This window comes from Notolabrus celidotus, chromosome 2 (genome assembly GCF_009762535.1).
Source record: "Notolabrus celidotus isolate fNotCel1 chromosome 2, fNotCel1.pri, whole genome shotgun sequence".
NCBI classification, from domain to species: Eukaryota; Metazoa; Chordata; class Actinopteri; order Labriformes; family Labridae; genus Notolabrus; species Notolabrus celidotus.
In genome coordinates this window covers 13,286,423-13,358,511 of record NC_048273.1, presented here as the reverse complement: position 1 = coordinate 13,358,511, position 72,089 = coordinate 13,286,423, and the positions used below count along the sequence as shown (strand labels likewise).

Sequence of the window (72,089 nt, the reverse complement as noted above, 5' to 3'; positions counted from 1 at the left end):
ATAGAAGCAGTGAAGTGCTGTACATTGATAAAGGCCTTTGAGTCTCCTGTGAGTCCACTTGTTGGTGTTTCTGTGTTCATCAGGCATGTGATACTAAGACTGTCTAGCTCCCATGGATGCACGTGCTGTAATTAAAAGACTGCACTGCTGGACCCTGAGGGAATAACACTATGCATCCTATGACAATTCATGGTGTCATCTCTGAGCTGTACTCAAACACAAAGCAGCTCCAGGCCCACACGGAGTTCACAAACAACATTCACTGAGCTGACGATGGCAGGAACAGAGGTGAGCACTCATAGTGTGTTTTTCTGTGGGATTTCGGCTTCACAAATTGACATGCCCATGTAAGCATGTAAGCTAGCTCTGAGATTAGGCATTGTAGAGTGGAGGTCATTTGTGAATAAACACAAAATGGGTCAACAATTTTGCTACCTGATTTACTGTTCAAGCCATGTGTCACGTTGCTGCACTTTATCTGTCAGTTTAATGAATATCTCTCGGCTTTAAAAAAGCGGCAACCTCCGGTCTAAAAATATAAGTCCAATGTGGAAGTGCTAAAAACTGCAGTTCATCGAGGATCCGCTTGAGGCTGGCACCGGAAGTACCGGAAACCACAAACACACCAATCTTCCAATGAGAGGCACAGCTGACTTGATTGACAGGCGGGAACATTGTAGCTGTTGGCTAGGAGGCTCAAAGCCCGCCTCTTTACGTCACAATCACTCGACAGCAGCAATATGGCTGCCGCCGATGATTGGCCTCAAAACACGCTCCAGAAACATCACGTGACATCACGGATACTTAGCCCATATTTAATACAGTCTATGGTTCTAAATTGTTGTCCTATTGATCAGAGGATTGGTGCCAGTTCATCTCTCGATTACAAAAAGGGTACTCCAAAGATGATTTGTTTAACATATAAAAGTGAAACAAGTTAAAATGCCCCTCAGAATTTCCCAGAAACAAGGGAAGTCTTCAGACCCCAACTGTTGTCCAACTGTGACCCTCCAAACCAAAATGATTGTATAAAGAACTTATTGAAAAGCTTGTAACAGCTAGCGTTTAGTATTCCTAGTCATGTATGCTAACTTGATGTTTGCGTTGGCAATGTCTCTTAGGGGGTCGAGAGTGAATTAATTCAATAACTGTTGTAGGGGTTGACCCAAGACCTGGTAGACACTATTTGAGTTTGGAAATTATCTTTAGTCTTGTGATCTCCTCACAACCCCTGATGTCAAGAAATGAGGTCTAATTTATGCTAATTATTACATGCAGTCATCATATTTCAAGAATGGGGGATCTCCCTCTATCAGGCTAAGATTGGAATTGTGATAATGCAGTGGCAACCACCACTGTTGAAAAATGAAGCAAATGCAGAAGTGCAAAAAAACAACTGAAGTTCCTCAAGTGTCCACTTGAGACTGGCTCCCAAGACCAAGACTGCTCAATTAGATTCTGTGTTAAAATGCTCATGAAGCATGTTTACAGCCTGGTACAAAAAGTTTTGGTCTGAATCCCTAATTTCTTTACTTGTACACTCAGTACAGGAGTCAATTGTTTGGTAGCCCATTCCATTTTTCTTTTTTTATCTGAGTCCGGGTCGCGGGGGCAGCAGTCTCAGCAAAGAAGCCCAGACACTTCTCTCCCTGGCCACCTCCACCAGAACCTCCGGGGGATACCGAGGCGTTCCCAGGCCAGCTGAGAGATATAATCTCGCCAGGGTGTCCTGGGTCTGCCCTGTGGCCTCCTCCCAGACGGACATGCCTGAAACACCTCCCCAGGGAGACTTCTGTGAGGTATCCTTACCAGATGCCTCATCTGGCTCCTCTTGATGCAGAGGAGCAGCAGCTCTACTTTGAGCCTCTCCTGGATTTCTGAGCTCCTGACCCTATCTCCAAGGCTGAGCCTGGACACCCTGCGGAGAAAGCTCATTCGGCCGCTTGTATTCGTGATCTTGTTCTTTCTGTCACTACCCACAGCCCGTGACCATAGGTGAGGGTTGGAGTGTAGATTGACCGTTAAATTGAGCTTTGCTTTCTGGCTCAGCTAAATGTGTTTCGTAACCCATTGGTTGTAAACAGACTGAGGCTAAGAGTTATTCATAGTTTAGCATTATTAGGGGCATGGTTGACTTAGTTGACAGTTGAGTATGAAGTATGTGTTTGCCAGGAGGCTTAAGGCCTGTATCAGCCCTGCTTCTTTTTCTGTTGCTAGTTTGACAGAAAGATAGGTTGAGTCAGCATTTCCAATATGGTGACCAATATCACCTGACTTCAGATGCGTGTTTGGTACAGTCCATGATGAAAATGTGAGCATGGTAGCAGTAGCTTAAAGCACTTTTGTGAGCACAGGCTCACAGAGACAGCAGCATGATTCATAGCTTTTTTTCTATGGTTAACAATGATTCATTGATAATCCATCTTGGTGACTATTTTTCTGACCTTTTAAAACATTAGATAATCAATGGGCAAATTGTTTCAGCTTGGATGAAACAAGCCATCTAAGGAGGTCCTCTTGAAAACTGGCAAATTTGATAAGCTCCCTTTTTGCTGTTTCTTACAACACGAGTGATTGTCTGTTAATGAAAAATTGAGGCCAAAAATAGTGCGTCGCAAAATTGAGGCAAATTTAAGGAACAGTTAGGTAATGGAAATAGTTATGCATTTGCCCCTTTACAAAGTCACTGGGGTAAAGTTGGGTTTGTGCCGAAGCATCTGTTGCTGTCATAAGAACTCACATTGAAGCAGTGGGCAATAAAATGAATCATAGAGCCAATGGAAAGAATCAAGGCACGAGATTTTCTTTATATACTGGCACAGGCTCCATCATGACACACACCGGCTGTGAGACAGTGAGATATTTTCCTGTATGCTGTATGATCATCCTGCCTTCGGAGCGTCTTGACACAGACTGAGTCACCAGCTGTATGGATGTGGATATGGAGTGACTTTAACCCCACAAGATTCATAACACAGATTAAGAGTCTCTTAGTAGATACTCAAACTGAAAAGCCCTCCATCTCTTTTGTTTCAGCGCTCTTATTAGCCTCATGAAATCACAGGACACTCTTCACCTGCATCCCCATTGACATTTCACTGCTCATGCTAATGATAATTCATGCAGCTGACAGCTTTGGATGACCTGTTAATTTATCAGGCACGATTATGAAAAAAATAAAACTGTAATAGGTGAATAATAAGGAAGCTATGCAGAGTACGGAGGAGTGACAGATGACACATAATGAGAATAATCTGATTTTTAAACAGGTGCTGTGACGACAAACATGACCGTGCACATGCCTCGGATTCTAACAAAAGATACGATCACGTAGCAGTTGTTCATTTACAGGAAGTAATGTCATGTTTTGATACGATTAATCAACAAGACAAACAAACTGTGACTGCAATGAGCCGGAACATTTGTCTGTTTGTCTCGTTTGTCCTGTTTTCTTTCGTTCTTTTCTTCGCTGTACAGACACCTGCCAGTCTTGTCAAGCTAAGTGACATTTAAATTGCCAGTTTTGATAATCTGGAGGGAAAATATCTCCTACAGCAGATTGTAGGCGACAGGATATGGGGAGAGCCTGATGTGTAAAACGCAAATTAAAGACCTGGGGAAGAACTGAGAGGAAATTAAAGGTCCGGAAAATTTAAACGCTTAGAGCAATGAGTCACTTATGACTGGTGATGGCAATTTTCCACACACCAAAGTGCTCCAAAATTACACATATCATCCAGCGTGCATAATCATCTGCCTTGGAACTTTAATAAACTGTGGTTGTCACATGTTGCAGATACTCCGGTGCATTTTGGGACTCCTTTCTTGAGTGTGAACGCTGCATTTCCACCTGTGAGATACGGTCAAGCACAGCTAAGTGTGCATCAAGGGGGACGAATTGAGGCTCCACAGCAGAAAGAGAGAAAAGAGAGGCATCCAGAGAGCGGTGCTGATTGAAGTGCTGACCTTTTTGGTGGGATTGTGTAAAGAGGGGGGCCTGCAGACTCTCAGTCAGCTGTCAGATACTGCATCCAGCCTGGTAGTAGGAGTAGGGCCCTGACACCAGCCTCCCACCACTCTGCCCTGTTTGTGTCATCCATCCCTCCATTCTTACAGCCTTCACTTCCACACAAACACCCACCCACCCACCAAACACACACACACACCAAAAAAGAAAAAAACAGGCACCGCCGCAAACACTCAGCCAGACACAAACATCCACACAAACACAAACATATTTCAGCCTGTGCCAGCTAGGTAACATTTCTACAAATAGCAGTGTGGGCATTTGGGAGAAAATCGCAAAGCCGCAAACACAGCCTGCTGTAGGGGTGAGATAATCAGCTTTGTGGTAACAGCAAATGGCCCCTGAGTGGCAAGGCAGGTAATCATTGCACAGAGTGTTTTTTATCAGAGCGGGGAAGAGTGTTTTTCCAACCTTGTGTGTGTGTCTATGCATATTCACACAGAAAAGCAGCCAATTTAAAGATAGCCAGGTATAAAAAGTGCCATTACACGCATCTATAAGCTTAATTCCCATGCATGTACACATGAATGGTGTGGTTACTGCATATCTACCACCTACACAGTCTTCACACCAAAATAACAATAAAAAAACAAGTCGAATAAATATATTTTTATGCAGCTATCAAACATGAAGCTGTTCCTGTTCCTTCTTGTAAACCTAGGCCATAACACTAAAAGAAATAAAGGCAAGAAAAATGTCTGTTTTATGTTCAAAGCTGCTCCTTCACTTCCTAGATTTACATAAGTAGCGGAAAAAAAAGCAGCAGATTTGCTTAAATCATGCTTGGAATTACTCCATATCCCCGGTCTGTTTCCAGTTTTGCCATGCTTTGATGATCTTCACTCAATTTCACATTACCAAAGAAAAACATCCACATTCCTTTTCATTGTAAATTCAAGGCTCTAATTAGCAGATTTGAGTGGTTTCATGCACATTTTACAACAATATGCATAAATGAAAAACCGAAGGAAGCAAAAGCTGTCGACAAAATCCAACACAAGCTGAATTAAATCTTTCCTTGGAGAAATATTGAATAAAGAAAACGCAAGTGTGTGTGCTTTTGCATGTGAGTGTGTGTGTGAGGATGACGGGAAGCTGAGTTCACTGTGACAGACGTGTAAAATATCTGTCTTTCCCCAAAGCTACTGACAATCGGGATTGTGGTTGTTTGGCATTCCAACTGGAGGTGTCACATGCTGGAGGGTTCAGAGGAGTGCATCAGCAGGGTGGGACCCACTCAGAGTGTACACTTCAATGTGGGGTGTGTTTGCTTATATAAGGGTGTATGCACTAGTTTAAAAACAGAAAAACGGGGCAGATATAATGTGGAGGTTTAAAGTCTGGCAAGGTCAAGCCAGACACACGTATACGTATACTGATCCAGTTAGTGCACACTATGGCCTTTATTGCCCCTGCTGATGGTATGCACTGATCTATGTTTAGTCCTGAGGCAGATGGATAGCCCACTTCAGTTTGGATTTACATTTCTCATAATGTTCCTCAGCAGGAGGCCTCTCCGTAAACAACTAACAAACTAGAAAATAAACAGGATGCCCTGGCACTTGTTTTAAATCTGCTGTCTGCATGACTGATTCACAAAAAGGGGTTGTTGTGGTTTTTGTACACCAGGGGGCTTCCTCTGCAGTGGTTTGGGATGAAAGCTTGAGAAGCTGTTCAAATAACTTGAAATAATAAAAATATTATTAAAGTAGGTTTTACAAAATAATTCTATATTGAGTCAGCTATGAGGCCTAAATGGTCATTTCTGTGTAATAAAATAACTGATAACCATTAAATGAGTTGTCTTAAAGGTCTTGTTAGGAGTTCTTATCTCGTTACAAAACAGACTGATATAACACAAATGTTTTTTTATGACCCACAAAGGCAAACTAGACCGTCAACAACAACATTGATAATTTCTTTAATGTAATTTCAAAGGCTCGTATCCATTGCCAATGGGTCATTGTTAGAAAATTTAGTTTCTGTTTGCATGTTTGTTTACTCTTTCTGCAGCAAAGACTCACAGTGAGTGATAAGACTGTTAAAACAATCTGATTTTTTAATCAGAAAACACTGTTTATGAATGTACAGGACAATATCAGCAGAGAGATTAGAGGCACTGCTTTGTTAACAGGGGTCAGCAATATTTACGCAAACCAAAAATTCCTCAAAAGAGCTTTTTTGCCACGTTATGGTTAAAATAGTTAGATTAAAAAACATGGAATAAGGGACTAAATAAGTTAGAGCAATATATAAGTAGGTCAAATCATAAGTATGAAGTTATCAAAGCTCCTGTGAGTGATTTTCTGTTTGGGTTGATTTGGTGCCCCCTGTGGACAAAGTGATACCTCTTATCATGTGTAAGTCGTGTTTTTCTGGCTAAAACTATCATCCTGCTTTCTTTTAGTAGACAAATTGGCTGTGGATATTTGCTTTGAACAGGGTTTACTTCTCTAATTTGTCTTGTCTGCCACCTACCCCCTCGTAGCAGTTCCAAGCATTAGAACTATAATTTAGAAATTGTCATCATCTTGCCAATTGTTTTGTTTGCTTTTCTAGGTCTTAAAGAGGCAGCACTGTTAATTTCAGTCTGTTGCATAACCAGTTGACCAGTAGTCACCTCTTCTCCAATTCACATTAAAGTTGTGATACAAGCCCACAGCCCACACACGAAAATCACCTGAGCTGACAGCTGAGAACCAAAGCTTACAGTAGCACGAGCTGAATGCCACTAATCCTGGCACGGACGTACGCGTCTCCCCAAACAGGGGACCTAACGCTGATCCCTCAGTGCAGATGACGTCTGACTGCTCCACTATCCTTTTGCACCGTTAGTCATCTCTTGCACTCTTTCCTCCTGCGTTCAGATCATTCAGTCCCATGTGATCTGTCCATCAGGCCCAGGGTGTGTTTTTCCACCTCAATGGACTTTTTCACACACATTTTCCTTCAAACAGTCTTTAGCTGGGTTAAGCTGCTCTGCCTCATGTTTCCAAAACATCTCCTTGGATATGCCTGGACACGTGAGGATGCATTAACACATGGGAACACATGAATACACATACTCATCATAAAAGTGCAGTCAGGGATCTGTTGCTCTACTAATTGTATGGTTAGCACAGGTGATAGCCCTCATATATGCCTATACATGTGTCTGTACAAACATAGCCAACCAAAGGAGGAAGGTAGAGAGTGTAATTAAAAACAGACATGCTCAGGATTACCTAGACTTCCTCTTGATGTAGAAACTTTAATGTCATCATATCTGTTCGCCCACCTGGGCTGTTTCCAAAGTTTCCAACTGTGACAAATGATCTTGAATTCTCAGTTGTGATGTTACTATTCAAGCCAATATTGAGACAAAGTAATTGCATCTACGATGATATCACTTCTGCAAAAAGAGACTGGCGTCATCTCTTTACACCACAAAGATACCACTATCCAATAGAACATGGGGCTATGTGGCCATTTGCTGCCAACAGCTTGCAGCATTACTTGAGACAGGGTCATTAGCAATTGTCTGTAAAAGGAAACACAGGTTGGGTGAGCTTTATTTTTAATTCAGGTTTAAGTCTGTATAATATGTCTTAGTGCATTTAATTTATGGTCGTACACAATAAGCATTGTAAGGTTTTTGCATTAAAGATTCACCACCACCCATTCTCAGTGCAGAATGTCAATTCAGTGTGATCCATCAAAGTAAACATGAAGTAATGTCCTTATTTTTCAATGTTTGACCAAATTTGATGTTTTCTTTTCATTATATCACATTTACAATCACTTAATAGAAGGAATTTGGAGTGCTGTCGAATATTCATCGACAGCAAGGACACCTCAAACAGATCATGTCAAGGGCTCACACTACATGTTGTAATAGAATACAGATTCAGATTACATCTTACACACTTTGTTCAATGACTTTGCTCTCCTCCAACCTTCACCAGTCCCACTAATCTCTCTGTGCTCAGAGTGACTGACAACTCATTGTGGCTTCACAGTCACAAGCCTCTCCGCTCCGCTGAGGCACCATAGGAAAATATGCCAACAAGTTAGTTTCCACATAGGACACCGAAAGCAGGCAGAAATAACTCCATTAACACGCACGGAGCAGCTCTGACGGCAGGGCCTGGATTCCTGGGTGATGGCCTCACTCTGGTGGCCCTAAACTTCACCCGTAGGAGGGGTAAAGTCCATTAAAGAGCTCATGACGATCAAGAAGTTATTGTCGAGTACAAAAAATATGCTTAAACTGGCTTGTAGCCTCTTAATTTGACAATGAGTAAGTATTGTGAAATGCTACTATGGCCCAATAAACAAGGTTTTTGTTTCAGTTTGAAGCATTTGAATTCTTAAAGTTCCTGTGACATTCTTAGAAATGAAGCATACAAGTGTATGACAGATCAGATGATGCATACATTTCCTATTCTCCTCTTTGTCTTTGTACTTTTTTGAATATATTTAGATATTTTACCCTGTTAGACTTGCTCTAAAACCTCTGCTGGATTCCTCTTCCTGCTCCACCTTCCCCCCACTGACTCTCCCTTGAACCCTCCTCTAATTTGGATTTTCCACTCTCACAACATCTGGGACAGTACAGCAATCTCACTGACCACAAATCACATTAAGTATAGCATTACAAAAAGTGTCACATACTCCCCAGAGGTCCAAAACTCAACTTTACTCTGTTTCACAAAGAACCTGTGCAACCCTGCTTGTGGCTGTTGTGTTGTAACATGCAGTCAATGTGGCAAATATCTCCTGTTGCATGATCATGTGTTTCTAGGGAGTTCAGCCCAGGCCAGACATCCTCTGAATGCAGCTACTGACTGACTCCACACGTGGAGACTTGGGAGGTTGGGTTGTTCCGTGACTCCAAATAGAAAGCCAAGGTACTATTTGAACAGCTCTGAAAAGGTCAGATAGATGGATTCCAATACAGAAGAACATACAGTAGCTATTTATGGGTGTAATGTGTAATCAGCATGTAGCCTTGAAATATACAGCAAATACTCAGAATTACACAAATAGTTATTTAAATTCAAATATTTTTAAACAGTCGGCAAAATCAGTGCTAAAAGTGGAAAGAATAAGTGACAGTACTCTCCTTATTCACTTGTTGGTGTGTGCATTGTGTTGCAAGTATCAATAAATGACAAGTATTATGTTGTGAACTTTTACACTTAATACAAGATAAAAGAAGACCTATGTTAAAAAGCATTAGGGCTAGGGATAACACAAAATAAAAATGAGTGGAGGAAAATGTATTTCATTTATGCACTGAAGAAAAATGTTAAAACGTTGAGAATATAGTCAAAATTCAATTTTGTGAATGGTGTCAAAATAAGTTGAGAAAAAGTTGAAATTCAAGAACAACGTTGATGGCTGATTTTGTTTGTGCCATGTTTGTAACCTTTTAGAGCCAGGCCAACATTGCTGTTGTCTTCTTTTTATTCAGATTTTACTCATTTATCCAACACTGTGGAGACAATGGACTGTATATAAAGATGGACGTCGTAAGTGTTCACTGACTATGAAGCAAAAAGATTTAGAGCTCCCTCCTGCTGACTGGCTGCACGTCATAAACCCGCCTTCCCTCATGTCAACAGACGGAATAGGTACATAGGCAGTTTTTAGTAACTTGGTTTTAAAGTGACGATTTATTGACAGCTCTGTTGACAAATGTGGGCTGCTGCAGCGTTCTTTACAAGTTTAGCAGAGACACAGTGAGAGAAAATGTAACGAACACTAACACAAAAGTCACTGAACTTTCCATAGACAAAAGTGTCTGCTTCAAATAAACACAAGTATCTGTCCTGTTGTGGTCTGTACCCACCTAGGGATCCTTGAGGATAAAAAGGTAAGTTAAACGCTTGCTTTGATAAGCGAATAGGGTTTGACATCAGTTGACAACGGCTCATGCGCATGCCTTGGCTGTACAACAATATACAGTATGTCAGGGCCTATCAAGGCTTTTTTTTTCCTTGGCTTCACATTTGGTTTCTACAGTCATTGGTAGAGACTTATGGGTTTGCTTTTCTTTGATGTTACTCTCTGGCAGAAACAGACGAGTGAGTGTCATGGAATGCCTTTGAATGGAATCATGTAGTGGGTTGTGGTTAATGTTTCTTAGTTGCTATTAGGAAACGCCAAGACGAACTATGGAGAGGACAGAAGGGAGTACTGGTACACTGAAAAACATCCTGGTATGCTAAGGGGATGAAGTCCGGACTCCGAAGTTGCGGTACTGTTTACTGAAGCGTTCCACCCCACCACACTGGGTGAAACGCTGACTTTCTCTCCTTTTGAAAGATATATGAGACAGTTTTTAAAACATGAACGTTTCTGGAGTAACTGGTTAAAACATGCTAGATTTAGCTTAGCCCAAACATTGAAAATAACAAAAACATTAAAAAACAGAACACTAATATCAATAGTCTGAAATTTAAAAGGGATTACAGTATTTGTTAACACTATTGCCTAGCTAGGCACAGTAACCTGCCTCTAAATTTTCACTAGTTGCCAGAGATACTTCATGTATATGAACAAAGTGCATGATTATTACACTTTGGGCTAGCTAAGATTAATAACACAAAACATTGTATAAGTTTCAAAGGTGCTGGACAATGGATTTTGTTGACTTATTGCCAAGCTAGGCTAGCTGTTTCCCTCAGCTCAGTTAGTTATGCCAAGCTAACTGTCTCTTGGCTGAAGTCTGATACTTGCAAGAGAGAGTGGCATCAATGTTCTCATCTTACTCAGCAAGTAAGTGTTACATATTCCTTTAGGAGTGAAATACAAATTCCAATATAATTGTGTCAGTTTATTATCTATGCTTTAAATGCAATGACTTCAAAAATAAAGGATACATGCACACCAACATTTCTAAGAAGCAGTCTTTGATGAAGCGGTTTTAGTGAAATAAAATGACCAATGATTGGAACAATAAACATGAAGGCCATTCAGTCTGTGATGTAACACTGCATGACTAACCATCTAGTTAATTATTGGTATGCTGTCACCAACATTCAAGGGTCAAGAATCATTTTGATTGCTTTTGACATCACTATGAACAATAACAATCATAGTGTCAGGGAGTCAGAAGCAAACAAGGCAATAAATGTGTCGTATCAGTGACAAAGCTCCTGGGGAAGTAAGTGATAGAAGTCATTATTACAATGAAGATCATAAAAGTCCACTCAAAGAGTCATGATACTACTGATTACCCTTATCACATCTGCAGACTATAGCTATATTTGAGTCCAGCTTTGATAAGACTGCCTGAGGAAGACTAAAGAAATCACTGAAATCCACACATTACATCTACAAAGATCAGAGGTAGAACTATCCTGTTTTACTGATAACATTATTTAACAAAACATTTCTGCTTTACAGCACAGAAGTCCAGTACATCCTCCTCCATTTGCGGTCTTAAATTACCCTTTAAACTGTTGCAGAGCTTGGCACAACACAGCCAACCCACTTGGAATTGTGTCTAATTATGTCATATTTTCATCCACTTTCTTGCCTTTGTGCGACAAACACTGATAAACGTTCGCTAAACAGATCCTTAACAAGCAGTCAACACTAGACACGTCATCTGGTACAGTATAAATAGACACAACTGACTAATTAACTGTGAACTCATATTTGGCCAACTTGCTGTATCGAGTAACATCAAACAGAAAGAATAGACATGACTAAACATAGACAAGGCTGAAGGCCTCAGGAGCAAGGAAGTAGAGGTTAGCAATCATCAGGTTTATACTCTTTCATGCTGCGATGCCCACTGATGGTTACAGACTTAGATGATAAGTCATTTGGAGTCACTTCAAAATGAGCTGGTTTTATTGTTCTGCTATTGTGACTATTCTGATTCTGAAGGGCTATTTTTAGTGGGACTGCCAGTATAGAGGGAAGCATGAATGAAGCACATAAAACAGTGTTGATCAGTCTCTTTGTCAAGGTAATCCTCTTTGAAAACAGTGTTGCTATTAGTGGCATTACAAAGATTACTGCTGTAAGCCTAATATTTGTATGCTCAATGCATTATGCAGTTTTTACATAAGGTTAAATAAATGAAACAATAAGCTTATGACTTACACTCCACAGCCATGCAAACCTGGTCTGTGAGGCTGCAGTGCGTTGAGCTATGCTCACAGTGACAATGTTAACATGTTAGTGAATAGCATGTATCATTTTTACCATGTACTTCATCTTAGTATTCATACTATTCACTATTTACAGCTCAGGATGATGAGCGGGTCATTGTTTTTGCAGAACCATCAATATAAACCGAACAAATGTACAAAGTGGAGTTTGACTATATGCTGGTTAACCCTAGAACACTATCACCGGGTGATTTTCACCCGAGCAAACACATTTACATGATTTTCATTATGTTGCGTTTGTCTGAGTGTCATGAGTCCCTGGGTAGCTTCATCATCGTCTTTGACGTCTTTGAAGGTGTGGGTGTTTCCATATTCCAAAAGCAGCTTTTTCCAAGAGGCACATGTTCGGGTGATTTTCACACTTTTTTGTTTCTCTCTCCTGCAGCTGTTTGTGTGTCAAGGAGACTGTGCCTTCACCAGGTCTCAAATGTCCCAGAAATGGATGAACACCAAGTTTCCAGTTTCATAATTTTTTTAATTAGAATTTTTTGGTCCCGAATTCCAAATTTTCAGTAATTTTGGAGCATTTTTATAGGGTCCCCCCATTAAACATTGTTTTCATTTTGTTAGACATGGCACAGTTTAAAATAAAAGAGCACTACTCAAATTTGTCATGTATTGTCATATTTTGATGACAAGTACTTTTTATTGGCGATATTATATCGGGTAAAAACACCCGGCGTTAGTGATGGTGTTACTAATTTTTAGTGATAGTGATCTAGGGTTTAGAAGAAAACCTGGGGGATAGACAAAGTTTTTTCAGTTTATCATCTGTTGGCATGAACTTGTGAACCAAATATAGTAGCAATTGGGACATTTCAGTCCAAACCACTATGGTGAAGTTCAAGGAGAAGGCTTGTGATCACCATGGGACACATTGTCTTGGGGAAATGCATACCTGTTCAACTTTGGTGCCGATCCATTGAGATGTTATACTAAACGTATAAAGATGTTGACCTGGTCGTTGCTTCTTAAAAATGAACCAAAATAGTGATTGGTACACAATCATTTTTGTGATCCTATCAGTATGGATGTCTTCACTGATTGTCATGTTATTCCAAGGAATCAGGTAGCATACTGCTTGTACCAGATGTTTGACTTTGTGACCAAACTTATTAACCTCAGAGCCAGACTGCTCAGCTAAATACAAGAAACTCACCACTGCACTCTGCCACTCACCACTGCACTTTTATCATATTTTTTAGCCTGTACATATTAGTCATGCCTATTTGTTGTTCTTTTGTATTTATAGCTGATGTTATTGTTATTATTTTATTTTTATTTTTATTTGTATGCCTTATTCTTATGCCTTGTACAAAGAGAGCACAGTTTACCTAAGTCAAATTCCTTGTGTGTTCAAACATACCAATAAAGCTGATTCTGATTCTGATTCTGATTCTGAAAATATAACCACAAATTTGAAAAGAGTACAGCTACATAGAAAATAGCAAAACATCATAGATAGCAAGCACTAAGTTTAAGAATTTGTTGATCATTTTTATAGGGACATATGATCCAATATAACTTTGCTGACAATAAAAGAAAGAACTAGCATCAAAAATATCTACTCATAAGCCCTGTGATTAAAAGTCATGTACACTGCTGAGTCATATTTTCAGATGCCTAAATGAAACTGAACTGCTGTCTGTTATTCTATCATTTCCTTGTTTTAGGTCTAAAAGAGCAGAACAGGATACCTGTGGTGTGGGACTGTCTCAGCAAGACAAAAAATGCTGCTGTGAGACTGAAGGCTTGCCTTTGATCATTAGTTATAGAGATACAGAGGGTCATTGCACTCTTCCCTGTGTGACTCACATTTGCCTCATGGTATTCCACCCATAAGCAATAAATATTCAACCACACATAACAGCCAGCTTTCTGTTTTTAGTTTCCAAATGCACCTCTTCTCTGAAATGACTTTGGCATTTATACGCTTGGATTTTTTTATCTATATATTTTTTCAAATGCTGGGAAAGCGGCAGGCCATGGAAGGCCACATTGATTTGCAAGTCGCTGTTATCATTTTTTTTTTCATCTGAAACCCTGAATGAATAGAGGCTTCCCTAATTGAAATTGTTCCAGAGCATATTTTCCATATTATGCCCTTAGATAAAGATAGCCTGCTGTTGGAGAGCAATCAGCCTCTAGTACAATGAACTCTCTTTTATGGAATTACTGCTGTTATCAAGAAGCACAAACAAAGAGATGGCAAAGAGGAAGAAAAGGGGAGAGAGGGGGAGGCGTTAAAGCCTTGAAAGCTCGAGGAGGAGGGGTGGAAAAAGGGGGTGAAACAGCAAGTGAGGGAAGGGGGCGGTAGAGCTGGAGGGGGACGGGAATGAATGACGTCGTCAGTGGGAATGCAGGGCTATTTTAAGGATGTGATAGGGAGAAGGCCGCTGTGCGCTCCTCTAGGCTGACGTCACAGATGAGATCAACTCTCTGTTCGGCCTGTCAGCCCGTTCATGTGACCTGTGATGACCTTTGCTAACAGTGATAAGATTACTGCATGTCAACTGCAGAGCAAAGGCCTACAGTAAGGAGCAGATACACTACTGCAAAGAAAACAACAGGCAAAAGTACAAGAAAGCAAAAACAGAAAGAAAAGTAAAGTGAGCATGCAGAAACAAAGTTCCAGTGCATATAGAGAGACTGTGAAAAAACTAATTAAGCGAAAAGTGAGTGCAAAGACCAAGGGTGGAGAAAAGAGACAACAGGAGAGATATAAAACAGACAAGCACCAGCCAAAATTGAATTAGCCCGCAGCTTTGGCCACCCCTAAGCCCAGGATGGAGGAGGATTAGTGGGCAGGGATTCTGGAGTGTGTGTGGGTGTGTGTGTGGAAGTATTCAACCGTGTGGGAGGAGTGCAGGGCGATTTGGCAAGTTCGGAAATTGCTTGCACCAACAAAGGAAATGCCTGCATCTGGTATTCATCACAGTGTGTACTGTACACACATACACACATATTCACTACTGTTATCTCCTATCTGTTTTCTTTCAGTGTACGAGTGTTAAGAGTACTGGTGCACATCTTAACATGTTGCTCTTTAACTGATTCGGTGTCCCCTCTACACACACGCTGACCTCATAGTGCAATTTTTTTTACTACTGATACTTCTCAGTGAATGGGTAGAGCTATTGCAAAACCCATATTTATTTTACCAGAAGTAATACGCAAGAAGTCCATTCTGCTTTGCCAAAACCACCTACCCAGCCACCCACACTTCCTGCCCTGAGTCTCTCTCTCTCTCCTTCACTCTCTCTCTCACTCCACTTTTCTCCACTCACTCTCTCTCTCTCTCTTTCTCCCTTGCTCTCATTCTTCCTGCTCTGTTCTATTTTATACACTCCATGCTGACACCTAACCTGTGTCGGACCACCAGTCCCTCTGGCACTACGCCGTGGGCTGTCAAACAGACAAATAAACAAACAGATAGAGCTAACACCCTCCCAGCTTGGCCAAGATTCACAGCTATAAAGGTTCTTATCGTGCCCGGCTTGTCTCCTGTGGGTGGATTTCATTAGCTTATTTAGCACATCCAGCCCAGTTCCAGGCTGAGTCCTATTGTGGGCCTTTTCAGTGTGAGCAGACCGGCTCTGTAAAAAAAGGCTGCAATTATCAGGTCCATTTTGTGGGGGTGTCAAAATTTACACCATTTGGATTAGGTTGTGCAGTAAGTGGTTTGCAGGCCTGATTCTGGAGGGTTTTGGAGCGCAGTCCAACACCATTGTGTCCTATGAGTCGTGCAACATCACGACACAACAGAGACTGTGAGCAAGACAAGCGCTTCGTCGCACATGGACAGAATATGGAGCGCAGTGTGAAGTGTCCTGTTACAAACGTGATAGGCTAAGCCATAACAGTACATCATATTCTCACAGGATGCATGTGGAGGCTCATACCACAGTGTTGATCTCATTCACATTACCGTGCTACTACAACGTAATGTTTGTAATAATAAATATTGCATTAAGGAACAACTTGACATTTGAGGAATACAGGTTTTTTTGCTTTCTTGGCACTAGTCCTGTGAGCGATCAATATTGTTATGTCTGTATGCTAAAAATAAAGCTACAGCCAGGAGAATGTGAGCTACGCAAAGCATACAGCCTGTAGACAGGGGAGAAGGTTGTTGCACTCTATCTAAAATGTACAAGATACACTTACTAGCACCTCTAAAGCTCACTTTTAAATACAACAACAAGACTCAGAGAGGAGACTGTGTGTACGAGAGACATACAGACAGCAAACAACAATGATGACTACATATAGAATTAACAGATCTAGGGCTTATAACAGTGCTGATAGTTTTTTTAATAATTTGAATGTGAATAGCAAAAGTAACAGTTATGATAATAAAAATAAAAGCATGACTTATAGTATCAATTATAGCTGCAGTTGTAGTCATAGTGGCAGATGGTTACCAGGAACCTGACAGAGAGGGAAAACCAAAACTCAGGGGAAAATTCAAATTTATCATAATGCATTAATGGGACTGGAATGCAAATGGTGGTCGGGAAGAGGAGACGGGGACAAGAGATGGCGTATGATATCCCTTACTGTGTACGCCTAAAGCAGTATAATTAGAGCTTGACTCAAGGAAAGCTCAATATATGCTGGGAGGTTTTAAGCCTTCTGTTTAGAGAAGAGGATGTCTGTCTCCTCATACAAGAGTCATAGATGAGTTCATGGAGACGGTTACGCCCCATACTACTTTTGGAAACTTTTGGTGCCACAAAGAGACAGGTATTCGATATCTTCAAAATATAAAACCATTTCATTAAATTAAATTCAGACAAACTCACTCTTGATGCTATTGGTAGCACCAGTAGAGAAGCGAATATGAAAGAAATAGGAACTTTCAACTTTTTGGTGGGTCTTCACATTCTCATTAAGGGAGCGAAGCAACAAGGAATTGCATCAATTTAGCCGAGAAGTAACAAATACAGTACATGGAATAATCCCTCTAAGTCTTTTGGAGGTAAGATGTGCTTGATTTTTACATTGGTGGTTGCAAAGGGGAAAAGAGGTGATCCTTGAAATTTCTTTTGTGTGAAAGTTGATCCTGGACATAGCTAACACAAGACTCCTTAAGCAAGTGCTGGAGGCTGAGGAATTGCATAAATCATAGATCTAAGCAGGATAACCAACGTTCTGTCTATATTTAGCTATTTATGTCATTTACACATTCTTGGAATGAAGCTGTTCTGTTCATCTCGCTTCATTGATAATTATAACTGGGTGTCATCTGCATATCACTGATAATGCATGTATATATTTTTGATAATATCTTCTAAAGGCAGCATACGTACAACAAACAGAATTTTCTATGGCACTGACACCTTGTGGAACTCCACGACTAACTTTGGCATGTACAGTTGATTTTTTTGTTAGCCTGTACAAACTGAGATCGATCTGATAAATAGGATTAAAACCAGCTTAATGCAATTCCTTTAATACCAATTAAGTGTTCCAGTCTCTGTAACAGGATGCAATGATCAGTTGTGTCAAATGCTACACTAAGATCTAACAAGACAAGTACAGAGAGAAGTGCTCCGTCTGAAGCATTAATGAGATCAACTGTAAATTCCACCCGTAGCTTCTGTGCTATTTAAATCACTGTGAAAATCCTGGAATAAACTATTGTCATAATGATAGTTAAAGAACTGACTGGCCAAATCTTTATTGATGATCTTTCCAGGAAGAGAAAGGTATTGTAAGGTAAAGGTCTTTAAATCAGCTAGGGCAAAAAGTAGACCTTGAGATGAGGTGTATTTAAGATATGGATTAAGAGAAAGTGAATCTATCCGTTAACTAAGGCCCAGCTTTACTAAAGCTGATCAGCTAAGAAGGAATACAAGAGACAGGGTGGTTTGGATGAGGAAATCATTTAAGTTAGTTACAGAAGGTTAACTGGAAAAAAAAAGAAGACAGATCTGTGTTTGAGGGAAAATCTGTAGGTTGGGAAGTCACGGTTTGCTCCTTTACTTAGAATTTCATCAAGTGGCTACTACTGAGGACCTTAGACACACATAGCTCAGTGTATCTATGACTCAGTCAGCCTGGCAACAGTACTGAAAAAAAAGCCCTGTTAATGTTTTCATTTGTAAGTGTAGAGCGGCTCCTCGATCATTATTGAGAGTCTTGCTTACAGTTTTTCTCAGTCGCTTTGGTACATTTCTTGAATCATCCTCGACATTTGCAAAACAGTTAGTGCATTTCTCAAAACAATTCATACAACTAGCAAAACACCATGGATTACCTTCAAAAGCCAGTATCTTGCTCAAAATCCTTAATTCATCTCTCAAAAGTAAATATCTGTGTCAATGAACACGTCAGTGCCATCAGAATGACAAGTCCTTGTGTCATTGTGTACAGATAAGACAGTCAATTGCTTAGTCATGTCAATATAACAGTTTACTCTGGAGGGACGTTCTGATGTAAACTAGTGCTAAAGTTTTGATGATAGTTATTGTAAATTGTAAGTTACACCTTAGTGTATGTGGGGGATTGAGTGCAAGAGACTGGACAAGATTCACATTTACACTTTTAAATTTTAGCATTGTGTTGTGCTCCGGCTATACAGTATACATACTTGCCAGTTGATGGTTCATGAGATGCACCTTTGAGCTATTTCAGAAAACTGGTTGATCATTGGTTGATCTAAACACATTTCCCTTTGTTAGAGAAATTCCAGATTCAGCTGGGAGCAATTTACCAATTCAGGACAGATTTAGAAAAACAGTCTGATGGAAATGTACAGAAATATGACTGACATATTCTAACAACATGTTCAACCATTTTGCATGTGAAGACTTATGCGATGAACTAATGCCTTAATGTTGTGGAGGGTGAGGCTATTCAACAGAGACCCATTATAATACATTTTGATCAACATGACATAAGCAATTGATAATGTAGGAAACAGCAGAGAATCGTACATAATCATTTGCATTGATGTACCAAAGCATTTGCAACTTGTTCAAAGAAATGAGAAACGTATTTTTTGATGTGCACAAGTGACGCAGTTCTGATCTGAGAAATGTACCAAAGCAACTGAGAAAAACTGTAATGTTTTAGGACTACCTTATCATATCAAGTAAGATATTTCCAGTTTTGGTGGAACACAACATCCCTCAAGATTTTAAGGTTTCATTTGGGTTTAGGTGGCTGTATTATGGAGCCAACCTCAAATGTCCTATCTACTTTTACAGGAGGAGATGGAATCAAGTGTCATTTGTAACAAGCCTGTAGTGCTATGAACAAATGAGCAGTTTGAAATGGGCTACATTTACTGTAAGAGTGCTGTTTTACACTGAATTAAATGATGATGAAATACATCAGACAGACATCTAGTGAATACATCTGCTACTTTGACTGACAGGTGGCTGCGTCATAACTGTGCAGCGGAACTACAACTCTTTTTTTTTTCAAGCTTAGCTGGAAGTTGGTTTAAGTCATCATTTCCTAAATGGTGTCCACCATTGTATGACCTTATAACGCCTCTTAAGAAACCAATGGGTGATGCCACTAAGACTGCATCCATATTTTATGGAGCCTATGGTCAAAACCCCCCATAAAAATCCCAACATTAATGTACACTACATTTTTTTTGCAAAATAAACCAAACCTTTTTCTTTTTTTTTAAAAACTAGAGCTCCTGTAGGGAGTTTTTAGCTGGTTATGAAATTGACTAAAATCAATACTGATGTCCCTTCATGACCTCAAGCAAACATGAACATCAACAAGAGGAAAAACTTTTTCTGCTTTTTTAAAATGACTGAAAAAAGTACTCCAGTGTTGAAAAATGTGGAAGTGCAAAAAATGGCAGTTCCTGAAGTGTCTGTCTCTAGGCTAAAGCTAAATCTTAAGCGGACAGAGAGTGGGCTGGATTTTCCCACTCAAGAGAAAGAGAGAGCAAGTAAACACTTGAACAGAATTTTCATTTTCTTTTCCTTTAACCAAACAAATTAGTGAGCGCACTATTTAGTCATAGTGCAACTATGCCACTGTAAAACAATAATTATGCAATGATTTAATCACTATCAGTAATGTGTGACAAAGTGGAGAATCATCAGCATCTCTAGTAACAAACATTCACATGCCAAGATATGAGGAATGGTACTGCTTGTGATGACATGTTTGGCACACTAAGTTCTTTTGGTTGACTTTATGTGCCACTTGGCATGTTTGACCAAGAATGAAGTGACTAACATGTTTTAAATGTTATATAGGAACACAAAAAACTAACAGCACATTATATTACTCATCACTATGCATACACACACACTCATACACACACTCAGCAACAGGATGAGTGTACCATCTGCAGAGGATGAATGTAATGTGCTTGATTGTGAAATGCTTAGACTGCACCCGCTGAACCTCTCGGCTCTTTTTTATCCTAAAAGGCTTGTGGTGTTCTGTCATCACTCACTCAGCAAACTACGAATCATAAACTTTGAAGCATGTAACTGAGTTGATGTTGTGATTCATTTGTCAATCATCAACCACTTCATATGGAATTTACAGGATAAAGTATCCACTTCCGGGAAAGTTTCAGCCCAGCATTCGGGGGAATATCGTGACTTGCACTGATAAAAACAGTGGGTCTGTTTGAAATGTCCCTGGCTTGGATGTTATGAAGTTACTGTAAGCTGTGAGTGTGACTAAGTCATAGTCTGGTGTGACACTTTCTTTTCTTGTCCCATGTAATTGCACGTTTTTGCACATTTTCTCTCCCTTTCTTTCTCGAGCCGGGGCTTTGACACCCTCTCTGGAACGTTGTCTGCTTTAGTGTGTAGAGCCGTACAGCTCGAGATGTGTCATCAGTCATCTGTGCTGTGAGCGGGGAGGGTGAGTGAGCGAGTAGCACTTCAAACAGGGATCCTTTAGCAGGTGTGGGATCAGAGGCCATGGTCCACACTGAAACCCTTCTTACTCCCACTCAGCTTCTCACCCCTCTGCTGTCTGATGACTTTTTATTTCACCCCACACGGTATCTTTAGTCCTTTTCAACCCCGTCCCAAAAATCTAACACTGATCCCACTCAACATTTGCCTCTACTATGGCCAGATTTTTCAAGCGAGTGAAGTATGTTTGCAGTGAAATTCCTATGTCCCGACTCATAGCTGTGGCGGAAAGTTCAGAGAAATGTGCTTTCCAGGAAGTATCAACAAACTCTGACACTGGCGCCATGTTTTTCAAAACTTCTGCTACCTAGTGCATTTTCATAGCAAAAGATGCATCCACTTACATCACATGTATCATAACCTGTTTTTTCTCTTGAATTTTCTATGTATTCATCATATGAACATATACAAACCCTGTATATAACATCATGTCCTCTCAAATGTGAACATTAAATTAACTCCAGTCGCCACAAGAATCCTAAAGCTCGCAACAATCATGCCATGTGCCAGCTTGAAAACAATGTCATCATGTGTCATCATGTGTCTTAATGCTGAACACGTATGATCACCTTGTACACGTGACGCGTGATACAGGAGCCACTGTGTAATTCACACCTAAGTAACTGCCAATTACACAATCATCTAATGACAAAGACTTTGTAATGTCAAGTGTCATTATGAAATAAAACAAGCTATAACTATCTAATCAGCTGCTGTGGTGAACCAACTTGACCCCAGCTGCTACAAATATTGTCCGTCTTGCTAAACTTGCTTAAAAAAATATTCAACCACCTTCACTGTGAGGATTGGACAGCATATGAAGTGGAAACTGGGGGGGCGCTGGTGTCCTAGTGGTCTAAGCGCCCCACATACAGAGGCAACAGTCCTCCTCACAGGGGTCACCCGTTCGATTCCCGGCCGGTCGACCATTTCCTGCATGTCCTCCCCCGCTGTCTACTCCCTACATTTCCTGTCTCTCTTCAGCTGTCCTATTAAATAAAGGCAAAAATGCCAAAAATATAACTTAAAAAAAAAGAAAAAAAAAGTGGAAACTGGGAAAAGAGAACAGGAAGACATGCAGCAAGGGGCCGTAGTAAGGGCTTGAACCTAGGATGTCCACTTTGAGGACGATAACCTCTGTACATGGGGTGCACAGATTTTAATGACAATAAATGGCTGAATTTCAACAATTAATCAATGGCTGTTTTCGAAACCACCTATATACTAGCAGTATGTACTTATTTAGCCTAAATTCAGGATTAGATATGTGAACAAGAGCAAAATCTGCAGTAAACAAAACTACCTGGATGTCGTATTGAATGTAGTATGCAAAACATGCTTCATACTATCCATTGGTTGCATGTAGCAGGCAGTGTCGAAAACAGCCAATGATAGTCACATTTTTTTCCATGTTTAAAATTCCATAATTTTACATTGCAAAAAAGATCAAGTCCATATTACACTGTAACAATAATACAGTGTCTTGATTTGGATTTCAAATGCAATGAAATCACCATACTGACTAGCAATCAGCCTCCAACCATTTCATTCACAGGTCCATGGCGATTCACACACTTAAAAATAGTGCACTGCTGGCTTCTGCATACGGTTCCTCACTGATAAGCTGCACCTTTATGCTTAGCTTATAGATGGTAGCTCAAACTCAAAATACAGACACAAAGTCCTCATTACTTTTGACTTGTCATCTGATCCCTCTGGGAGTTTTTTTTTAAAGTGAATTGTGTCATTTAAAAGCACAGTAGTGCTAACATTGTCTTTGAAGCATGAAGCCGCTGTGGCGGCTTAACCACTTTGTACCAAAAGGGACAAAGTAGGACACAATTAAGAAAAGTAATGCGTTCATTTATTTAATCACACTGTGGTTAACCCATTAACACTGACAGCCCTAATTTGAACTATCATTATAACTAGTTAAAGCAGATGACATTTCATCATGAGTCTGGTTTCACCTGAGGTTTCTGTTTTTGTTGCCAATGTTGCCAAGCACTTGCTCATGGTCACGTGTTGGGTCACTCTAAATAACGTGACAAAGGGTACGGTCTAAATATGCTCTTATATGTAAAATACTTTGAAATAACTTGTGATGATTTGACATTATATTAATAGAGACTGATTTACCCAGAGAGGGAGATAAAGGAGTTGGGCCATTATTTGCAATACCCATAGTGCTTTTCTCCATCTTTAACCAACATATGTGTGGTGTTGGTGATAGAAGAGTCCCTCTGCTTTTGAAGTAACTAAGTAAAAAAGGAGTGTTAAGCTTGAAAACATATTTTTTAGGTCAGACAGGTACAATGACTGAACTTGTAGCTTTCACAAAATTTCCTGGAAGTGTTATGTTCATGCGTCCAATTATTTCAGAGCCTTGCGTCTGTCAGAAAGCGAGACACGCCTTTTGTGAAAACTTCTAGAGTTTAATTCACTCAGTTTGTATCAGCATGCAAGGTATGCAGGCATCTTTATGTGTCAGCTTCCTGCGGTAGCATTGTGAATGTATCAAGGCGATGGCTGGCGAGGTGTGTCCGTCCCACTCACAGCCGTTCAGGGTGAATCAGGAGGAAATGGTGGCAGGAGAACAACAGCGGCAGACTGAGTGCGTCGGGCATGGTTCATTTTTCTCCCGAGGCAGAGGGCGGCCCACTGGTGACTTTGATGGATTGGAATGCTGCTCACCCACACACACACACACGCCCACACATGTCCCACACACTCAGCCTCTCACACCAAAAACTTGTGCGTTGTAGCTCGCACATGGACACACAACTCGTAGTTGGGTACGTACACAACTGCACACAGGCTGCTCTGTCCCATCAGATCTGATATCCAATGTGAAATGTTTACAGCCCGCCCACACTGCCTTCCTCTTCTGTCAATAAACTCTTCCCAGAAGTATGCGTGATGCATTATCATGAAGCTGCATATGGGGGTTGCTCTTGCATCCTCCATCACAGGCTTACCCATGTGCATCCTACTGCACCATGCAGCACACAGTGAAAACCATTTGGCTTTTGAGGCTGCATTATGATAAATATGAGCATTAACAAAAGTCTTATTCTAAATCAGATTGTAATTTGTCACATTTGCACATAGTATGAGGGGACACTTTTTTACTAGCTACCATGAATTAAAACAAATTGCACACTAAAAGGAGGTCAATACACCGAACAACCAAAAAAAAGAACTTATTAAAGAGAAACTGCACGTAAGCACAACAATCAAAGGAGTCATGTTTACAGGAAGTGAGAGTTGCAACTTTGTCAGAAAATAATCAGATTGTCAGCTCAACTGCAAGGTCTAATTCAGGCAAACAAGGTCAGAGTGTTCTGCTTGACCCAAGCTGTGTTGACAGCCGCGGCCTGCTGATGAGTGCAGCCAAGCCTTCTCACGCCTGAAAGGAGAACTTGACTCTCAAGCGACCAGAGTGACAAACATTGATGCACATTAGCTTCCCCTCTGCTCTTAAATCTCTTATACACGGATCCCCTAACATGCCCCTGCCAGCATGACAAGCGTCACCACAAGCTACAGAGGGGGGTATTTCAAAAGTGCAGCGTCTTACTCTAACAAAGGGTTGTGTTTCAAGTAGAAGTTAAACCAACTCCTTTCCCTTTGTCCCACTGAGTCAGCATCTCCCAGAGAAAGAAAGAGATGGAGACAGATAAGGAGGGGAGCTGTCGGGGCTGGGCGAATACTGGCACCTTTGTCTGCTCCTGGAGTTGCTGGGAGTTGTTTCCTTTGAACACACTCTTCTTTCTCTATCTCAAACACAAACACACATAAAGATGATTCAGTTCTCAGACTGTGTGATAACATGCTGCTGGGGCACAGCGTCCCCTGCACAGTACGGAGGAGTGTGTCTCTGTCATTGGACAGACAGTCTGTGCTGGTCCTGAGGCTGGGGGCAGGACTGTTCTTGGCTGGTGCATTCATGTGAGCTTTTTCTGACACAGGGTCATGTCTCTATTTTTTTTCCCCCCTTTGGCACGTTGCACAACATCTCTCTTGTCCTTGAGATGAACCTTGTGAACCTTATTGTGATGATAATCACATATCTGAGCATGGGTGTATTCACTTCAGAGGCACACTACAATAGCTCTAACATACAGTGTGTCGACACTCAGGGATGGAAAGTATACTTACTCAAGTGCTGAACTAAAGAAAACGATACTTGTTCTTTTGAGTGCTTGAGACTTTGTGTGGGGGTTAGTATTGTGCTTTGAACAAAGTTATTTGACAGCAAGTGTAACTAGATTCCTTTCAGACGGATGAACTGAAACAAGTCTGTACATGCATCCATACATTTCATTTATCAACCATGTGATGCAATGTGACATTAGATAATTTTCTCAAGATTTCCAACAATATCTCAGCATATGTTTCTTGTTTCCTTGATAACAAAGCTGCATTTCCCATTATTGCAGATAAATGTATCTCATTGTCATGATACAACGAAGCTAGTTTTCTAGAAACAGGATAATTCAACAAATTAGAAAACAAAAAAATAAGCCAGACCCCGATGTGCCATGCCGTCGTTGTCCAAACTAATATTTATTTTTTTGTGATCACTTGCATATTGGTTGTTTTCCAGTGGCTTTGATACTGCAAAACATAGCACAGGTGATGATTCTTCCATGTGTTCTGCTATCTTAGTGACCCACATATGTTTACATATCAAAATTTAAATATGACAAGACTTTATGATATTGAGAATTTGTGAGTAACCAACAAGTAATGTTTTGTGTCCTAGGTTTGTTTTGCGCTTTTGAAACTCTCAAGATATGAGTTAAGATCATCTGACGTTAAGTCGAAATCTAGAGGATACCAACTAAATTAACTCATCAGGTGAAAACAGCACAAATAAAATGCACAGATATATGTTCACTTAGGGCTTTTGTACTTAACTGTCATGAGTGTATTTGGGATTTCAATTACTTTAACCTCTGACAACTGCAAAATTAAATTGCTGATAATTTATCATTATAAAACAATGATATTGTAACAAAAATAATGCTATTTGACTTCAGTTATTATACTTTTTTTTTTATACAACACAGATATGATACATTCCATATTATTGTGAGTCTTATTTAAGACTAGATATTATACTAATCTCACCTTTATTGTTTACACTTGATGACGATAAATACAAGCACCATAATGTGATGCTACGTTGCATTAAAGCTCGTTTCCTGAAAATTGTAGGAAGCAGAATGGCTTTGCTGGCATAAAAAGTAAGGACTTATGTTTGTTTGCTCACAGATTGCCCCAACAACGCTGTTGTGTGTATTTCCTTCAACATAAAAGCGAATCCTGCCGGTAAAGTTTTGTTTACCCACGTATGTCCTTTCGTATCCAGGGAGACTGTTTACCTGCTGTGACATTTCTCTGTATGTCGTCACGAACTGGCAACACCCCTGATATCCGAAAGCATTTATTTCATTACAATTTATTAAGGTGGAAGAGCGCAGACTGCTGGTGTTTTGTTTCTATTTAGGTGTCTACCACCATCTAAAGTCTTTTCTGTGGTTCAGATAGCTATGGTATTAACACAGTTGGATATCTTTATCTGTGGCAGCTTTGCGTAGGCACATTCTTTCCCACCAACGAGAACACATTGGACATTAGAAGCGGTTACAGCGACGCAAGGCCACCTTAAATCACATGCTGACATAACAATCTCCACCCATATCCGAGAAGAGTGTGTTAAGAGGTGTCTCACCTTCCCGACTATGTTCTTATTACCAAGAAAGACACCGGGTAGCTGACAACACGCCGAGGCGTCTTTGGACATAACTGCAGCTCCTTATTGGTCAGGAGTCCCAGAGCCTAGTGCGTAACGTTGCGCGCTGCATACGCACGAGCAGAGCAGAATATTTAGTGGGAAAAAGCTCGTGGATATTAGACTGTCTGGAATTATCTCAGAGTTTCGCCACTGCCTGGGTTTATCTTACATGCCAAAGCTGGGGGAACAGACTGGAAAACAGCAGACTTCAGCGCGAAGCTTTACTGTTTTCGCCACAATAATTGGTAAGTACAATTTTATAAGTCACTTAGACATTGGTAGATTTTTTTTAGCAAGCTGACATCTCAGTGAAAATTGACGGGGCTGTATTGTATAAGTGGGCTGCAGAGTGATTGAAGACAAGTAGTCAATCACGGATCGATAGAAGCCTGTTGTATAAGGATGTCTGAGTCACCTACAATGTAAACTCTGTGGACATCATTAAGTTAATAAGGGCTGGTATTGACGGCAAGAGGACGCCATCGTTACTGCAAATTACAATTAGCAGCTGGCAGTAAGTCACTGCTGATATTGCGTGTAAGACGGACAATAACGAGCTTATTATATAAAATTGTAGTCGACCTAATGGCAGCGGTTTTAATGTTATTACATGCACATTTTAGAAAGAACAAAAGGTAGAGACAAGTCTATACTCAATGCTGGTAGATACAAGTTTGCTGTACAGCCCGAACTGAATGAACTACCATTGTTAGACACAAGTAACTATGAATCACTCACAAGTTTTAGTTGTCCGAGTTTCTTTATTGACCACTAGGTGGCGACCAGGTACCTTTTTTTCCACGATAAAGCCCCTTCTTCTGCTGGTGGAATATCAAGAAGTGAACTCACTGTGTGTACATGTGTGCATGCATTTCACTGCCTGAGCCCTCTTTAATCTCCTTTGCTTATATTTGATGTTGACCCACATTTGTTCACCTTAAGCTGGAATAGAGTATGTGGAATTGTGAAGCTACTGCATGCAGGCATAGAACAATTTCAGTCATCATTTAAACAGTGGGTTTCTATCTGCTACTGGAATGAAGAGGCTTTTGCAAGTTAGTTTGCAGCCTTCCTTTTTTCGAATACCCTCTCTAATGTGTAATCTGCAAAACCAATGTGTGATCTCTGTAATGGTTTCTGCATGCCGCCGAGGTCAGGGGAAAGATAATGGCGTCAGCACTGTTAATGCCATAACAACCAATGTGATGACTTAGATTTTACTGGTGCAGCCACTGGTCTTTGCAGCACACTAAGTCACTATAGTTGTTTCTAACCACGCAAGAAAATACATTTTGGCTTTGTTAACATTTCGTTTAATAATAAAAGGCAGTTTAATTAATGTCAAATCAAACATTATTGAGAGTATTATGGTGCTTTGACCTTTTCAACACTAGGCTCAGTATGCAGCCTTTGTTGTCTGCAATGCTCCTAAATGTCTATTCAGGTGACTTAAAACTTTTTTCTCAGCTATGTGTTTTTGTCTGAAGTTGCTATTTTGGGCCTGTTTCACACAATGACCCCAAGATACGCGGCACTTTACAGCTCTCCTCGCGCAGGGAGGTATATAGCACTGAAACAGAAAGCTGTAAACCACCGGGCAGATACGTGTCGTAAATATTACTAATTAACAGTGCATAATTCAGCTATAGCAAAAACGAAACAATTCGTCATTTTAAATTAGCTCTCCCCTAAACCTCTGGGGACCTCTTGAGAACCACGGACCCCAGTTTAGGAACAGCCGCTGAAGGCTTCTGTGGTATGGATACATATTTTATCCTATGCTGTAATTATGAATGGCCTAAACTCGACTGCCCTCCACGTGGGTGTGGATCTCTTTGTGCTATTGGCCGAGATCAGCTACGTCCTGGATGAGCTATTCCGTGATTGGTTAAGCTGCCTCCGGTCTGTGGGCGTATTTTTATCGATGGTGGAAGTGGGATACTTTGTGACACTGTTCATTGTCGATATTTCACTGGAGCTGCCGTGGGTATGAGGGCGCAGCGGAAAGCCTCTCACAACTCACTGTATGAGGCTTCGCAGCATAAGGACCGTGTGCTTTCTCGGCTGACGCTTGCAAAACAGAGAGGAATTTATATTCTTTTTTATCAGATCGCGTAGTTTTTCCTGTCAAAGGTAACCATCTGCGTAAAGAGCGTCTTTGTTTTTATTGTTGACAACATACGTGCGTTACTGCCTGGTTTCTGTCCATCAATGTAGCATCTATAAGAGCGTTGCATGCACGCTGGAAAGGGAAACAAAGAGAAAGGTCAAACAAAGAAAATTATCAAGCCTTATGTAGTCCCCTTCCCTTCATGACATCAACCACAGAGAAGACGGACTTGGTTTTATTCTGACTCTCGGAGAGCGAGAGAAAGACGCAACCAAGAGCAAGAGAGATCGACAGAAAGCTCTCTGAATGCTGCCTTTCATTCGCAAGCAGAACACGGGACGGTAGCCGGAGCGACGGACCTGCTTCCCCATCCACTTCACCCTGCTCATCCACCGGCTCGTGTTGTCTCCCCCCTTCTCTGACCACAGGTTATCGGATGGACCAGCATCCCAGCGCCCGGAGCTGCACCAGTCGCGGGGCTTCGTCCTGCGAGGCCGTCCCGACTGAGCCCTCCATGAATTTGTACATCCACTCCACCACCGGCACGCGCTTCGAGCTCTCCCTGCCCCTGGAAGAGACCGTGGAAGGACTGAAGAGGAGGCTTTCGCAAAAACTCAAAGTACCAAAAGAGAGACTCGCGCTGCTACACAAAGAAACGTGAGTAAACCTGCTTTAGTCACTACTGATTGTGTTTACTAGAATTGTTTATCTTTCACGCGTTTTGTCTTATAGAAGCCAGCATGTACTCTCACATCCTGAGCCATAATGTCTAGGATACTCCGCGATAAAAAAAAAGGAAAAAAAAGTGAATACACCGAGTTCAGGAGCTTTAATCCTCCGGGACCGCGGGTATTAATCTATACTTTGGATTTATGCGTAGCTGAGCTCCCGGGAGCTTCAGAGGCAACCTTGGTTGCGTTGGTCATCAATACATTCAAGGAAACCACTGACCATCAGGACGCACGGTATTGGAATTACGCATCGTAGACGCACCGGTCACTGGAACAGTATTGACGGGGCGATCTGCAGACTTGCATTGATTCATGTCTCCTTCATTATAAATACCGAATCCTGACTGAATTACTAATGCAGTGGGAATCAAACATGTTAATCATTAATGAGGGAAGTCACAAGGACTTGGTTGCCTGTAATTTATTTACTCCTCTGCTGCACAGGCACATTTACATTGTTCATCTTTTACATGTTACAGTGCAATCAAATGTGGATGTATTCTGGAGTCTGATAAGGATGTGAGCATGTTTCAGGTTGTAGGCAGTAGTATGACACCTCGGTGGTTTCAGTGCATCTCTGGCTGCATCAGCTTGCTGGTTTCTAAAGCATTCAGAAAATACTGCTCCAACAACACATCAGGGCACCTCTGCAAGGAAAAGTTGATACCTTTTGTTATTCAAAACAAACAAAACCTGTATTAGGTGGTTCCCAAATGAATCTGGTCCAGACTAAATTAGCTAACAAAAGTACAGGTGGTGGTATGCAAAAAAGAAAAGAGAGGGTTTAGTGCATGCAAACAGTCGGCATTCTTTTTCAGCCCCATCCTCTCCCCTCTATTGTAATCTACCAAATAAATCACTTTATCCCTGAAAACCCCAAACCCCCTCTTTCTACTTCCACTCCTGCTCCTCAAACTGTAGACCTACAGCAAGTCAGTGCCGAGGGCCTTTGTTCAGCTGCATGGGGTGAGATTTGGGTCATGCCTGTACAGCAGGCAGTCCTTAACATTCTTCACCAAAATAAAGCAGGCAGACAATCAGGCACTTGTATGTGAGTGGTTTTAGTACTGTGTGACTTGTGCAGAAAGATAATTTCCTCATTGTGGAACAAATACTCCAGCTCTGCACCAAACACTGAATAGTAAAGTAAAAATCACATCCATTAACAGGATACATCTGCCATCACTTTCTGCATTTAACTGAGAACAACTGAAGTGTAATGTTAATAATAGCAGCTTATCACTCTGTTCATCTTTTCCCAGGTGTGTGGTTTGGCTTTCAGCTTGTAGATTTTGCTCCTCATTTGTACAACTCAAAATACCAAAGAAAATACATACCTCTACTTAGGCAAGTGGCAGTGGTGCCAGATATCCACTGCGAGCAGTTGTCAAGCTCCACTATGCTCGAAATTGAAATATGACAGCCCAATCAATACTTCTCTTTCATGGAGCTTTTCACCCACGGCTCTTTTCCAAACTAGTTTTGAAGTCTGTCTGCCCCCCTGGCTGAAGGGTGTTTGTGTGTCTGAGGAGAGAAGATATTGTCAGCACAGTCTAATTATCTTGTTCTCTCTAACCCTGCAGGCGACTAAGTTCAGGCAAACTCCAGGATCTAGGCATATCAGATGGGAGCAAGTTAACACTTGTTCCAACAGTTGAAGCAGGATTAATGGTAAGGCTCACCTGACGGGGATTCTTGTTTTAGTTTGGAGTCCGGATATAGATTAAAAAAAAGTCTAATTCATCTTTTTGCACGTGCATGCTTTTTGCCTCTTCCCTGAAGACATTTTTAATGCTTTTTTTCCTTCTTTGTAGTCTCAAGCATCAAGACCAGAGCAGTCCGTAATGCAAGCCTTGGAGAGTTTAACAGAAACGCAGGTAAGAGTCTGTTTTTCTTTGTCTAAATAGCAGCCTGTGTGTGTTTGCATGGGGGATCTGGGAGGTTGTAGTTTTTCTGAGTGCAGAGCAACACGCAGATACGACTGATACAGAGAGAGAGAGAGAGAGAGAGATGAGCTGAGGAGGCTGCTCAAAGACAAGCCTCTTTGCTTGTCTAATCTCAGCCTCTTAAACAACCCAAGCCAAGCTAGACATCCACTGTGAGCTGTTAGGATATAATAAGCAGCAACACCCTCCTGTCTCCTAGTAACATCTGTGATAGCATGTGTGTGAATGTGCTTGCACGTCACTGCAGGAAGCCAGGGAGAACATCACACAAGAAAGGCTCATTTGCTGTGAAGTCCTGCACAGAACAGACTCACTTTAACCTCTCTGTTTATATATTTAAATGTAATCTCTCTGCACTTCTGCTGTATTTCATGCTCTAACACACACATTCACACACATACATGCACAGGCAAGTTTCCAGGAAGTGTGCTGTGGCAGCATGGAGATCGAGCGTATAGTCTCACGCACTCATGATCACTGGATCACAAAAAGACAGCCTTCTGACTCTTTATTAGCATAGAGTTCCTGGAAGTGAAGCATGCATAGCCCGAGTGGAGCCTACACCTTGTATTTCAAGTGAAACAGCTCTGTAGGCCTGCTGAAATACTGTATGCATTTGAGTCATTGTGGCATGACTCACTGAAATGATCAATAGTGAGAGTAAAGTGAAAAAGGCAGAGTTCTCCACACCGGCCGCAGCAAGAGAGCGCAAGCGAGAAGAGAGGCGATAAGGCTGAATGCACACAGACAACAGTGTGACGTATGAAACACTCCGCAGCTGACTGACTGACTCACATAGACTTCCTTTTTGTAGAGTTGGGTAACACTGAAATGTACGTAAGTGCATCAGTGATGCACTGCTGAGTGATGTCAAAACATTATAAGATGGCGAAAATGGATGCTGATGTAAGGAGTTACGTGTGTCACTCATGCAGAGGTTACACCTTGATGGATTTGTCCAGAGTGTTGCGTTTGAGTCACATTTTTGTCAGAGGATGTGGGCTGCAGGAGATAGTGGAGTGTGGCTTCATTCCCTGCTGATAATTTTGTGGTGGAAATCCTGGCCTAGTTGTGTGTGTGAACTCAGCATGCGTCTCGTAGCACTGACATCAGATGTGTAGGTGTGTGTAAGTAAATGTGTGCGTGTCCATTACTAGATTTGTGTTCGTGTGTGCGTATGTGTGTGTGTATGTCAGAGTGGTTGTGGGATGGAAGTGAGCCTTGCCCATTATGTGGTACGCCTTTGCTGGGCAGCCATGGGTGACTGTCATTTTCACCAAAGGCAGATGATATTTCAACCCGCCGAGACAGAAGAGCAGCTTTTTCACTCTTTGTTTTGGGTTCCTTTTCCTTTAAAAGTCATTATGAGTCAGATGCATCCATTTTTCATAAGATTTTCTCACATTGCATAACTACTGCATTCATATTTATTCTTGTAGTAATCATAATCCTGCAGTGGGGATTGAAAGAAAAAAGGGCACAGTTAGTACGATATCCGGCTAAGAGGTTAAAAAAAGGCATAAAGCAGCTTTAGTGTGTTTTTATCCTGAGAAATTGATTCCACTTTATAATTCATGAAGCCGAATGGAATGATATAGATTGCAGAGAGATTAAGGATCTCAGTAAGATTAGAAAACAGGAACACAAAAGCTTTTCCTCATTTCCTCTCTCCCCCTAACTCTGGGGCTATCAAAAATCAATCAATGCACTTAGCTCTTAAAAGTGTCTGACATGATAACTGATATGCTCAAACACCCCAAAATAGCCTCGGGGAGATGTGGGGAAGATGTGAGCAGTAGGAGAAGCGGGTATGGACCCATGGATCTCTTTGACCCACAAGTATTCAGTCCAGTGAGGTCTCATTTCCACATTTAAGATGTTTTCCAGGAAGTGTGTATTCTAGGAAGATGGAGCAGAGTGGTTCTCCTTATGTTTTCTACTCCTTCAGGATTCTTGGGGTGTTCACAGCTAGCAGCTAGCTATGCGACCAACCAAGCAGAACATGACAGCTTCCAGGGCTGTTTGAGACTTTTGTGGAGTAAGTTGGATAGAAAATGTTTTATAGAAATGGAGCCCTGGCAATTATGGGAATAGGATTTTTTTTCTCTTTAAACTGTCTCCCCCTTTTCTCCTTTTCGCTCTCCTGTTTCTGCTTAACAGCTCTCCCAGGGCCCTAAAATTTAAATGTGCTGTGGTTTGCAAGTCCGACTAGCTGCCTCAGTTTGACCGTGATGGCTGGCTTCTTCTTTAGCAAGGACAATCCTTGCTGCCTTAATTCCTCCTCTGGCAACTCACTAGACTTTTTGCATGACATCTAAGCTGTATTAAGCCACTGCCTCCTGACAGCCCATCAAAGTACAGTTGCCTGCACTACTCTCTTCTTGTTCTGTCTGTTAAATAAAGGTTGTATATACAGCTTACATATGCATGCACACATGCACACACACACCATAATTGAAAGGATACATTTAAGAGGATTTCTGATCCTGCTCAGAGAATGAGAAAATGTCTGATCCCAGTAGTTATATTTATGTATACTTACATGAGAAGCATTGACACAGTAATGAAAGCAATATTCACAAATTCTGGGCATATGAAAGCACTGACATCATCACTCCATCTATTGATCTTTGTATTTGACAAAAAGAGAAGGATTATATGTCCCTCTCAGCACACAGGGACTATTTGCTCATTGATGCAAATTGATGTTAGAATAAAAGCCAACCAGGCAGGCAGGCAGGCATCACCCTTACCATCCCCCCGCTGCCCTTCCCCCATGCAGCCACCTCTTTGTTCCTGTCTTTAAGCATGAGCACCAAACCTGCCCAGCTGACAGCCCCTCAAATGCACCACAATGATTGAGGGTCACTCTTTAAGTTTGCCTCTCCCACAACGATCTCCTTTCATCCTCCATACATCCATAGGCGTCAGCTATACCCCCATCGAGCGCGGCTACAGTGGTGCATACTGGTTTCAAAATCAATGCGCGGCCCAGCTGGAGTGAGGGCTCAGCAGGTTGCAGATTGACAAATTTTGCCTTGAACACTAACACAGATTGCTTTGGGAAAGGGGTTGTGTGTTGCCATTCCATATGTCCCTGTGGACTGCACTGTTACATATCTGCTCTACTTTTCTAGAGCCTGCTGACGTGCACCTTCTGTCCTCACCCACTCTCCTCTTCCTCCCTGCTCCTCCTCTTCTTCTTCTCTCTTGTCTAAGAACTTGTGTCTAGAATTGATGCAAAATCCCAAGACCGAACAGTCTGTGGGGAGTCACCCATAGGTCACCCTCACCTCATTTCCTTTGTTCTGACTCCCTTGGGGGGTGCCATGTCAGGCCAAGCAGGTCCAGCGAAAAAAAAAGAAAGGGAGAGCTTTACCATACCGGAACATGAAACTGATAAGTGTTTATAGGTTAGAGGCAATGGGGAGGATATGCCTCGCTGACTCAAAGACAAATGAGGAAAGAAGTCTGTCTGTATTTAGTAGTTAAGGCAGAGAGTCACTTGTGTACCAGTGCTTTCCTGTGTCTCTGCACATCTCTGCATGTGAAACAGCTCAATGCAAGTTGTCAATATGTTTCTTTTTCCAGCATCTACACCCTGTGCACCACCTTATCTAGATGCTAGTTAATCAGCAGGATTGGCACTACTGGAAATCATTGGAGAGTAATTGTATTGAGAATTTGGGAGGGCAAGGAATTGAAAAATGACTGAGTCTGTTTGTTGGTCAATATGAGAAGATCCTCCCCTTTTTTATAGCATCCAGCCCCCTCTGTGCAATTGTAAGGAAGGCTTTTTGTATGCATGCAGTATAACAGAGAGAGTCTTTGCTCTTTTGAATGGTAATTTGCCTTTTTTGTTACTTAAATGAAAGCTACAGAAATTAATTTGTCGCTGGATGTGTAAATCAAATTGTGTATGGCATAAAAGACAATGCCGATCTTAAGGCCTTTTCATTCCCTGCTCATGTAAATCCTGGCCCTGAAAATTGCATTAATAAGCTGATCACGCACTACTTTTTTTGCACCTGTTTAATCCCCTTTGTGATGCTGAAATGCACAGCGGGAGGGGGGTGCAAGGATGGATGGGTGGGGGGAATCAAGGTGTGTTGTGGGGCAATCAAGGGAGAGATGGATTTGCAGGGGATTTCATTGTCCTATTGTGTGTATGCATCTGCTTGTATGTGTGTGCATGTATGTGTGTGCATGTGCCAACATCCATATTTAATGTCCGTGTCTTTGTGTGTTTCCTTGTTCAGTGAAAAAGGCAGTCTTATTTTTTCCACATTTGAGTCGTGACCATCATTGTTTGCCATTCCCTAGTGACATTGAGCTTTTGTGATTCAAGTAGCAGGCATCGTGACTAGTTGGGCTACTATGTGGGAGGATAGAGGCCAGGAATGTCACGTCTGGTAGCCACCACTGACTCTAATGAAGTCAATTAGGCCTATGCTACCGATGCAACATAGAGGCAGTAGTCAGAAAAACTAGGTTGTTTAAAAACATACCAATGAAAGGAGAAGTTTTGCAGGGGAAATATTGCATTTTCACTCTTTCATGGTAGCCATCTCTTTCCACCCTATCTCCACTATCCCTTACTTACTGCTTCCTCACTTGCCTGTAACCACTTACTTAATTTCCAGGAGCTGAGATGCTATTTCCTCACTCTTCTTTTATTAGCCTAATGATGTTGTAGTATCCGCAAATTAGTCTTGCCTGGTTCAGATACTGCTCATCGTTAAGTGACACTTTTCTCCACCGACACAGGAGCCTGTTAAAATAGTGCTTATCAGCAGGTACAAAGGTTTTCAGAGCAGTGAGAGAGCACGAGCAATTTGAGCTAATGCATGATGGCTATGGGTTTAGAGGCTTGTATGTGCATACAAATCGGCTCAGTATGCCCAACAGTTGTCGACACAGTTGGGAGTGTGAGTGGTGGCTTTAGCTGGAACCTGATCATCCTGAACTTTGCCATTCTGATCTCTCTCTTCACTCAGCCGATCAAATTCAGTGATGGCCAGCTGGTCCTTTTATTGCTCCTTTCAGCCCCCTTTGTTTCTTATCAGGCAGTAGTGCAGACGCCTATCCTTCTAATGGGGCCTTTGAAGAGCCCCCGGCTGCTTTTAGGATTTGGGGCATGATGCAAGTCATTGATTTTTTTTTTCTCTCTTTTGAGAGCCTGTTATTGCATCTTTAGTCGGTGTGTGTCTGCACAGAGACTATCAATAGTGTCCTGGTGCGATCAAAACATCTAGGTCGATAGGCGGGTTAATAAGCAGGTTTTTGAACCGTCCCTTTCACCTAGCGGTTCGACAGGTGAGAACCAGAACTGCTGGAGGAGACGGCTTCCTCCTCTCAAGGCTTCCCTCTCTCCACCCTCCTGTCCCGCCCTCCAATCCTCTATCCTCTTTTCTCTGGCACAAAGCTGCTCAGTTGTTCATGAATGTCAGCTCAGTGCTGCCAGCACTCTCTATCTTTCCCTCCCTCTCCCTCTCTCACCCGCCCTGCCTCTCTTGGCTTCTCTCTCTCTCCCTCTTCCCTCACTCCTTATCTCCCTCCCTTAGTTCGCTTAGTGTGCAAAGGAAGAACGACTGCAAATGAGTTCCTTGAACCACAGGGACCCCAATAAATAAAACTGTCAGCCAGAGATGTCGAAAGAAAAAAGAGGGAAGGAGCCAGAGGCATACTCTCACTGAATATTTCATCACCCACCACCACCACCACCACTCTGACACCCTACCCCCATCACCCGCATCCCCCTTTCTCCCCCCTCGCCATCCCTGCCTTCTTCCTCTCTCATGCCACCCCCCTCCTTTTCCTCCATTCTTCCTCCACCCCTCCTCCCCTTAGTGCCCCTTATCATATTCTCCCCCATTACTGCATAACAACCCAAGCCTCCTGCTAAACAAAATAGCACCTCGTGGACCCCAGAAACTGAAACAGGCTGGTTGAAGCCCTGGTTTTCAGGTTGATTGTTAAAAGATAAAGAGCGAGGTGGAAGACAGTTAATGGGAACAGCCTTTTATCAACACCTGTAAAAACTCACCTAGCTCACACCTTGTCCTTCAGGCATTATCTCCTCTCCTCTTTGCATACCACAGCAGCCGCTGCCTCAGAAAGGGAACAATGAGGGGCTGGTTTCTATCTGTCTGACTTAACACAACAAAAGTGAGGCCCTTCTCTCCCTTAGTGTCTTGGGTCTCTCATAACAAACCGCCACAGACAGCAGTAAGAAGGCTGGCTTCTCTCGCAGAATCATTTAAAGGCTGCCTTGTGGTGTTTGGAGCTCAGTAGGAGTAAATGAATTTCATCTTGGTGTTTTTGAATAATCCACACTAGTCATTATAAGGGCAATCAAGCCCCCTCTCTGTTACTCCTGCTGTCACTCACTGTCGGCCCCTTTCTCTCACTTTCCCTCACATGTGGTCACACGCACACGCAGAAAAAATGAGTGAGAAAGAAGAGGCCCTGTTCAGACTTGACATTAAATGACATTTCGGGTGGTTCCTTCATTATATCAGCTGCACTTTGAACAGTTTGAATGTTTCCATGGCATACTGCTCTCGTTTCACTTGCCTTGAAACAACTCTGACTGGGTGTAGAATCAGCCCAAAGCCTCTCCTTTGTATGACTGAGCACAATGCAAATGTTTTTCTTTGGCTGGAGTTGCTCTCTGTATGCCACTTAAGTAGATAAAGTCAAATCTGATTGGACACATCCACTTGAGACAGACTCTAACGCCAGGTAAAGGCTGTAACCTGTCTCCACTAGTAAATGAACAGTCTGAGAATACTTATGTTGAGGTGCAGGGATCTGTAGTTCTATAGACGAACAGATACTAACAACTTAGGGTGTTTCCCACATCCCCCCTCCCTCCCTTTAACCAAACACAGGGTTGATGGTCTCCCTCAGGGGCTCTGCCTTTGTATGCTCGTCCGTTGTGTGTGTGTTGTGGGTTGGCAAAGTGCCGACTCATTCTCTTGACAGCTGTCAGTCACAGACACAGTCACTGTCTCCTCCCCCTTCTTTTCTCTTGTCTCTCTTTCTCTCTCCCCCACCCACGTTTGGGATCCCTCCTCCCCCAGAGGTCTTAAACAGACAAACACTCACTCATAGATCTTGTCTATCAGGTGACCTTTCGTACGTGGAATTTCCTCGAGCCTTCTCAGGTAGCACCCTACCCTGTTCTCCTCCTCACTTCACACCCCACCCAGCTGGGTTTATTGTCTAAATCATTGTGGGTGTTGACTCAGCTATCAACAAGCCATTATTGTCTTGAGTTTACACTCTGAAGAGGTTGAGTTTCTGTTTACCCCTTGGCATCATATGTGCTGATTGCGCTTCTTCGGCTGTTGATTATTTACATGTTGAAATGCAGCCGTTAGATCAGTCCAACACCCCTATCCTTTCACCTACCTCCCTCCTCTGTCCATCCCCTTTTCCACACCATGTCAATACCAATGTGTAAAGGTCACCCTGGCAACAGAGAGGCAGCGGTCGATAGAGAAATAAATAAGCAGAAGAAAAAGGAGGGATGTGATGGAGGGCAGAGCCTGCTGATTCACAGGGTTAACTACAGGCCAACATCTCATAGGCACACTCCAAAGGCTGCTGAGTCTGGGGGGAGTAAGACCTTTGCTCTCTTATTCTATCTTTGTATCTGTGTCTCTAATACTTGTTTTCCTGCTCCGTCATTATTCTTTCCCTCATCTTCCATCATCTTTGTGCTCTTTTCCATCCCTGTCTTGCTTTTCAGTGCTGCTTATTTGGTTCCCCCTTTGCTTGGTCCCACTCTGGGGACTGAAGCAGGCACCAGAGGTTGTTGAAACCTTTTTGGACAGAGGCGTCACTTTGTATTTGCCAACACTGGTTGTTTCTGTTTTCTTCTATTTGGGGAGAACCTTAGATGTCATTACTGCTGAGTCTTCAAGACCCAAAGAAGATCTGCCCCCTGAATGACTCTTGATGGAAATACCCCCCCCCCCCCCCCCCCCCACACACACACACACACACACAAACACACACACACACACGCACACACGCACACACGCACACACACACTTAGCCTACACACATGCACAGACTTTAAAAGTGAGTGTTAATACACAGCCACAGAGCTGAGAGCATGCAGGAGAGAGACAAGAGAACTTTTGTTGTTCTCGTATGAATCCTCTAGCCAAGTCGTGACAACTCAGCGATCCTGTGTGTATTTGTGTGGGTCCATCCGGGCCACGGGTGGGTCAGTGAAGGCCTCCACACTTGGCCCCTGTTAGCAGTTGCCAGAGCTCCTAAAATGGGCAGCCCTTCCAGATCCGCTGCAGACAATCAGCCATTCTGTGTCAAAGCGGCAGGCGGGGTGTATTTCCTGGACGTGGGACTGATTTTTCAGGCCTCGGGCCAGACAGAAGGGTGGCCTCTGTCTCTGAGCAGAATGACACTGCTGACTAAGAACGGACTGTGGGGCAGTGGGAAGCAAGAAAGAGTGGGCTCTATTTGTGTGTGTTTTCCAATAGGTCTCCTCATCTGAGCCTCCCCAGCAGATGTAAATAGGGCAGTGTTACAGAATAGTGATTGATTGCATGATGGGATAATGTGATGTGTCTGTGTCTCTATGAGAGGGGGAGCTCCTCAAAGCTCTGTTGTGTGCATTTTAATGGTGCAGGCTGTTCATTCATAAAGGAGGAAGTCACTCAGCATTGGGGGTATTGTCTCTTGTTTCAAATGTACTTTGACTTATCATGTTGTTGGGGTTTTTTTTAATAGTAGATGAACTTAATCTCTTAAATGTTCTTTTCTCTGCCCACAGGTCAGTGACTTCCTGTCCGGCCGCTCCCCCCTCACCCTGGCACTGCGCGTCGGTGATCACATGATGTTCGTCCAACTCCAGTTGGCGGCACAGCAGTCTGGTGCTCCCCAGCTTCAGCACAGACATCTCATCACCCGCGGCAGTGCAGACACCGCAGCGGGACAGCCTACGGGGCAGCCGCGTGTTCCCCACCCTCACCCTCCCTCCCACCACCATCCCCATCCCCATCCCCATCCCCATCCCCATCCCCATCCCCATCCTCCACACAGTCACCCCAGCCCCCACTTGTCTCAGCCCCAGTTGGTCCCTTCCTCCCCCTCTTCTCCAGGATCTCCATCCTTCCCCCTGCCCTCCACGCACCACCAGCCGCTCTCACCCATGTACCACCAGTCAGCCTCCTCCGCTCACTGTAGCCCCCCTACTCCTCCTCCTCCAGCCCAATCCCCTCGCCCGTCCCACGTCCCTGGAGGTCTTTTCCGCTCCCCCCATCATCATCATCATCACCACCACCAACACCACTACCACCAGCCTTCCTCGGGCCAACCCAGCCAAGACATCGGCCAGGCCAGCCCTGTAGCCCCAGTCCTCTGCCCTGAGGTAAGCCGCAAAAATATTTCATTATCATTTGTTTTAACTTTTACAGCTTTGTCATCAGCTTTAATTTAGTGAGACAACAAGCCTACAACATACCTAAAAATTATATCTCAACATAACATAACTGCTTAATAAAACAGTAGACTGTGGTTAAATAGCTCAACCTTTACGTAACTAATGTCATCTCTGGCACTTAGCCTTCTCATGAATGAATAATGCCGGGGACAGGTTTGACCGCTTGACCCTGGTGCCATGTGCCCAACTAAATCAGCCTCCATTAAATTGATTAGATTAGTGGGATATCCCAGCAGCATGCGGGCAAACCCGTGGTTTACTTAGGTCTACAGAAGGTTTGCACGTGATATGTGTGTGTGTGTGCGCAAGCTTCCAAACCACAGCGCACTTAGTCATCACTGGAGTGCAGTCAGCTACCCGAATTCTTACAAAAACACACACACACACACACACACACACACACACACACACACACACACACACACACACACACACACATACTTTTGCCCAAATGGTTACGGCGTCCAAATGACCTCATCCTGCCCACTGAGACACACAGGGAGAAGAGGGAAGGATGAGAAGTATGAGAGAAGGAGACTGAGAAAGAGGCAGATTCAATTAAAATGTGTTTTTTTAATGAGGTGATTGATTATTACCCTCATATTGTCAGCCATTTATCATTAACCGTAACAACCATTCATTCTTGTCTCGGCCAACCAAATGTGCTGTTTATACTTTCTCTACCTCCCTGTGCTCCAATCTATAGAAAGGTAATAAGAACCAGATGTCTTGCAGTATGTGGGAGAGACGGTTTACAACAAGAAAAACCGAGAGACAGGAGAGTTTAGTTATGAGAAAACGGAAATGGCTATTCTTCATCTGGCTTTCTCACACACTTACATAGATCCTCACACAAACAGAGAGACCTTTGCCTTGGTTTTGGTTTCACTTTCAGATGTCAGTTAAGTGATCTGAGTTAAACTAAGGTGAAGCAGCAGGGTTGCCAGGTCTGGCCTTTCTTAGGTTGTCGGTAAGAAGATATCCTGGGTGTTTTGGGGCTATAGCATGTCCAAAAGCTCAGGTTTCCCGCTCAGTGGAGCTTCTTGTAGCCTTTAACTTATGCTGCATATGTTACTTACATAGTGCATATAGTATTAACAGCACCCTGAAGTAAAGGTCACTTACAGAACTCAGGACAGATGTTATATTATACACTGTTTATATAAGCGGTATAGGTCAGAACATGATGTCAACATATCGCAGGACAAGACGTTCATGCACAAGATATGCATGGCTGTCTTTCGATGTATATGTTTACACAGTATGGAGGGTGAAGTCATGCAGATTGTGTACAGATGTGTGTTTTTCCATGAGCTAAAGCCTTACCTTATGCTTGATTTTTCTTCTCCAGGCTAACTGCAGCACCAACAGCACCAACAGCACCAACAGCACCAACAGCACCAACAGCACCAACAGCACCAACAGTGGCAGCAGTCCCTCAACACGCTCCCGCAAACCTGGCGCCATTATTGAGAGCTTCGTAAACCATGCTCCCGGAGTCTTCTCAGGGACCTTTTCAGGTATGCTTAATTTAAGATTGATTGCTGCTTTAAGTAATTTGATGCAAACATTGACAACCAGACTTCACAGTATAATGTCAGGGTCTTTTACAGGCATGGTATCCTACTTTTAAAAAAACGTAAATATATCTCTTGTAACACCATATTCTTCTTTCCTCTCAGGCACTTTGCACCCTAACTGCCAGGACAGCAGTGGGCGACCCAGACGAGATATAAGTACCATCCTGCAGATCCTTAATGACCTCCTGAGCGCTACACGCCACTATCAGGGCATGCCCCCCTCCCTCACCCAGCTCCGCTACCAGACCCAGTGTGGATCACCAACCTCCTCATCCCCTTCACCACCTCCTTCGCCTCCGGTTGTTGGCATGACAGGCCTCTCTGCCAAAGCTACCTCTGTGCCCGCCAGCAGCCCTAGCAGCCCTAGCAGCCCTGCGCCGACCCTTCATCCACTGGTGCAGTGCCAGAGCCAGATACGCATGTGCAAACCCCCTGGTGAGTTGCTGTATACTGCTCTGCTTCTGCTCATTCATGCATGTCTTGGACCCAAACAGAAACACACTCACTCACACGAAGTTCTTTGACATGCCTTGAAGCAGATGTCCCTGCAGTTGATGCAAGTTGGAAATGTGTGTTGCTTTGTTTGTGAAAGTGCAAAATTGTGGTAATCTAGTACCTTCTCCTTCCAGAGCTCTTCTCAGACTTTGCAACTCACTAAAGAAGAATCCATTACTATCACTGTTGTTTGGGCTTCTTTTCCCTTTGTGCGCCATGGTTAGCTTTCATTTCTTTGATTTGGCGTCATTGTCTTGTTCAAGCTCATACTGCCATCTCAGAATCCTGACAAAGCAAGAACAGAAATGTCAGACTAAAGAAGTGAAACAGTCGTACAGATACTTCTCATTGGTTTTGAGGCTGAGAAGAAAAGGAAGAAATAGGAGGAGAGGGGGGGTCTCCTTAGTAATGCTATACCAGCTTCTCCAGACCTTTTCAGTCAGGCTTCACTTGTCAGGCGGTGGAGTTGGCTTTGTTTTTGTGCGGCAAGAAGATAAGTTTACCCCTTGAAGCCTGGGCTGGGCTATGTTTAGATTAGATTAGGCTTTGGATGGTTTAACCTACCTCTAAAATATGGGCTGCAGCTGGGGTGTGTATGGGCTGGGCCTGGACAAACCTTCACATACCCGTGCCTTAAAGGGCCGGGCCCGGGCAGGTGCTGGAGTCAAGATGATACCGTTTTTAAAAAAACCTCCCTTCCTCATGGAGACACAGGATGTTGAGTGTTAGACAGATGTCCAGAACAGATAACATTCAGTCGATGTTGTAAGGTTAGACTGGCTGTGCAGAGAGAAACAGCATTGTCTCCCGCTGCCTTCTTATCTCCGGTGGAGGAAATGGAGCTGGTCTTTGGTGAGCTGAGGGTACATTTTGTTGAATAGTCCGTCAGGGAGGGTCCTGACATACAGTGACTTATGTTTAATGTTTTCTCTTGTTTAAAAAAGCAAGAGAGCCCATTTCTATTGTCACGCTCTGGCTTTGTCTCCTGTTTAATGACCTACTGATGCAGCTGAATGGAGTGTTTGAGATGTGGCAGTGAATACAAGTTGACAGGGGAACGTCCACTATTCCTGTGCATCACCCTGGGAGCTCTTGCAAGTGTTTAGCGAAAAGTTGGAATAACACAGGCTTATTTTCCTAACTCAGGGAAGACCTTTCCTTCACTGCCCCCACTCACATCCCCCCTCCTGCCCTTCCCCTTCTCTCCCACTATTGTCATCTGTCTACGTCTGCACTCAGCAGCCCACGCCAGTGTTTCCCCCACTTACTGTCCAAAAACAGCCTTGTCTGTAAAATGCATCGCTCTCCTTGTCTTCTTCCCTCTGTTTCCATGTCTGTGTTGCACATCAATACATTGTCTGTGTTCATTTGGCCTTTTAATAGATAGATTTATTCTGATTTGCGGCTCTGAAAAGAATTGTCTTTGTGAAGCAGAGGGCAGTGAGAGGAGGAGGAGGACACGGAAGAGGGGGATTGTTAAAACCATCAACACTAAGCCTCCATTCATCATATGGGTGTTCATATCCTGTCCATCAGTCTACCAACTGCCCTCTGATTAACAAGGCAAAGTTGAAAAGGAAAGGGAGGAAGAATGGCCCATTTGAAGCCATTTCAGACTTTACTACTCCATCAAACTTCCTGTTCGCAACATATACTTCCAGAAAGTGATATGAATGAGCAACATTTCCACCCAAGCGCGCGCGGTTAAGCTCACTGAAACAATGAGTGTGCTGGTGTGTTTATGCGTACCGACCGCCATCCCCGTTCCACATGGTGTCCTAAGGAGGCCGATGACTAAGCGCTCTCAGGCGGTCTTATCAGCCGACACCTGATGGAAGACTTACTGGACTTAACACCGCAGCTTAACACTGCTTCACAGAAACCTGCCTTCATTCAGCCACAGGAATAAACTGCACTTCCCATCTGCCAGATTGTGTGTGTGTGTGTGTGTGTGTGTGTGTGTGTGTGTGTGTGAGCAGTCAAACTCTAGGTTGAAACAGCCTCTTGAAAATGTCACATAGCTTGGCCGTCTCCCGAGAGCCTTTACCCTTTCCACTGCAAGTTCATGTGCGAGGGGAAGAAGACAAGCGTAAATAAAAAGCTTGAAGATACACACATACACACACACACACACACACACACACTGGACCACAGACGCCTGGTTAAAGGCTTTGGCAGCTAGCTTGGTTTCGAGGCTTTGCAGGGTAGTATTGCTGAGTGTGGGGATTTGTCAGCCCTGGACTTGTGTTGGATTTGAACAGGAGGGCTTTAGGATGGCCTGGCAGGCTGATTGTTAGCTAAATTCCTTTACTGAGTTGGGTGGACCTCCCCGGTACCCCTCCTCCTCCGGCCCTTCAACCCCCTGCCCAGCCGAAGCTATTGTGCAGGGGCCAGGGACAGGGGCTGCATACAGGGCACCAGGCTGAGCCATTGTGGGACAGCCGAGGGGAGGGCTATGGGATTATAAGGCTGCCTTTTAGTCCAACTCCCACTGCAGCTGCCTTATTTCAACACAGGCCCACAGACAGGGGCAAAGTTAGCTCTGAAAGCATCCCCGGCGCCCCCTTTTCCCCTTGTGTGCCTTCCATATCCCTTCACTCCCCCCTCCTGTCCCCTTACGATTTGTCAGGTCATGTTAGCTTCGTGCTGGCTGGGACTGGGCAAGCAAAAGGAGGAGGGAGGAAGACTGGGAGATGCCCATTGAGTCCTGTGTTTAAGCTCGGGTGAGGCCTTGCGCATTATCATCTGGTGGGCTTTACTCCTCACTGCAAGCACACAGAGGTTCGGTGTGACGCACGTGCGGAGGCTGTGTTACTCAGCGAACACCCAAGCGACGCAGCAAAGCACAGAGCTATCTAGCAAAGCCAGCCAAGCACATCAGGTGCCCTTTCATTGTCGACAAGGAGAGAGAGAAAGAAAGAGAGAGAAAGAAAGAGAGAGAGAGAGAGGGAATGCAAATGAAGTCTAAAAGTCATTGAAGAGCTCGTGTCCCTGCAGGGCTGTCAATGCCCTTTCAGTGGCTGTCAAAATGCTCATTTTGGCTGCGATGTGATTGGTCGCTTTAGTTTGCATCTGATAAGTTGGTTGAACTTTTGACAATGTTCCTATGAACGAGCCACAGTGGTTCTTCGTGACATCAAATAAATTAAATTACACCGTGCTGCATATTCTGTGTTAACTGTTCTGTTCTGTTCAGTTCTGTTGAACTCAGAATGAATCGAATGAAAACTTTGAACCAGTTCACTTGATGGGTGGGGCTTAACAGTTCAGCATTTTCCAGCAAATTCTAAAGGTAATTTTGCCCCCAGACTCTTAATTATGTCCACAAAATCAATATCAGTTGCACATTCTTTTGAGCACTAGTCAAGCTTTTGTCTCATTCTAATGTCAATATTACAAAAGTTAATTATCACGACTTTAGTTGGGCACTTATCAGCAATCATCTAAATGGGGAAAGACTACTACTTGAGGAAATCGAGGCTGACTTTGCTGCAATGTGATTTTTTTCCTCCTCTCTCTCTCTCTCTCTCTCTCTCTCTCTCTCTCTCTCTCTCTCTCTCCCTGGTTCCCTGGATGCTGAGCAAAACACAATGTTCTCTCTGCAAGATCACAAGACTTATCAAGGCAAACAAACAAACAACAGCACTAACACAACTGCAAATGAAGGCCAATCTTTATACAATCAATAAAAGGAGAAGCTCCTTTAATCTCCCTGTGCGTCCTGCACACTGCAGCCCTCCTCCCTTTCTCTCTACCTCCTCCTCCACCCACCCACCCACCCACTCCTCCCACCCTCCCGTGTGCTCCCTATCTCAGTCCTTGCTGTGTTGCTGGGCTGGGCTCAAAGGCAAGGAAAACTGACTGACGCATCGATTATTCATAGATCACCCCTTTCTTTCTCCCTCTCTTTCTGTCTGTTTTTCTTTGGCTTTCTCCGCAGTGCTCTGTGTAGCTAAAGTCCTGTGTCAAAGTCTGCACAGAGAAGAGTTTGGAGAGGAAAAAATGAACTGCTTAGGACTGAGACTTGGTGTGTTAGCAGTCAAACTAGTGGTAAGAAGAAGGAGGACAGAAAGGGAAATTGGTGCTAACTTCCTGTCTCTGCCCTTGACCTGTCTTCTGTTTGATACCTCTGTGTGCATTACTAAGAAAAGATTTCTTCTTCTGTCTTTTCGGTGTCACACAGGGTTGTTCATTAACACAGGGCCTCTCTCTCTCTCTCTCTCTCTCTCTCTCTCTCTCTCTCTCTCTCTCTCTCTCTCTCTCATTCATTCTCTATGTCTCTTACCCATCCCTCTCTGGGTCCTCCAAGGTTATTGTGCTCACGTCAAACCCTAGTCCCTGCGTCCAGGCTCCAGGCCAGCCTATGTGTGTGTGTGTGTGTGTGTGTGTGTGTGTGAGTGTAAGTGTGTGTGTATAAGTGTCTTACGTGTATAGTCTGCCCTTCTTAGCCAGCCCTAATAATAGCCCTACTGTCATAAACATAGTCTGGAGATCCTTGTGGCCAGCTGTGTCCGGCCTCGCTGCCCAGGGCTCCGGTAGTGACGCTGATGAATGGCCATACACACACACACACACACACACACACACTGAAACACACACAAAATCCAAAGCACATTCTCAGAGCTCTTGCCAAGTCAAAGGCCAAGACCCACCGCACCAGCAAACTGCCCTTTAAGTTGAGTGTGTATGCATGTGTGTGTGTTTTGTTTATTGTTAAGATGTCTCAGTAAATATACTTCAGTGAAAAACATGTTCATTACTGAGGGGAGTACCCTGCTAAAGTAAAAAAAGAATTCAAAATGAGACACTATGAAGGCAAATAGTAGCAAACAGACATATTTTGTAGGTAGGCATGCGTTGGCTTCCTGCCGTTTCATTGTGTACAGCCATATCTCAACACAGCCGAGGGGCGGTTTCTCTGTTGGCTAGCTGGAGCAGGGGAATAAGGGGAAGAGGGAGCACTGGAGGGGGAACAAAGCCTTGCGGCAGCGTGCATGAATGTCACATGGAACTGAGGCAGCGGAACAATGGCTCTAATGTAGGAGGACCCCCCCTTTGGTTCACCCCTCGGTACTCACACAGCAGCACGGCATCTGGATGTACACACATATGTTTGTATCAGAACAGAACATGTTGAGGATAATAATTTGAGGAAGTGTTCTTTTCTCTTAACTCCACCGTGCATGTCCTTTCTGTTTGGGCTGCTTGACGACACTTTGGTTCCTTAGTATGCACTGCCAGACTGTGGTGAATATTTATAGCTGGAGAAAAGGCTCTGCACTGCTCCATTCGATAAGCAAATGAGGGAAAGAGGTAAATTAAGCCCACACAGAGTCCGGAATTCATTCCGATGGGGGGTGGGGGGGGGGCAAGATCGATTCGGAAAACTGCCACCTACGGCTGATCCTTTGCCCTCCACCCTCTTCTTTCGTCCTTTTTTTTCCATCCCCCTTGCCCCTGGGGGAGGAATTCCTTAACCCACACTGCCACCACCCCCCCTTCTCTCCCTCCACTCCTCTACTCTCGCCTCCTGCTTCCCCTTCTTCACACTGCCCCACCTAGCTGTCTCTGGGGAGACGTGGGGCAAGAGCTGGAGGAGGAAGGAGGAGGAAAGAGGGGGGGCTGTGTGTGTGTGTGTGTGTGTGCGATGGCTGAAAGAGGTCGGGGGAAAAGGAGAAGAAGGAAGGGGAAGCAGGAAGAAGTGAGAGGTGGGGGGTGGGGGGAGGGGGTGTTGGGTCAATGAGCTGAGAGTGGGAAGCTACAGCCATAATAAAGAAAAAAAAATAGCAGAAAAAACCCAATCTCTCCCTGTCTCTCTCTCCGCTTACAATTTCCATTCGCTTGCATTTTCTATTGAAAGCCAATAGCGTTGTCCTGGGCCCGAGATGGATGGCTGCACTAGAGCTAAGGTTTAATCAATAGGTCTTTTTAATTTGCCATCGATCCACGTTAAAAGCTACTGCGGCTGTTGCTGCTGCTGCTGTGTGTTCGCGTGCATGCAACCATGAGCGTGTGCACCTGCGTGTATGTGTGTATGTGTGTCTATCTGAATGTGTACATGTGCGTGAGCCCACACATTGTGTGTGTGTGTGTATTTGTGTGAAACCATGATGCACTTGAATGCGGATTTGAGGGTTTGACTCTGTGTGTATGTGTGTGTTTGTGTTTGTGTGTGTGTGTGTGTGTGTGTGTGTGTGTGTGTGTGTGTGTGTGTTTTGTGGTGTGCAGCAGAGGCAGAGATGGCCGCTGTGCTTCGGTTTATTGACATTCTAGCCCATTATTTAATTATTTAATTCCCAGACAGATACTAATGGAGCTGGCTAATAGATTGCGGTTGCTTTTCCTTCCTTCCAAGCTCCCGAATATACGCATAAATTGAATTAGGCTCGACTCGGCCACTGTAGGAGAGCATTCACAGTGCGGTTCAGGGCCTCTCCCTTGAGACGGTATTCTCCTATAGGCACATCAACAGCTAGAAATGCACTTAGCGGCACATCCAGGCACTGAGGCACGTCATCTGCAGTTATGTGTGTGGATATCACTGTCAGCTATCGGTATGTGTCGTCTCGGGTTGGTGTTTGGATGTTCTTGGCCTTGTGATTGGTTCTCAAGGAGAGTCAGGTCTGTGAAGGTCTCCCTGGTCTGTGATAAGGGGATGAAGTGGCACTGAGCGGGCTAATGATGCTCAGTGGGGGAGGTTAAGCAGCATGTTCTACACTGTGTACATTGTGTGTGTGTTTGTATGTGTGTGCTAGAGCCAAGGGAATGATCCTAGTCTTAGCTTTAGCCCGCTAAACATGTGCAGAGTAAACACAGACACATAGGAACATTCTCCTCAGTCCTTCCTTTGTGTATTATCTGGTGTTGATTGTGTTCAGTATAGATAAATGAGCCAACAGGCAAAGTGAGATACGTGTCTGACCATCTCTCCCTCTCTATTCCTTTGTCCAGGTGACCGCATGCGTCAGTCTGAGAACCGTGCGACCCGCTGCAAGGTGGAGCGCCTGCAGCTGTTGATGCAGCAGAAGCGTCTGCGCAGGAAGGCCAGGCGGGACCAGCGCGCTCCGTATCATTGGCTGCCCAACAGGAAGGCTGGTCGCAGCAACAGCAACAGCAGCATGTCGAGCGAGGGCTCCCTGGACCTGGACTTTGACGACTCAGTGTGGAAGCCTGACGTCAAGGCTGACTTGAAGTCTGAGTTCGTCATGGCTTGAACACGTGCTCGGAGATGGATTCAAAGATGTGCAAAGCCTTGATTGGGATTTACTCATTATACTTTAAGGGAGAGTGTTGGCAGGAGGTGACACAGACATGTGGGAAGGTGTCTTATGGAGAGAGGAAATCAAAGTTGTCTGTCACATGAAAAAAAAAGAGGCTTCCTGTGGACTTGAATCCCGTTCTGTCTTTCACAGTTGACCTTGCGAGAAACAGCAACAGAACTTTCTTTCAATGTTTGGAACTGAACAACTGGACTTTATAATGTACGTACAAGACATTTGACAGTATGATAACAGAGACCATACTGGAACTTGAGCATAGCAGAATTCAATGGGTGGTGGTGGTATTTTGAGGTTTTTGTTTTTAAAGATTTGTTTTTAAAAACGCACTCTGGACAGCAATGAAGAGATCCACACTGGACTTACTCACAGGATGGGAGCACCAGAGGCCTCAGTGTTTCCTAATCCCAAGAAAGGCAGAACTGCCGAACTTTGGATTACTCCAACGGGCATTCTTATTGATCTCAAAACTCACAAACCAGAGTCTACTTTTTACCTGTTAGGGGGTGGTTAAACTTTTTTTTGTTCCATTTTGAAACATATTATTATATTTTATAAACAAAAAATATGTAGCATTGTTCACAAAGCATTCAGGTTTTCATATAACAGTTCAAAGTAGTCGTTGATTTGCACAGTTTCTTGATTTATAACAGCTGGTCAGAGTGTGCAAAGAAAGAGGAGGTGGGGCCTGAGAGAGAAAAATGAATATGGACGTATTGATATCAACCTCAGTGACATAGGGTATCGATGGGAATGATTAATGAATAAACAAAATGAGTTAATATTAACAGAAAGTGCTTTAGAGGATTTAAAAATCTTTAAAATGTATATGGAAAAAAATCTATTTTTTATTTCTCTTCCTACCTGCTGTTTTCAAAAAACAGCAGCCCTGTGTGGCTTCAGTCAAGTCTTTGACTTCCAACAAATACGTAACATCCATTCAATCATTCATTAGCTCCTTCATGGATTATAGTCGGATTATAGTCATCTAGCCACAACAAATAATACAGAAAGATAAATTTCACCCAGCCCACCTCATGTCTTACATACCTGAATGGACTTGTTGAGGGTTTGTATTAGTTTGTGTACATAAATGTGACGATTGGCAAAGGTTTATGAGGGTGTGTGTGCGTGTGTTTGACTTTAGTGTAAATTGATTTTAAAGTTTCCCATGTTTACGTCTGAGTTATCTTCTCCCAGAAAAACTGTTAGTTTCCCAAAGTCATAACAATCAGCTGCATAAGTCACCACAGGATCAATTCCGAGTTGGTTTCCAGTTCCAGGCCAATGAGACGTGCACCCATACCAAGCCCTTGTAATAGTGACTCTATTTTTTTATTGGTAAAGACAAGAGGGAGAAGATGTGTGATCAGTTTCCAGCATCATTATCTATCTAGTGCCTCCACCAGTGCATCCATTGACATATCAGGTTCGGCCTTTCAAAGTTCCGCTGCTACACACGGGGACTTGAAATGACAAAAAAAAAAAAGAAGCAGAGGGGTAAAGTGACTTTTCCTTGCATGCAGAGTGTGAAAATACACTGATCTTTTTACTATTGATGGAAGAAAAAAAAGAAACTGGTGCTGTGGGAATGAAGGTTAACAACATGCATGAATTTGTGAAGAAAATAAAAACAATGCTGCTTTTGTTGGTTAGGTTTTATGTATTTTTTTTTCAACATTAGAACAACAGCGTCCTGCTAAAGTATTACAAAACCAAAACAGATGAAGTTAAGTGTGGACTTGCGTCTTGCTCAGCACTGAACATTCCTGTTGTGTGACTATGAAGATAATGATGATGAGCAAAGAGCAACTGACTCTCTTTCTACTCCCTGAGCGGATTTTACCCCCCGTGACTCTCAAGGACCCAGACAGCGAACTGTTCAGCCGCCTCCCCCTCCTCCCAGCCTAAAACGCCAACAGAGGCTTGTTTGGACGTACTCTCGCAGGGAACTAGCAGACCAGCGGATTTACAGAACTATCCGTTAAAAACTACCCGAGAGAAGCATCCGGTCTGTCTCCTTATCTGTCCGTCTGTCTGATCGATTGACCACCCTACCACTATTGCACTCCCAGAGATTGCAGTGAGAGATTACCTTTTTGGTGAACCTCATCTTTTTTTTAAGTGGCCTTACCTTTCACTAAAAAAATGAGACACTTGGGGACAATGGGGACGGGAATGTTTTTTTTTTTTAACTTTCTGTGTGCATCGTTGTCGGACTTGTTGTCATCAAGGCACCATTTTTTGTCACTGAGGACACTGGGCATCTGTTGTTTAGTGCTTTTTAGCTGGTGGAGTCTCTATTATGTCAAGGCTTCTGTGCCTTAAAAATGTTGCCCTTGCTGTGTCAGTGTCAGATTTCAGCTTTTTTTCCATTGGTTGATCCACAGGACTGTAGTTTTCACAGCTATGAGAGTCGTAGTTTTTAGGGGTGGAGCTTATTTGAGTGAATCAAATTGGATTTAAAAAGTTGGTGTTACTCAAATACTGTCTTTGTCCCGTTCTTCAATGTGTTGCCATGCTTGTTGGTCTCTGTTGTTCATTCAGTTCTCCCACCAATAAGCTGCGAAAAAGCTAAAAATCTGTGTAAGTTAAGTTAATTGATCAAGTTTACGCCGCAGTACTTATGTGGCAAGAAGCAGCCCTGATTGAGAATAAGAAAGGTCCTCTGAGGACTCACGCACTTCTTGTTTCCTTGGATACAAACTAGGATTACTAAAGGACAATTTACCCCTGCCCCTCCCAAATTTTTATTTAATTTCTTTTGTATATGTATGGACTATACTCTGTGTGTGCCTCACTTCTGTGTGAAACTCAAAAAGATGAAACAAAACAAAAAAGATGACAAAAGCATTACAGAGAGGATAAAAAACAGTATGTTGGTGGAATTCTGATCATTTAAGTTGCCTGTTCTTTCTTGTAGCCAACTATTGAAAATAACAGGATTCAAGAATACAATTTACAATGTTCTAGCTCTAGACCGGTGTAGCACATGTGTGACTGTATTAATTTATGAAACCAAAATGGTAACTGTGAATTATGTATTTCTTTGTGCATTTTTTTAAAAAGCTGGGGAGAAGGTTTGCTGGGACGCGGGCAGCAGCTGGCCGCTCGCGTCTGAAAAAAACTTTTTGTTTTTTTTGGTGGAATATAATGGAAACGAAACATGTTTCTGAAAAAGAAAAAAAAGGAGAAAAAAAAAAGAAAAAAAGAAAAAATATATGAATATATTTTTTTTCTTAAGCAATACATTTCAGTGTGACTTGTGATAGAACATTTTCTTTTTTTAGGTAATAAATAAATAAAAAACAAAATGAGTACGTCAAGTTGTGTCTGTGAGTATTCATTACCAACTCATTCAATAACATTGAGTGAAAGGTGCTATTCAGTCTAATATTTCATGCGAGAATATATTTCATGAGGTAATATGATATGAGTGGCATATGAAAACCAACAGAAGCTTGGAATTGCATTGATAAAATATTGCCTTGAGCTATATCAGAAGCTAATGTAATTGATGTTTGGACTGAACCATCTCACATGGGACAGAGGGGTGGACGGAGTTGTACGGAATTATTTAGGCCTACAGTAGAAGCCTTAGACTGTATCTCAGAGGCTCCAGGGCCACAAGGATTAAAGGGGCCGTTATTCTGGAGGTTTAGCTTGAATTTACTTTAATCACAATTAATTATTTCACAAATGGGAGGGAGAGAGACTGTTTGTGATACATCTCTACAAAATGCGGATTTTTTTAAATTAAGTAAAGTAAAGCAGTCCAGATTTAAAAATGATACTGAAAAGATCCCAGGGACCAGGGGGTTTGAGTGTGCATGTGGGTGTGGGAGGCAGTTTAAAGAGGGGGGAGGCAGTTCAGTGAGGGAGCCAACAGAAATGTTCTCCACATCTGTGAGTGCAGCCCGGCTCGAGATGAGACAGAATATGGAAGCAGAGTGACAGATTGGAGAAGCAGTGCCTCATGTGAAGCTCTCTTCCTGACACATGTACTCACAGAGAAAGGTGTTTTGAAGCCGCACTTGTGGCACCGCGCTTCTGTAACTAGCGCAGCTGAGAACCGAGCTCGACTCTGAGCATCAAGAAATAGCTGAGAGAGGATTGAACATGAAAGGGCAAACCTACTGTAAGTCAGAGCAGGGCTCAGGCAGGGGGCCAATAACACGATGTCTATACTGTGAGAGGCTGCAACATAGCAAGATGACTAACTGCTTCTGCACCTCAGAGACTATGCAGAAGGACTGACGCAGTATATTTCTCTGAACAAGACAAAAATCATCAAACTTATCCAGCTCCAAACTATTTTTTTGCAAACGTGAAACTCAATTGAACCATAACTTTGGAATGCAAAGACAATACATTACATTTCTTGAATCACTTTTGTGCCCTAGATTAAAAGTTTGACAAACAAATAGTTCTTGATTCTGTATTTAGGCTAGATATCTCGTGTTGTATACACCATTATTCCAACATTGGTCCAGGAAAACAAATGTGTGACATTGGTTTTTCTTGTGCAGTGGCTCTGTCTTCCGATTTCTGCACAAAGATGCTGGTAGTGAAAGCCTCCTACACAGTGGCCTTCTGCACATGAGCAAACATACCTCTACTCAGGCCAAAGCTTCTGGTGAGCGCAGGGTCGGCAATGTTTGAGAAGCCTTATGGAAGCAGTTTATTGTTTAGAGCAGGGGGTGTCAAACATAAGACCCGCGGGCCAAAATCGTCCTGCAAGAGGTTCCAATCCGGCCCATGGATGACTTCCCAAAGTGGAAAAATGACAGAGAAGACATGAGGGACAATTTTTCAATAAAAAGTAACTGCTATTTCAGATTTGTTCTCTGGAGGTCGCATACAATCATAGTGCTGACGGCGCTCCGGGAGATTATTTGCAGTTTGCATAATCTAGTGGAAATTCATAGACTATTTAGAGCACTTCAAGATCCAATCAACACTTAAGTTTTCGTATATGTAAACTTGTAACAGCAGGAGCAGTGGATCCACCTTTTCTTAAAAAAAAGGAGCCACATATGATGCGGATGCTTACCATACATGTGCATACATCATAGGTCGCCCTATGAGACTATCATGCCGAAAAATACAACAGCTGTTTTTCTAAAATGATAGTTCATGTAATGTGAACATCTTCAGAATGTACTTGTACTTTTTTGCCCTAAAACAAAGGGAAAAGTTTTGAGTTGTTCTTCTCTATAGGTTATTATGTTATGATTTTACTGGCCCGGCCCATTTGAGATCAAATTGGGCTGTATGTGGCCCCTGAACTGAAATGAGTCTGACACTCCTGGTTTAGAGCTAAATCATATTAGCTCACCAATAGCTTCTTGTTGTTTTTTTCCTAAGATCATTTTATACGTTTTACACTTTTTTGCATGTTAGCTTTTTTGTAAGGTTAAAGTTACACACAAGTATATTAAGTATTATTTCCCACCTGAAAAATTAGGCTTAAATGTTATTAATCCAAGCAGATAAATGGGGAGTGGCTTTTAGAAGATCCATGTTTCTAAAATGCAAAAACAAGTATGCCCAGTTAATTCTAAAACATAAGCTGTATGTAAATGTGGACAAAACTCTTTAAAACTTCCCAAAATATTTCAGGTGGGCTGCATGTGTGAAAACAAACAGCCAACATTTTCACTTCACCCAGAATTCATCCTGCCAAAGCCCTGGCAAAATTTCCACTCAAAGTCATAGTCAGCCAAGTGACTTTAGAAAGTGTCAGGGGCAGAGCTCTTGAAAAGTTTTTGAAAAATTTCAGGGGTGCACAGAAAAAGGCTACAGATAAGTTAAGTTCTGGAAGTTTTCCTGAATATCCTTTTGGCGCTTCAACCCCGATAAAGAAACTGTTGAAACCCAATTTCCTCTTTTGTTTGTTTCAGTTGTGAAATGGGGATATTAGTGAAATTGAAAGTATTTTGAGTATATAATATCTTCTTGACATTCCTTCCATGTGTTGCTCTCAGTGCCAAGTGTGTTTCCTCTGACTGTGGACACATCTTTCAAACTAAGTTACGGATATGCAATTTCTCATTTTAAAAGGATAAATGCGTACACACATGGCATTTAAAGCAGACAATCAACAACCTTGGTAGACCATGTGTCATTGATTCTATGAACCACTTTAGTTAACATTTGTTATTTCTCAAGTAACGTTACTCTTTTCAAGGGACATCATGTATTAGATTGTCTTTATTATGTGACTTTGATAAATAGGCAAAACTGTTTTTATTGCATTAAAATAGGAATACTAAATGATAAATAGGAAGAAAACGTTTGAGCATCTAATCTCCACCCCAATGGTGCTGTTATATCTGGAACGTTTAGAAGAGTTGCTCTGAAATGGGCCATTTCCCTCCTTGGCTCGTTTGGACATGTGAGCAATCGCACTCTGATGCAGGACGAAACAAGCAGGCGGATATCGCCTAGGAGAGGTGGAATCAGCTTCCATTTGATCTCTGGAGCAGTTTGTTTGCAGTGAGAACATAATCAACCCAGCAGTTGAAATAGCTGTTTGACTCATCACACTAATAGAAGTGGACTAATAGTACTGGATGCAGTGATACAGCTACTAGGCAATTCTGATTACAAGTGATAGTTAGCATAACACTTACTAACATTACTCACCATCTTCATTTAGCCTAATTAAACATCAGTAGAGGGGCTATGTGCAACGACATCACTGTAGTAGACCTAATGTCGCTGAAGCAGACCTCTATTGGCTATTGGCTGTCCTAAAAGTCGCTCGAAGTGGCTAAATGATGTCATCACTTAACTTGCGTAATCTGAGTTGCAATAGACACTGTAGGAGAGACATGTAACGCTGAGGGATAGACAAAAAGAGGTTAAAAAAAAGCCTCTAAATATGTTTTCTAACTACACTTAGGAGCCTACAACAAATCAAAGTAAAGCATTTAACTCATCAACCATAACATTTTCAAGATGTTTATTGTATACAATCAACATTAACTATCTAAATGGACCAAAAGGAGACGGGATCAGCAAGCGGTGTCCTCGTACATGCGTGATACATTTGCAGTCTTGATGCGGAGGGGTGAACGCCTCCTGCTCTGAATGCAGCTTGGAGGAACTCACAGCAGCATCCACTGCTCGTTGAGAAGAGTAAGAACGATTCATGCTTTCACGTCAGTCTCCAAAAGTCTCCATTTAACACCAGAAAAAGTCGAAAAAGTTGGCAACACAGGCTCCAAGTCATTTGATGATATTTGAAACAAAGGAAACCTCAATGTCCTTTTTAGAATAAATAACAATGTGAAATGAAAAGTCAACCCACGATTCATTTTGTTGGTATGTTAATACCTTGCTGATGTTTTTTAGTATTCAACATAACCAGTCGCGTCACATTAGTTTACTTATGCTGTGGGAAAAGGAAACAGTAACATAATGACGTAAGAACAGCCCTGTGGTGGTGTGTGCTTTGGCCTGCTTTACTATATTTCAGAGGGAACACACAAAAATGCAGCAGTGTCATTTCCATGATTTGAAACGTAGCAAAGCAAACTTGCAATAAGTGTGGAAGCATCGTAAAAGTTTAGAAGTTAGTTTTTTTTTTGCCTTTCGATACACAAAACTTGAAAACTGAAACAACAAAGGGCCTTAAATAGAAAGAAACAAACTTCACATTTCCAGTATGCCGGTTTGATGAGGAAGTTTCTCCTCCATTTCGACAGTTAGATGAGACTCCAACAAAACAAACCACAATGTCGACACATTTTTATCATGAATGTTGCAGGTGCTCCTAACAGACTTCCCCTGTAGACTACTGACTGTGACTGTGTTCATTATGCTTCTCTACAGCTCTCCACTTTACTGGCTATATCGTGACCAAGACGTGCAGCAACACAAATTCTCATGGCCACCAGTCATTCTGCAACCATCATGAACCTTTTCTGAGAAGTCACTGCCTATTTCTGACTGCTTGTGACTGTCAGTCTCAGCCTCCACACTTATCTGCTGCTTTCTGCAAGCTTGCTGTCTGTGGATGTAACTGCCTTTGAAACAGAAAAAAAGAACAGAGAGTGAGAGAAAGATAGAGTGAGGCAGACAGAGAGCAGAGAATGAGAGGCTCAGCTGCCACCGCAAACTGAAACCCTGTGGCTCTGGGATCGAGAGGAGTTCCGCAGAGTTGGGGTTTCACACGTTGTTGTGTGATCTAAGATAAGACACGCTCAGCTGTATCCTATCTTCACTCAGAAGAACACACACATACACACACACTAACACAAGTATAACGGAAAATATTCCAGGATGTCACGCTGCTTGAAAACAAGTATCTTATACCCTCTTGTCATACTGAAAGTTCGCAGCTAAGCTAGTTTACATATCTGTATTAGAACCTGTGTGTAGGGGTTGTTTGTGTTATGTGCATATATTTGCATATACGCTGGTTCAAAACCAATGAAAGATAATAAAGGTAGTTTTTGAAGGAGAAGAAAAAAGAAAGTGTTTTATGGTAAGTGTGATTTACCAGTACATTAAAATCAAAGTCATAGCCTGACCGCAATTTACGAGACGTTATCTTTGAAATGAAACCCTCTGTTCTGTGTACCATCCTCAGATCATTAAAACACTGTTTAAGAAATACTTCAGCATTTCGGGAAATACTAAAGTCCCCTAAAAAAAGTAATTTCGACTGAAGAGCTCTATGCTAACTATGAAGCTACAAACAAAACACAGCTTATGAGCTTAGTACAAAGATGTCAAAGAAGGGTAAAAGCTAGCATTTCTCTATCAAAGTCTGCCCTCCAGTAGCTCTGACTCAATGTTTAACACCCATTATACTTCAATTGTTTTAGACACATAAATATAATTCTAAACCAAAACAAACAGCAGCTAACAGTTAGCTAGCTATATGTTGAGGCTGCTTATTGTACGTCTCTCATTGTTAAACTACAAGCAACAAAACACTGCAACATATTTTACCATATGGATTGACTTTTCCTTAACCCTCCTGTTATGTTGCGGGTCAAATTGACACTTTTAAAAGTCTATTTTAGGCAATATATGCCTTCCAACCCAGCTAAATGCAACATAAAAATCTGGGCAGCATGTGACAGAAGAGGAGTCGTGTTAATTCATCAACATCACTTCATAAAAAGTAAAAAACTTTATATAGGGCTTTCCAATGTACATTAAAAAAAGTTTTAACATTAATTTTAATGAAAAACGAATGAGTTATCCTCATTGAACCATATTCTGTGAGAATTAAAGAACACCAATGGCCCAAATCTTGATTTAAATGGTCATTAATGGAGTTAAAAATGAGATTTAAAAAAAGTGTATTGGGATTTTTTGGGGTTCTGACACTTTTGGATAATTGAATATGCCCTGGGTCAAATTGACACAGGAACATTATTGCTCTTCCAGAGAAACGAACATAGCAGGAGGGTTAAAGAAGAGTTTATTTTTTACTTCACAGAATCAAAAATGATGACACATTGATTTGTTCTTTAAAGGCTATGGGTCCATTTGTCTTTGTGCTTAGCCTGGATTTAATCATAAAAATACAACTCATAAAGTTAATGACAAAACAACAAGAAATGTAGCCACAGTCAAAACCTTGACTAATATAAAAAGGTACAAAAGACAAAAAAAACGCAGGTCTTTTTCTTTATAATACCCCATTCTTTCAACCCTTTCCGCTTTTTGTTTGTATGAAATGTCGGTCTCTTGCTTCAGTACATGCTTTTATCATTTTACATAAGGACAATAAACCTTTGCTCTGTGCTTTAATGAAAGCCCCATCTGCACAGGAGAGTAATGAAGCAAACACAGTGAAGATGCATTTTCTTCAGAGCAGGGTCTAAACATCAGAGCCCGGCCTTCCAGCCTCCTTCTTTCTCAGTAACACCCAGGGCCGTGCGCTCAGTCAGCAGGGACCTTGTTGTCTTTTGTCTATTTTTGTTTGTTCCCTGCACAGTTTAAAGAGAAGAATGGCTTTCTGTTTGAAACATTACCTGATGGATATTTATGCAGCTGTGAGGCTGTGAAGAGAACCTTTGATATCTTTTTCAGGCTTCACACACACACGCACGCACACGCACGCACACGCACACACACACGCACACACACACACACGCACGCACGCACACACACACACACACACACACACACACACACACACACACACACACACACACACACAGTTCCTCTGTGAACCCCTGCCCTTGCAGGACAAGTGAACACACAAATGCACTCATTACCCTTGAGGTGTTCAGCTGTCCCTCCCCATCAGCGAGGAGCTGACCTCTGAGTTTGACCATGTGACCTGGGGGGAAATGGCACAGGGGTCATGGTTAAAATAAACTCTGGAAACTAGGTAAACAGGATGTGTACACCCACCCAGACATATGGCCCTCACTAATCAAACGCTGCCGAGCTGGGAGAGAAAGAAGAGGATATGTTGGTGGAGGCGCACAGCTTTAGTACAAACGCACTTAAATGCAATATAAATGGATCAAGCTGCTTAGCAACACAACCAGCTCAAAAAGAGTGCTCATCAAATGTTATTTATTTCAAAACAAATACTTCTGAGAGGGATTTTAATGCCAAGGTATTACAGACAGTGTGTGGAGTTTTCTGTGAGGAATCTCAGACAACCATAATACACTAATAATTAGACTGCTCAAGCTAATCTGGCCTTACAGTCTGTATGTATTTTCCAATAATTTAAAACTCAAAAGACTTCAAGCCTTGGACGTCTTGTGTTTCAAGCCAAAAGTGTTTCCATTCCTGGTAGCTCTCAATTATCATCATTTGGTACAATACATTCTTAAACATTTAATGTGAGTGGAAAGGTAGCTTTATAATCAGACTTTAAAGCTACTTAATGCCAACTGCGGTCATGTAGCCTGACCAAGCGGCAACCTCCGATCACAAACGATGAAGCCCATGCGGAAGTGTTATAAACTGCAATATATCGAGTGTCCGCTTGAGGCTGGCTGCAGAAACACCAGAAACCACATAGACATGAATGGGAAAAAGACGATCTTTGCAGCATTAATAAACATGTTTACAGCCTGGTTAAAAAAAACAGCTTGGCCCTATGAAGCTAATCTCTCTATCGGCACACACTGTACGTGACGGTTCAGAAGATATTAAGATTTCGAGTTTTTGCCCAAATAAAGACATGACTAACGTGACTCCCGGTCGGGAACACATGGCTGTTTGCTAAGAGGCTCACACTACGTCACACTCTGCCTGGGTGAGTTCCGCATTTCCAATATGGCTGCCGCCGTCAATTGGGTTCAAAACAGCTCTCAGGAACAGATGGGTGACGTCACAGTCCATATTTTATACAGTCTATGAGCCTGACAGTTACGGTAATGCCAACATGATTGGCAGCAACCAATCAGAAGCTGGTAATGTGCCCTTGTATAAAAAGTCTGAAGAAATATAATACGTTTTAGTTCAGTAAGATCAGGTGAGAAGATCGAAGTAAGTATGGAAGCCCAGAGCAGACATACAGCCATGCATTCTATTGACCAAGTGTTGGATAACCACTGATTTATGCCCTACTTATTTTGGCTATCTCCGGGTGAAAGAGCTGGTTTTACTGTGAAAACTGAATATTTATCTATCAATTTAGAAAACAAAACATCAGTCTGGTTTCAAAGACGTGTTTAATCTCTACAAATAAGGTGAGTTAGACCAACGCTTATGTTTGTTGGGTGCTTTTGCAACTCTGGGGATATGACGATCATCTGACGTTATGGTGGTGACCTTGCTATTACAGGAAACCAGAACTCTGCTCTCAAGATGAATAAGATAAATAAGTTGCAGTCTCCAGAAAAAGATTGAGTCATTATCGTGACCCTCGGCTTTCGTTTAAAAGGACCTTGACATGTTTTCAAGAGTATGATGTAGACCTGATCTAAACCTCTCTCAGTGTAATGTGTCGACTTATCTTTATTTGGTCCTGTAGAAAGCCCTGTATATATATATTTGTTTAATGTTCAATGTCTAATATAGGCTTGTACGTATTACTTAATATATAATGTTTAATGCTTGTACACAGAGAGCAAAGTTCACTTGAGTATATGTTCCCTCAAAAATGTAAAACTTGAAATACCAATTTATTTTGAGTTAACAAAAACTTTAGACAGAAAATAGCAGGCTACCATTGTTTTTGCCTTTTTATATCCTATCATTATTATTGTATCACTACTGCCTCTGTAAGTTGAGTGACAATACACATGCCTCTGCACTTACTGTTACTTACAGATAAAGCACTTGTGAGCTTTTTCTGGAAACTGTCATATGTCAAATGCTCTTTTTGTCAGTATCATCCACCTCTCTTTCTTTTTCTCTTCAGAGAAGTAGATGAGGAACTCTTCCACAGTTGCTCCAGTGACCTTTAGTAGCTGTGGGGGTGAAATTGGCTGAGCTTTCTTCACCTCATCCTTGTCTTTTTCCTCTCTCTTTCGGCATCTCCCTCCCTGTATGCATACAACTCCCTGAATTACAGAGCAGAAATATTACAAATTCACAATCTTTGCCAGTTGGCATGAGGTGTGTTTTACAACCTTGGAGCTTTGCATGAAAAATGTTGCAGCCTGAATGAAGCTGAACTAGAGTCTAAGAATTGACCTATGTCCCATTCGGCAACAGCACATGTTACTCTTTGCTAATCTTCTCTATAGCAACATGAAACAATAGAGTGAACAGCATATTTGACAACACAAACACAACCCTGTCCAAAATGTAATTAAAGAGCCTGGCACAGCAGCAAACAGCACCCTGGGGTGTTAATCCTGAACCGACCAGGACAGTCCAATGTTAACAAAGCAAAAACCTGTTCTCATGTAGCACAGTTTGGAGTCCCCGGAGCCTTACCTACACTAGATTCTCAGGCTTGTTGCCTAATTAGTCCTGACTCCAGAGATTGTTGTGAGGGGTGTGGTGTTCCTCCATGCTGACCATGCTACCTACCCAAATAATGTGATTTCCTATGCTAAGCACTGAATGTAAAGTGGCAGGCCAGTGGTTTGGATGCCCTCCAACAGCAGCTGGAGCAGGCAGAGCAACAGGGCAGCAGGGAAAGAGAGATAGAATGAAAGAAGGAGTGCATGGCAGATTAATGTACATTTTTGCATCTGCCTCCTCCCTGCTGTCCCTGCTCACCTCCTCCATCCCTCTCGCCCCACTTATCCAGTTACTCTCCCATCCGTCCACCCTTTGGCGCCCATAAAGGAATGTGGGGTTTTGAGTTATGGAACGGCTTTACGGTGTGCTGAAACAGCTGAGGTCATGGATACAGAAAGAGCACATGCAGCCTCGTGCGCTGAATGTAAATGAGTTGGCCTTTCTCCAGTCGGGGAGCTGAGACCGAGCTGTGCATGATCTTGTCTACTTAGCAAAGGTGAACACGAAATAGGAACCGTTTTTTGCAACCATCCTTGTCTGTCACTTTTGTCAGGGCTTTTTCAGTCTTTCCCCTCTGCCTTTGTTACCTTGCAGAAATGAAGCAGGAAAACACTCGTTGTGTGCGTGGGTTTGACATAGTTTCCACTGAGAAACAGGTGAATTTCAGCATAACCTCCTCCAAAAGAGGGACAAATTTAACTGCAAGAGAGACAGGAAAACGGCAAGACAAGGAGATAATGGTTGTTTGCTGGATGCTATCTTGTAATCAACAGAATCGTAAGCCGCTCTCATGCTGTGTAGTGTAGAGTGATAAAGCCCCAGAATAATAAACATGAAGCTTAATGCGTTTTCCTTTGTTCAACAGTCCCATGTCAAGTAGCGTACACATTAACATTCCATTTAACTGTAAGTGGAGATAATTGTGTGCAAATGGGTGAAGTTTAAAATGCCTGATAAGGGAAGGAGCATGGCACAGGGCTAATTGTGTGTGTGTGCGTGCAGGGGCTTGTGCGTGCATGTGTGTAACAACTGTGAGTATGTGTGGATGCCATTAATGGTGTTTATTTGACTTTGGGGGAAGCCCTGTGCCCATTGTTCATATAACCCCATATATGGTAATGTAAACACAGCGCTTCGTAACTCCTCCAGAGGGTGCACACAAAACTGAATGAACACAGGAAGACCCGCTCTGGCAGGAAGTGGCAGCTGCTGCCATGGTAACAAACTGAAACCTGAAGCAGCGAGGGAGAGGGACTCGCCTTTCTCACTGTCTTGACGTCATTTCTAGTACACGCTCGGCAGCAGCTGCAGAGCACACAGGGCAAACAGAGTTGCAGGGAACTTTCGAATGCGTACTGAAAAATTACACGAGACCTAATAAGTGCTTTTTTTTTCGCGTTTCAAGAAAACCATAGTAGTGGAAACTCCCCATATGTTCACAACTATCAAGGACAATGATTTAAAAGCAGCTCTGACAGTATTAACAGTAATAATAGCATATTATCAAAAGTGTGACTGATTAATATGCAAATGCTCTCTGTGTTTACGCCAAATTGGCAATATGGTTGCAACACATTCTTAAACTCTACCGCTATCGCTATTACAGCTTAGTGGTGTGTGAAACGAGTGCAGCTTTATTGTTTACACAACCTCTGCTTTTGTAAATCTGTGCTTCTCAGTTTTGGCAAAGAATGCAAACCCGACTGAAGCCAGCAGGACTTAAAACCAAAATGATAGAGAGAATGTGGGAGCAATCAGATACTTCAGTGAAATTTTGTCGTGTGGTTTCAGAGGACGAAATACGACGGAACAAAGCAATTATCACCACCAGCTGGAAGGGTGTAGAAGATGGTGCAAACTGGGAAATAGAGGAGGAGGACTGCGAGGGTGCATGCATGCATGCATTAAGGAGGGGGCAAAAAAGAAGTGCCAGAAGCGCACATGTCATGCTGTCAATTTTTTAGGTCATGGCTCAAATAGGGATGTCAGAGCTCCTGATGCCTGCAGGGGTGAAGCAGTTAACTTATTCATTTAACTATCTCTGTAGGGAAGCTTTTTTGAAATTATTTATAGTAAGAACTACGTAAAAAGCAGCTCACTTCTACATTAGCTTAATATTTTTTTGCTTCTTTTATCACTGTACTGACCCATTTTGGTTTAGCTGACACTGCTGATACAAATGTAACACAATTCATACAAAACTGACAATGTTAGCCAACAAAAACAGAATCCACCGGTCTAAGCAGGTTACTTAATGTCAATCAAAGTATCCTAGGCCAAGAAATCTCCTCCTTTATGGCCCGTGGCTTATCGTTCACTTGTCTTTCCTCCCCCTGTACCCCCTAATTAAAACTCTGCATCCACACTCCTTTATCCCGCTTTGTCCCTCGCTCATTAGCTGTAGCTTTATCCTTTGTAATTAGCTGTAGCTTCTCAATGCTGCCGCTGTACGTAAGCATTAAGGTTTAAAAAGGTATAAGGGGGTCAGATTTCTTTGGCCCTCGAGGCTAAATCTATAGACAACAAACCTCTTTTAAAAAGGGGTTAGGGGAGGGGATACAAGCGTGCTTAAGAGGGCTTAAAAGGAGGTGTGTATGCATGCAGATTGGGAAGGGCTTGGGGTAAACCCTGAGCCCCCCACCACCCATACTGAGCCTGTATGCAGTTTGGATGAAGAGAGGCTCAGTTGCACTCACTCACACACACACACACACACACACACACACACACACACACACACACACACACACACACACACACACACACACACACACACACACACACACACACACCTATGGACAAACAATATATCCACCCCCCACAACCTCTCATCCCCCATCACCCTTCTTTTCTTACAATAGAAGCGAGGGACAGGTGCTGCAGCCTCATGGGTTTTTAGCTCCTCAGACATCCACGTCTCCCATTCATTAGCTCCATGCTCACACAAAGACACACCCGCCCACACACACAGACAACCACTAACACACATAGATTGGGATAGAAACTCAGAATGTCTGTCAGTGGTTATGATTTATGATCAGAAATCTCTCGCAAGAGCCATACGTTGAAACATCTGTGTCTGAGGCAGTATGGAGGGTTCTGGGGTGTCAGCAGCTGTGTTGCAAATGTCTGCTTTTGTTGGAACAATTTGACTCAAAGTTTGAGGTTGAAAATCATCAAAAAAGAGAGCTGTGTGAGTTTAAAACAATTGCATATGCATGAAATGAGATGTTTGCCTGTGTAGACTCAATATCTAAAAATATAGCAGTTCACTGGCAGATAAAATACAAGAAAACAGAAGAGGTCATGACTATCACATGAGTATTTCTGACAGTGTGGTTGTTTCTATTCTATTTTAGGAATGCAAATATGAAGATATTGGTCTAAAAGAAGATATCAATGTAAAATAGAAAAAGAAAAACTTTTACAAGTGGAGTTGTGTCTATTTTAATGTCAAATAACCGAATATGAGAACAGATTCAACAACAAGCAAGGTTGTCCATAATTCAAAGTGTGTTTTACTGCATCAAAAACCAGATCTTCTTCACGCTATAAAAATGTGATGCTGTCAAAATATGTGTTGGATTAAATGTAACAGCTGTCTAGAATACATTCAGTAACATGGCAGTGTTTTTAAATATGACTTATGGTGACTTATCTACACAGAGATGACAAAGAGTGCATGTTCCTCCATTTCAAGCTCCCTTTAAAAAAGGCACACTTGGTTTGTGCTGGCTTTGGCGCCCCCTGTGGTCAAAGCTGCACCTCTAATTTCTCTGCTGATGTTATCCTGCACCTTTAAGTAATGTTTTCCAATGAAAAATGCCATCATGCTTTCCTTCAACAGTCAGTCTTATCACTGTTACGCCCCGGCCCTGTGGGGCTTACAATAATCCAACACATGACCCATAGAAACCACAAATCACCTTTTAACACTTAACAAAGGGGAATTTAATATAAAACCACAAAAAGGGTTAAACAATTCAACAAAGATAAACTACATTTTAACAGGACACAACACAACAAAAATACACACAAATCCCCTGAAGGAGAGGCATCCGGAGAGCAGTCCCCAACTCAACTGCCTCCCACTAACTGCAGGCAGCACCAAACTTTAAGGCCCACAGCCAGGTGAACCTCGTTGCCTCAATCAAGAGGCTCCTGCAGAGAAGGTGAGAGAGGGGGAGGGACACAGAACAAAACATACAGCCATTACATCACTCATTGTGAACTCTGGATGATCTCTGATCAACTTTGTTTTGGATAATTTAAGCAGCAGTCTGTTCCTGCAGTGTGACGTAACTCTCTCCTTCTGACACCTATCTTGTGGCATTGATTACAGGCAATCAAATATTACTATATAGAAATACTAACTGATGTCACTGATGGTCTTTGTTGCATTTCCAGGTCAACAACATTAATTTAATTCTGTTGCATAACTCCATTATTAAACTCCACACAGGAGCTTTAAACAATTGTTTAAGCCAAACAACACATTCATGCATAAAACAATCTCAAGTCTCTGGTTCCAAAACCAGTCACAATGTAATAGATACAAAGTTGACTGCTGCTCACCCTGATGTGACCTTAAATAAAGTCATACAATAAACATATAACTAAGGAAATGCATAACACTTGCAATGTGGACTTTGTATGTTTATACTATCAGGTTCCTTATTTTGGTGTTACATAAGTTTATTTCAGGAGATTGGGTTGGCCGGGCTATGAGGGGTTAAAAAAAAAAAAGGTTTGTTTGTATAAAGTACAGTCATTGCCATTTCTAATGTCTTCATTATTGATGAGCTTTACATGTCATGGCTGTCCAGTAACAAAGCAGCAGTGAGTGACACATCACCAGCCCACCAGTAGATACCACTGAGTGTGATCCAATTGTCCATGGTGGGATCAGTGGATCATCCGGGACCCCCCTGCTATGCCGCTCTTCCTCCCCCCTCCCCTGGAACAGTGTGGGGCCGCTGGTACAACAGGGGGGCTGATGATCAATAAGGATTTTGTGTGTTGATTGTCTGTGTGTATTTGTGTGTCTGCTGAGGTCGTTAGGTGTCTGTTTCCCAGTCTCTGTGTGTATGTGTGTTCCATCTGTGTGTTTAAGCGTTGTGAGGAGGGGGTTGTGGGGGGAAGAGGTGTCTTTTAGTTCAGTGCTATGGTTGTGACTGATAGGGTGGCGGGCCCCAGCGTGTGGGGGCCCAGGGGAGCGGCTCTGTATTGGCGGACTCTGAAGAGAGGCTTTCTGTTCCCCCATCGATCCCAACATGTCAATTAGACAGATTCAAATAAATGTGCCCTCAACCTCTGCAGGCTGGCCGTATGCAGAGACTCCCATGTAAGCGACACCCATACATCGGCCCCCATGTCACCGGAGCCGGGCCGATACCAAAAGGCCTTCTGGGTTAGAATTGACCGAGAGCTTTTCCGCTATAAAGATTGTTTTTCACTTTGACCCCAGCCTTTGCTCATGAGCAGTCAGAGAGTGTGTGTGAACCTACAGACATCATGAAGGTGAAGTACCTTTTATAGCTCTGATTTCCTTTTGCTTTCTCTGAAACCATCTGCAGATTACAAAAATGAAAGTGGGGTAGCAGTTTGCCTCAAGCTTGTTTTTGTTTTTAGAAAAAATAAAAAAATTACCATATAAAAGATGTTTGTGCCTGTGAACATAATATTTGATGGTATTTTAGAAGAAGTGCAATAAAAGGTTTTTGCTAGAAAACCATTATAAGGTTATTAGGTTAAACTTGTATACAAGTTCTAACTGATTCAATATAATATTATTACCTGACTGTGTTAAATACTCAAATCTGATTGGAACAAACCCAATAACAAGGGTGATTCATTCTCAACAGCAAAAGCAGCATCAGGAACAACCTGATCAAATCATATCAAATCTGTGGGAAGTAGTCTGGCACATTTCACCTCTGCCCATGGCAAAAACATTACTTCCTGTTAGGATTGTAGTGTGCACGCATTACATAGAGTAAGAAGAGTGCCCTCTTCCTGATCTCCGGGGACTTCAACCATCTTATTTTGTCTTCTGTACATGCTTTTATTATCATTATTTTCATTGTATAGTATTTATATCTTGTGAATTACTTTCTTCCATTAATATTATTTGATATTCTTACTTATTGTGTATAGGAGTAACTGTAATGACTGAATTTCCCCCTGAGAAGTATTTCTTATTCTGATTTTGATTCTGATTCAACATTGACAAAAAAACCTTCAGTTTATGACATTTAGCAGGCGCAGAGCAGCCCAACCCAACTGTGCCCCAACCATCCTTGACAGGGAAGTAGAACAAGATCCTGTCCTGAAATCCAAGCAGCAGTTGCAGATCTGGTGAGTGCATTACTATGTTGATGATTGCTACCAAGTAATTTATAATAATAATAATAATAATAATAAATTGTATTTAAAGGCGCCTTTCTCGGCACTCAAGGACACCGCACAGATATATATATATATATACATACACAAATTTACATTAAACTTAGACAGAGAGCTGAAAACCAAGAGGGAGATTTGAAAGAGGATAGAAATGTAACTATTTGTATTCCTGCAGAAGAAGCCCTGTTCACCTTCTCTAAAATTACCCTCAGTGTCCCAGTGTCCATATATCTTTTTTGTTCAATCCTTACAAAACCTGCAGGTATATAGACAGCAATGAAGTGCACCACAGCTAATTATGTTTAGCTAAGTTTGTTTGCTGCGACTTGTAACCTCCTCAAATTATACCTGGTTTCCTGGCAACTACTCCTGACCAACAAGTAGCTGTTTAGCTCAGCTAAATACCAGCAAAATTAACAGTTTATAAACCTTTCAAAAAGTAGAGTCAGTATCATTAAGCAAAGTGGTAGTTGACAGAATGTGTTGCCTTTTAATGAAGTAAGACATTTCCCCAAGTCTTTGTGCTAAGCTAACCAGATATGTCTGTAGCTCATATGTGATGTACAGTTTTTGCCAAAATAATCGCAAAAAAATTTGTTTTCATTAAATATGGACTGAAATAGAAGGTTTTTGCTCCTTTTTATCCCAACACACATCCATGGAACCACACAGACACATAGACACTGACATCTGAAGCACTCCCAATGTGACTATAAAATTGCCTGTGTCCAAACAAGCCCATCATTATAGAGACAGATTGCGGGTGAAGCCACTTGAAGGTAATGACAGCAAGAAGGGAGTGACCCCCTGACTGGAGGTGATAAACCAGTACTTCCTCCATCTTTTTCGCCTCACTCCATCACCCTTCCTGCTCCATATTCTCTCTTTTCCATCACCTCTCTAAACCCAACTCTTCACACCTCCTTCCCCTGAGCAGACACCCCTGTGAGAGGACGCCCCACCCTCCCTGCACCCTCCATACTGATCAGTAGGATTTACTATGCACTCGTCCACAGTTCTCAGCCGGTCACACACGCCCTCTGGGTCGATCCAGGTCGAATTCAATTTGTAAGATATTATGTATTGATCCCTGTTCTCAGTCCCCCCCACCTCTTTGCAGCCCTGCCAGGCACTCATTGACCCACATGCACGCCTCCTTGGATCACAGTCATCATCTCAGAAGTGTGGCAGTCTGAGCAAGTATTAGGGTTGGTGGCCTTGGGCCTCTTGTAGCGACCCTCCGTCACATCTGCTGCCTGAGATATTATACACAAAATCTAAGACTGTGAATCAGGAGTACTGACAAAGATGCAGCTTTGGTTTAAAGGAAATACAACCCACAATCGGTTTTGACAGCTTTATCAATGCTCAAGGGGGCTCTTTTATAAAAATGTATCATCAGAAAATGTTTAATCACATTAGTCCAGCCTTCTTGGCCTTCTTGGTGCTTCAGAAATACCTCAATGGAAACTACACTGTAGTGCTGGTTTACTTCTTTAAATCACTGCCCTTTGCATTTTTTTTATGAAGAATTGATAAGCAGACCCCCCAATGCTTCCCCTAACCACCACATTTTACCATTTAGCTTAGCCAACAGCCTCTAAATCTCCCAGATCAATAGTTGTTCCCCAGTTCCTCCATCAAATCCACAAGTAAATAATTCAAATGAGATAGTTAAGCCCCTTGGAATATAAATTGTGAAGGGAAAAAAATCCTTATTGTGGTTTTGGCGTGCGATTTACGGGCATATATTTCCTGGTGTGAACTGAGGGGGAACAGGAAGGGCTCGTCTATAAATTTGCAGGTTAAATCAATGACAGCTCTGACTGGATAAATTGAGATCTGAAAAGCTTTTATGACTTTCCTATTACATTAACATCAAATATTCAAGAAGCTGTAGATCTTTTTTCCATTAGGCAGATCACATTATTACTGTGTTTTCAAAAAAAAATGGTGACCGCATGTTTAGCCCACTGGCGAAACAAACAAATGTCAGCATAACAAAGCTTCAGACTTAGATTCCACGCAACACATTTTGGTGCACCGCAAATGACTGACACATTAACAGACGAGCGGAGGTCCTGCATGGCTGCCACAGATAAGAGAAATAAGGTCACATGCTAACTGGGGAGAAAGCGCTACGCCAAGGTGAGCAATGGCAATGACATTTCACAAACTAGGCTAATTCCCCTGAAAATATAGAAAGGGCACGTTGCACATTATTGCATCACGAAGGTGATCATCTTCAAAGCAT

General features: G+C 42.5%; 1 protein-coding gene across 1 annotated transcript; it reads left to right on the top strand.

The window, feature by feature from the left end:
* Positions 1–26,809: 26,809 nt before the first annotated feature.
* Positions 26,810–53,850, top strand: midn (midnolin). The gene is made up of 8 exons (XM_034677237.1): positions 26,810–27,155; positions 29,449–29,677; positions 31,335–31,422; positions 31,566–31,628; positions 40,504–41,100; positions 42,524–42,692; positions 42,855–43,187; positions 50,199–53,850. Exons 1-8 carry the CDS (start codon positions 27,080–27,082, stop codon positions 50,459–50,461), a joined length of 1,818 nt encoding a protein of 605 aa, XP_034533128.1. The 5' UTR covers positions 26,810–27,079; the 3' UTR covers positions 50,462–53,850.
* The last annotated feature ends 18,239 nt before the right edge of the window (positions 53,851–72,089 follow it).

Coding starts and splice junctions, on each gene's coding strand:
- midn (XM_034677237.1), top strand. CDS start 27,080: ATGCCAAAGCTGGGGGAACAGACTGGAAAACAGCAGACTTCAGCGCGA. Junction 31,629..40,503: donor AGAGTTTAACAGAAACGCAG/GTAAGAGTCTGT, acceptor CTCTGCCCACAG/GTCAGTGACTTCCTGTCCGG. Junction 43,188..50,198: donor ACGCATGTGCAAACCCCCTG/GTGAGTTGCTGT, acceptor TCCTTTGTCCAG/GTGACCGCATGCGTCAGTCT.